General features: G+C 35.0%; 1 protein-coding gene across 2 annotated transcripts; it reads right to left on the bottom strand.

Moving 5' to 3' along the window:
• Positions 1-12096: 12096 nt before the first annotated feature.
• LOC100723089 (transmembrane protein 45A-like) lies at positions 12097-64008 on the bottom strand. 2 transcript variants are annotated; one of them, XM_063225329.1, is made up of 7 exons: positions 63902-64008; positions 51096-51285; positions 31169-31375; positions 30281-30465; positions 16840-16985; positions 13136-13231; positions 12097-12356 (listed from the first exon to the last, which is right to left on the bottom strand). In XM_063225329.1, exons 1-6 carry the CDS (start codon positions 63935-63937, stop codon positions 13141-13143), a joined length of 855 nt encoding a protein of 284 aa, XP_063081399.1. In that variant the 5' UTR covers positions 63938-64008; the 3' UTR covers positions 12097-12356; positions 13136-13140. The 2 variants fall into 2 exon arrangements, with proteins under 2 accessions (XP_063081399.1, XP_013007181.2); XM_013151727.3 differs by lacking the exon at positions 12097-12356 and having other exon boundaries at positions 12774-13231.
• Positions 64009-72089: the final 8081 nt, after the last annotated feature.

Genomic DNA, 72089 nt, shown 5'->3' with positions numbered 1-72089 from the left:
GACTATTATCTTCTTTTGAAGTCCTGTAATGTCTCCAATGCTATGGTTTTGTTCTTTACAGTTTTGTTCAATTTTATTATAACTGATGATATAGGCAATTCTTTTTAAGATAGCAAGAAGCAGTATGGTAACCATTAATCACCTAGTATTTTGTTTTTACATTATCTATTATGTCCATCCTTTTGATTTGACTGACTCTGTTCTGCTATGTCACATTTGGTCTTACTCTCTTCAAAAAAAAGTAATAACTGTGGGAGTAACAAAACCCAAAATGTGTAATTGTCATTGTACAAAAGAAAGGAAAAGAAAGTGCTCTGAAGAATATAACTGCATATATATTTAAGTGTATAAGATACATAACCATATTACTGAGTTTTTTTTGGATCATTGAACAAAACTGTTTCCAGTCTCACTGTTTGAAAGTCCACTTTATATGCTTTAATTTTGTAACTTGAATAACTATTTCTAAGATAACAATATGTAATCTATTAACTAGTGATTTTCTACTGTTTATGTTTTCTGAAATTCTGTATAACTTGTACCCTTTTTCTATTTTTTTTTTCATTTTCTCCTTAAATAAAAAAAAAAAAAAAAAAGAATTCACGAACAGGACTCAAACCACATGGGAAATACTTCCCAGAATCAATAACTGGGATCACGTCTTATTAAAAAGTTTCTGCATGTCAGAAGAAATCCCCCAGAAAGGAAAACCCACAAGCTGGGAAAAAATCTTAGTGAACTCTCCCTCAGACAAAGGACTTCTGTCTAAAACATATACAGAATTTTAAAAAATCAGACCCCCAAAATTCAAAGATCGAATCCAAAAATGAGCATCTGAGATGAATACACATTTCTCGGATGAAGAAATCAAATGGCAAATAAATAAATGAAAAAATGTTCATCATAATTACTCATTAGAGAAATGCAAATTAAAACCACACTGAGATTCCATCTTACTCCTGTAAGCATGACCAGGATCAAGAAAACCACCAACGACAAATGCTGGAGAGGCTGTGGGGAAAATGGAACTCTTCTGCACTGTTGGTGAGAGTGTTAGACTGGTGCAACCATTGTGGAGGTCAGTCTGGAGATTTCTCAAAAATCTGGGATTGGAAGTCCCATTTGATCCAGCTATTCCACTTCTAAGCATATTCCCAGAAAAACTGAAAGCATCATACCACATTGATATAGGTGCACTCATGTTTATAGCAGCACAATTTGTAATAGCCAGATCTTGGAATCAACTAAATGTCCATCAACTGAGGAATGGATAAAAAAGTTGTGGTATTTTTATACAATGGAGTGCTACTCAGCTATAAAGAATGATCACATTGAGATATTTATAAATAAATGGGCACAGTTTGAGACCATACTCATAAGTGAAATAAATCAAACTCACATATATGAATACTGAATAGTTTCCCTAGTGTAAGAAATGATACAAATACATGAAAGTATGTGGTAATCATGATTCCCCATTATATGGTTTTGAAGACTTATAAAGTTTTCACTCATTAATTGAGTAATATATGGGTACTTATATAAGTAAACTAATCAACAATTTTTAAATATAATAATTTTTAAATGTAAAAAATATGATAAATGAAAGAATTATTAATACTCTTGTGATGCAATTATTTCTGTAAAAACCTTTTTGTACCACATAAAGTAAAATATTAATAATTTCCAAAAATTGAAACCTACTGATATAGCTAGAGTTTACAGAGAAAACAATTTAATACAGGACATATAATTTATGTAATTATTTTATAATAGTCACCCAAACTGTCAAACACAAAAAGTGAACGAAATCTGTCCACACACCAAAGATCCCAAAGAATGCAACTGAGGGCCTGGATTCCATGGTAATATCCTGCATGAGTTTAACAGAAGACACGGAGCCCATGAAGTGCCTCACAAGACCATTTGGATGCCTAGAGCCCACAACAAATGACTCATGCAAGTCTAGGTCATGGATCTGCACTGGGAAGGCCCAAACTTCACTGATGGAAGCCAGAAAATCTGTGCCAGCAGGATGAAGGATCTGTGCCAGTAGGCTATGTGTTCTGTACTGGAGCCAGGAAGTGATGCTCAAAGTAAGTACCAGAGCTCCCCCAAAATGAACCACAGCCAATCCTGGGCTCCTTTGATGATGAGAACAGCCAATTTCATATTAGGAAGAAGCTCTAAATGCTCCTCTAGGAGAACCCGCAGTAGCAGGAGAACCAACTACACTACTTCTTCCTCTCCAGTTCTCCCTCTAATGATGGCAACAATCCTCAGGTGGCCCATCCACACTCAGTACCACACTTATTTAGTTCACCTATTGTCAAGTTGACCACCAGTTGTCAATCCACCACACATGTCATCTCTTACAGCCATTATTCAGCTTAGTACAGTCCTCCTAGTGAGATCTATCAGAGACAAGATCTCTGACAGACATTTAAGAAATGCTTTTGAATTAAAATTTTCCAGCTGATCACATGAAAGGCTAGTCAGAAAAGAAACCCTCTGAAAACTTGCTTTCAAATTAGTGTGGCAGTCAAAAAAAAAAAATCATTGTTAATGCAGTTTTCAACACCACCAACAATTATCCCTTGAAGTGCTCATTAAAAAACTGCCAGTGTCTGGAGCATAATCCTCAGAGATCCTGCTTCATTTATTCTGAATGGGGCCTTGCATTCAAATTAAATTATTATTATTATTACTATTATTATTAAATTCCTCCAAAGGGACTGGTTTTCGTTCTAGAATCATAGTACTTCCAAACAAAAAACAAAAAAAATAAATAAAAATAAAATATAAATTGTAAAATAGGCCCATTGTGGTGAAAAGGTCAAATACAAGCCACAAATTTACCTCCACCTGTGAAAACAGTAAACCACAAACCAAATTGCATTCCTGGGGTAAAGGCAGAGAACAGTGTCACCACCAGAAACTTGAAAAATATAGTAGTTGTTTCAACCACATCCCCATTTAGCATTCATATTTAGCCCATGCAGAATGTGGTTGGATCTTGGAAAATTATTGGTGGTTACTTTTAAGCTTAATCCAGTGGTAACGCCAATTGCAGCTACTATCCTGAATTTTGTTGCTTTCATTGAGCAGATTAACACATGTTTTGGTAACAACTATTCAGCTATTAATTTGACAAATGCGCTTTTCTTCACACCTGTCCATAAGGGTCAGAAGAAATTTGCTTTTAACTGGCAAGACCAGCAAAATACCTTTATTGTTCTACCTCAGGTTGTATCAGCTCTGATACATCTGTGTTTCTAGTAAGTATCCAACAATTTTGATCTCTTGTCATGAGATAACCTGCCAGTTCATGACATTAAATGACATTTATGACATTAAGCTGATTGAATCAAGTGATCAAAACATAACAACCAAACTATATTTGTGAATCAGAAGAGAAATAAATCTAACTGAAATGCAAAGACCTTCTGTCTCAGTAAAATTTCTAGGAGTCCTCAGGTGTGGAGCATGAAGAGATATTCCTTCTAAGGTAAAGAATAAGATGTTGCATCTGGGTCCTTCTACAATGAAGATATAGTCACAATGCCTAATGCGTATATTTGAATGATCAGGATAACACATATCTCACCAGGCTGTGTTACTCTGGCACATTTACCAAGGAACTCAAAAGCTACTATTTTTTATTTTATTATTCCATGTTTGCAATTCATGCAGTATGCAATCATCTTGAAAATGGTTGCATGTACATATTACAGCTTGTTTGTTTCATTACCCCCTTCACCTTCTTTGCCCCCCACCACTCTCCCACTGGTTCCCCTACTCATTTTTTTGTACTTGCTGATATTATTCATCTTAGTTCATGTCATGGCATATAAAGTTTGCATCAGTTGAGGTTACTAGGTTCATGTACATGGGGCAAGTTTATTCTTAATTCCCCTTCTCTCACTCTAGTTCTTATCCTAGTTCCCATGAACTGCCTCCCTGTTGTGAGAGATCTATCCTCTTCTCCCTTTCTACCATCTCACACAAATTAGAGATACCATATTGTAGTTAAGCTTGTGTGTCTGATTTATGTCACTCAACATCATCTTCCAGAAGCATTTATTTTCCTAAAAATGTCTCATATTTATCACTATTTATAGTTGAGTATTAGTCCTTTAAATATACATATCACATTTTGTTTATCCAGTCATCTTTTGATGAGTATGCAGGCTGCTTCAAGAATTTAGCTATTACATATTATGCTGACATAAACATTGGTATACAAGTAACACTTTATTATGATTATTTAAACTCTTTGGGAAAGATACCTAGCAGAGAAATTGTTGAGTCATATGAAATTTCTGATTTCAGTTCTGTGAGAAATCTCCATTCTGATTTCAGTTGTACTAGTGTACATTCTCACCAAAAATAAGAGAGTTCCTTTTTCATCTCAGCCAGGCCATCATTTGTTATCATTTGACTTCAAAATGACTTCCATTCTTTCCAGAATAAAATGCAATCATAGGTTTAATTTGCATTTCTTTGATGGCCATAATTGTTGAACATTTTTTCACTTTTCTATTGGTCATTTGTATCTCTTTCTCTGTGCAGTGTCTGTTCTTTACTCTTTCCCATTTCTTGATTTGGGTCTTTCATTTTAGGAGGTTTTTTTTTTCTTTTAAATTTGAATACTCTATAAATTAGTCCCTTGAAGAGAAACTGACAAAAAAACCTTTTTCTCATTCTGTAGGTTCTCCTCATTCTACTGATTGATTCTTTTGCTGCGCAGAAGTTTTTAGCGTAATATAATCCTCATTTGTTGATTCTCACTCTTTTTTATGTGCTTGAGGCTGTTTAAAGAATACTTTGCTACACATATGACTTTGTTTTACCTATTTTATCTTCCAGAAGGTTTAATGTTTCTATTTTAATGTTTAAATTTTTGATTCATTTTTACTTTAACTTAGTATATGATGAGAGATAAGGTTTCTGTTTTATTCCTCTGCAAACAGATAAACAGTTTTCCCAACAGTATCCATTGAAAAGGCTATCTTTCCTCCAACACATGCTTTTGGCCCATTTGTCAAAGATTAGATAGTAGAATGTGTCTGGTAAAATTATTGTATCCTCAATTCTGTTCAATTGACCCATGTATCCTTTTTTGTTGTTCCAGTACCATGCTATTTTGCTATTGAAAAGCTACTATTTTTAAGATGTTGTGGAGGTTGTTCTGCCATTTGAACAATGTGATCAAGCAGGCCCAGTGATGGCTGTAGTGCCAATGACAAGTAGAGATGTTTTATTTAGCCTTTGGAAGGACTCAATAGGTGAATTACAGCAAAGGCCTTTAGAATACTTGAGGAAATCTCAATCACAATTTACAATTACTCTTGTGACCTGCTACTTTTTTATTTGTATACTCTATCAATTAGTCCTCTGAGGAGAAACTGACATGGAATGCTTGACCACAGAATATCATGTTACCATCATGAACTACGTACTGTATTACCCATTGATTCATAAAGTCAAATATGCCTTGTAACACTCCACCATCACATACAGTTGATATATATGTGATCAAACTCTTGCAGATCCTGAACATGTAAATTAAATAAGTGACCCAAAAGCCCCTGATTCCTATTTCTGTTATACTGCCTTCTGTTTCTCACCATGTATCTATCACTTAATAGAGTGTACTCTATGATCACTTGACAGTGGAAGAGGAAACTAAAGGCTGGTTTATAGACAATTTTGCACATCATGCAGGAATCACCTAAAAGTAGACAGATGGAGCACTAAAGCCCTTTTCCAGGATATTCATGAAGGCAGTGATAAAAGACAGTCTTCTCAGTGGGCAGAACTTTGGGCAGTGTGTCTTGCTAAACATTTTGCAAAGAAGAAAAATGATATGTGACTATATATGTATCAACTAATAAGAGGTGGCCAATGATCTGACTGAATGGTCATACAGTTGAAAGAAACCTGATTGCAAAATTGGTGACAAAGACATTTCATGAAGAGGTATATGGATAGATTTCATGTAGGCAGCAGAGATAAAGACATCTGTGTTATCAGTAAATGCTACACAAAATGTTCCCTCTGCAGAGGAAGAGTTAATCATCAAGTGGGCAGGATGACCCATTCTGTGAACAGGAGTCAATCTCTTCTTCAGCCAACCACATCATTGCACAATGTGCTTAGGACAAAGTAGTCTTGGTGGCAGAAATGGAGGTATATGTTGGTTCAGCCATTTTAACTACAAATCACCAAGGCTGACATGGCTACAACCAATGATAAATGCCAATCTGTTAATAGCAGGGACAAATACTGTCCTTGCTATACCACCCTTACCCAGTGTCATCATTTTGTGACCTGCTGGCAGATTAGTCATATTGGACCAGTTCTATAATGGTAAGAACAGCATTTGGTCCTTCCTGAGATAGACACTTCTATCAGGCATAGGTTTACCTTCTGAAAATGATGTAGAGAAATGGACTGGAGTGCTGTTATCCATATGCTAGCTAAATAAGCACATATGTAAAGAGATCCCTGCTAAGGAAAGTATCACTCTCCACCCCACCATTACCTTGCTCTTTTCCAGCTTTATTTTTCTTCAGATCACTAACAGACTCAAATTATAGAACTTATTTTTAAATTTGTTATTGCTTTCTCTCCCATAGTTATGTAAGTTTTTTTTTATTTAAGGAGAAAAAAAAACAGAAAAAGGGTTCAAGTTATACAGAATTTCAGAAAAAATAAACAGTAGGAAATCACTAATTAATAGATTACATATTGTCATCTTAGAAATCGTTGTTCAAGTTACAAAATTAAAGCATATAAAGTGGATTTTCAAACAGTGAGACTGCAAACAGTTCTGTTCAATGATCCAGCAAAACTCAGTAATATGCTTATCTGTGGTGTCGCCTAAGGACTCTGGCCCCCTCATAGTCTGTAATAACATCAGCCCCGGCATGGGAACAGAGACTGGGTAGGAAAGCCTGCCCAAGAGGAGAAAAGGTTCTCCCTCTTTTCTCATGATGTGTGACTAGGCTGTGTTTACAGAGCTAGTAGGAAGTGGCCGACCTTCAGGTGGCTAGAAAAAACAAACATAATTAAAAACATTCTTGGGCTAACGGAGTTCCTCCTGGGTTACTGGGACAAGAAGAACTGGTTTTTCTTGTTTGCTTAACTTAGATAGTTTAGATAAACATTGTAGTTTGTCACAAAGCTTGTCACAAAGAATGCTATTTCAAGATAATCGTCTGTGCTCTGTGAGTTGATCTGGTTCACTATATAAGAACCTAAAAATAAAGCACAGCATGCAGTTGCAATTGCTGTTTTCTCTGCTCTGCATCCCCCGTGTCCTGATTTGGTGTGTGCCTCTTCCCGGGGTCCCGAGTGCACTAGACACTCGCGACACTTATCTATATTATATGCTTAAATATACATGCAGTTATATCCTTTAGAGCACTTTCTTTTCCTCTCTTTTGTACAATGACAATTACACATTTTGGGTTTTTTTACTCCCACAGTTCTTATTACTTTCTTTTTGAAGAGAGTAAAACCAAATGTGACATAGCAGAACACAGTCAGTCAAATCAAAAGGATGGACATAATAGATAATGTAAAAACAAAATACTAGATGATCAACAATGGTTACCATACTGCCTCTTGCTATCTTAAAAAGAATTGCCTATATCATCAGTTATAATAAAATTGAACAAAACAGTAAAGAACAAAACCAATAAAACCAAAACAGTGAAGACATTACAGGACTTCAAAAGAAGATAATATTCAATCATAATGGGCATCATAATGAATCTTATTGTCTTCACAGTCGTTGCCTATACTTTTGAACTTGGTAGTATCAAGCAAAACAGAATAGAGGAAAATCAGTCAAAACAAGATGGTGAGAGCAATACAGGGTTTCAAATCAAGTTAATAGGAAATCAAAGTGGGTTATTATAATATATCCTGCTATTTTTTATTTATTTTTCCTTTAATTAAAAAGATAAAAAAGTAAATAATGAAAAAGGAAATTGAGATAAAAGAGGGCATAACAACAAAACAGCACAGGTCAAAACATAACCATTTAAGCAAAATAGTGTTTCACCACAAGATATCACGACATGAAAGTAGTTACCATAGTGTCTCTTTCCTTGAAATCTTTGAGTATAACTTCGTATGCTGTAGCACCAAACATCAACACAATGTAAAACCATTCAAGAGAATGACAGTATTACAGGGTATTTAGAATCAACTAACAGAGAATGAACAATGGTTTCTGTATAATCTCCTTGTCTATAAAAGTTTTTGTTCTTATCACATATAATAAAATCCATTAAGATACAACATGTTAAGACCGATAGAGACAGAAGAGCAAAAGCTTGATGGGACATCAAAACAAGATGATATTAAATCAGCACTAGCTATTACGATGTCTTGTTTTCTCTAGGATAGGAAATTTTGCTTGAGTACACTCCTTGCTTATTACACACCAGTTAGCATGTAGAAACTACTAATTTTTTAAAGGGAATAAAATAATAAAATAAAACCAATCAAAAGAAAACAATGAAAGTGATACATGACTTCAAAACAAGATAATAGGAAATCAGCGATAGCTACCATAACATATCTTGCTATCTTCAAAATAACTGCCAATCAGACATAACAAAATCAAACGAAAGCAAATATACTAAAAAAAAAAAATGAAAATAATACAGGAATTCGAAACAAGATATTAGGAAGTTAATCATGGTTTCCAACTTCCCTTTTTAGACATTTCCTCCTCTTTCACAATATTCTTTGTACATTTTGGATCCCATTAAAATCCTTCAGTTTTTTATATGAGGGAGACAATATGATGTTCATTCATGTTCATTCAAACCATTTCACCCATGAGCATGATCTCATGTTGCATCCAGTTAACTACAAAAGCCACAAGATCATCCTTTATAACTGAGTAGCTTTTCATTGTATAAAAATATTATATCTTTATTCTCTATTCTGCAGTTGATGGGTAAGTTATGCCCACCTTTTTCTGCATCCCCATCATATGGAGCACTATCCTTTCTCCTCCAATCTTTAGTCTATAAATTTTTTTGGAGTCAAATGTGTTTCTGGTATACAGCATATTGATTAATCCTGTTACCCAATCCACTATGGTCATGTTTTTTATTGGTGAATTGAGGTCATCTACAGTAATGGTTACAACTGACATGCTCTGGTTCATCTCTGCCATGCTATCTTCTTGCCATTGGCCCCCACTTTTCCTCTCCATTCATTTGCATGCTCTGTTCAATGATGTCCCTCTGCTGCTGTTCCTGGAACCATGGTCATCCTTATCTCTCTCTAGAATATCCTTCAGCATGTATTTATATGGTTGGTTTGGAGGTCATGAAGGATAATCAAAACTTTTGGTTTATGAATTTTCTTTCTATTTAAGTGTGCTTCTTGTATATGGCATATTGATGGATCTTGTTACTTGATCCACTCTGCTTGTGTTTATTTTTATTAGTGAGTTGAGGCATCTATATTAATGATTACAACTGGTACATTGGTTCATTTCTGCCATGCTATCTTCCTGCTATTGGCCCCTTTTTCCATTCTTTCAATTGCCAGCCCTATTTGTTGATTCCTCTGCTGCTATTCCTGGATCTGTGGTCATCTTTCTCTCTAGAATATCCTTCAGCACTCTTTGTACAGTTAGTGTGATGGTCATGAATTCTGTCAGTTGTTCTGTATCATGGAAGTATCTTATTTCTCTATTAACTTTGAAAAATAGTTTTGCAGGGTTCGTTGATCTGGATTGGAAGTTGTTTTCTTTCAGGATTTGAAACACTTCACTCCAAATTCTTCTTGACTTGATGGCCTTTGTGTTGACAAGTCTGTTATGATTCTAATAGGTTCTCTTTATAGGTGATCTGTTTGTTTTCTCTAACAGACAGCATTTGACATGCTATTCTTGTGCTGAATTTCTGGGATCTTGATTAGTATATGTTTGGGTGTAGATTTATTTTTGTTGTAGCTAGTTGGAGATATAGCCTAACTTATCTATCTGCATATCAGGTCCTTTTCCCATATTTGGGGAGTTTTCTGCTATGACTTCTATAAATAGTCTTTTTATGTCATTTGTGTTGACTCCTGATTTTTGCTGATACCTACCAGTCTTCAATTACTTTTGTTTGCATCATCTTGCAGCTGAATAGTTGTTTCTGGTTCATTGTTATTTTTAAGAACTCTTCTCTTTTGCAATCACTAACTGCAATCTGGTCTTCAAAGTCTGAAACTCTATCTTCAGTTTCTTTTAAGCAGTTTTGCCAGTTTTCAGTGGAGTTTTAGTTTCCTGTATCTCTTTGAATGTGTTATATAGACTGTAATTCTTTCCTATATTGTTCATTCAATGTTTCCATCATTTTTCTATGCTCTTTTTTAATCTGTGTCCACTTAAAATATGCTCAGAAATTTTCTTATTATGCTTGTAATTTCTTTTTTACCTATTATTTCTGATCTGAGAACTTTTACAGCCTCATGAAGTTGTTTTTTACTTCAGTTGCTGTCCTCTCAGAAATTTCAGGTGTGTGAATTCCAGTTTCTTCTATGTCTGTGTCTATGTCTCCTAGACTTGTTCTGTGTGGGTTGGAGGTCTGAGATTGCCTTTTGCTACTTCATTTTGACATTTTCATGGGTACCTTTATATGAGCTAGTTGTGGGGTCTCCAGCACTTCCCACATGGGCTGCCCATTCACAGTGTAGGGGGATGGGACAGGCATCTGAGTTTCTCCTTACCTAGGCTCCCAGAGAAGCAGTGAGGTGGGCTTCTCCAGACACATGTGGCTACACCAAAAAACTCCCCTCATGGCTGCAGACATGAGGGGGCATGGCTGGCTGCTTCTCCTGGCACATGCTGGTTACTGGTCCCTGATGACAATGGTAGACAGTGGGCTCATAGGAATGTACCTGGTTGGTTCTCCCATCCCATGATGGTTGCCGTCTCTGATGTGACTGCTAGATTTTCAGGGGAATGGCTGGCTACTTCTCCCACCCTGTGCTAGTTACCATCCCCAGTGGTGGCTGTTGAACTCAAGGGGATCTGATTGGCTGCTTTTCCCAGCCCACATTGGTTACTGGTCTCAGATGAAGGCCAATGGGCTTGCAGAGCATGGCTGAGAAACTTTAAAAACATGGGTTGGATGAATGTTTCCATTGGTACAGTCAGGTTAATAAGCAGATCCTGAAGATAATTTTTATCATTCTAGGTTATAGAGTTGAAATATTTCCATATTTTCATTACAATTTATTTGTAAAGATTCCAGAAATTGCAATAAAATGTATAAATCAAAATTTTAGGTCCAGGAGTTTAGCTCAGTGACACAAGTGCTTGCAAGCATGAGATTGTGAGTTCAATACCCAGTATCAAAAAAATAAAGAAGAATCAAAATTTTAGATTGTACTTATTTCTCTAAGAACTTGCAGTTGATTTTGCTCAGGTCACTGATTGTTAAAATTCATGTCATTCCATAAAAAAATCACAGTTGAAAAATGCAAATCTAATAATTAGCCATAAATTCATGATAATGGTTTTTAAATGAGTTTCTGATTTCAAAGAGTAAAGGCAGATAACCCAAGTAAGGTGGTCTTAGATTTGAACAAAATGTTCCTTTTCTGAGAATTCACTTGGGTTGGACCTTAGTGATATTCTCTGTGTTCAGAACTAAGACACTGAATATTTCTATTCTAGACTGAGGAATATTTGAATTTATCAATTTTTAAAATTCCAAACAACCTAATTCACATTAGGAACTCCTTAGAATCATTCCTCAGGCCTCCGTACAAGCAACCCAGATTCAAGTAACTGTACCTGACCATTCATTCCTTCAAAACTCATATTTGCCAAAGCCATAGAATCTTGCTGCACTAAAAAAGAGCTCTGAGATATTGGACACACCTGGTACAGAACACATGATCCCCTAGAGGACTGTGATAGGTGAGCATTTTAATTTCCCAAAAATAAACTAACATTTCTTGAATTACTCAAGGTAAACAATAACTTGCATCTATTTATTTCAAACCTTACATATTTAACTATTGGTCTTGAAGAATTTGTGTATCAGTTTTTCAGTGTCACTGTTATGTTTACCAGATGGGGCAGCTTCTAGAATGGTCTGTGCATTGAAATGCCAAGAGCCTTTAGGTTAATAGTCCATGTCACACCTTCAGCTGCTCAGAAGATTGTCTCCTTTCCTCCACATGCAGATCACCCTTTAGGATATCTATAGAAATCTTTATTTCTCTGATTGGCTGTTATAAAATGGTCCTAGATTTGCTATCTGCATGCCTCCAATTTGAAATTCTGAAAGTGTTGGCAGAAAGTCAAACTTCTCTCAATCTTCACCCTTCAGGAAGAAAGAGGTAATCATTGCTAGAAAATTGAAGAATGGTTAATAGTAGAGACAGAATTAAGTTTTCCACATGGACTGACCAAGTCCACAGACTACTTGAGGGTTCTGATTTTCAGACATGTGCTGTATAAAAGATTTTGGTTTGTTTTTCTCCTTTATCTATTTTAGCAAAAGCAAAGGAGTGGTATCTGTGCTATGATGTAATGACTTTTACAGATAATATTGTAACACTTTTAATGTTGGCTTTGGTATACTTTTCTCACAGAAGAACTCAGATGCAAGACAGGGAGAGGCAGAGAGAGAGGACTGTCCCACAGAAAATAATTCTGTGTCTTCCATCTTCTTCATCACGCAAAGGTAAGGTATAGTTTAATAATGAAAATGGAGACTTGAGGTACAAGCACACAGGTATGTGTACTAATTTAATTTTTATTGAAGTATAAAGACAAAAAAGATAAACAGCTACAAATAGTAGCAAGCCCGTGAGCCTTGATCATATCTAATAAGCAAATAATCTATAAACAAGCACTTTGTCATCAAACTATAGATGATGTTGGAAAAGTCACTGTAGCTCCTGAATACTATAATATACAGCATGATCTTATCTCCCAGTGTATTTTCAAAGATAAAAGAATAATATTGCAATTCAAATGCTTTAGCAAAATGAAAATACATATGGTACAGAATCATTGTTAGACAGCTATTCTGCACAGAAAATATTTAGAAACAAATTGATGTGAAAATGTAAAACAGAAAAGCTTTATCTAAATAACCTGAATCACATCTCTTCTAATTCTTGTTCAGGTTCAGTATTTTTCAGGAGTCCAACTTCTGATGAGCAGAGCTTCTTAAGTCTAAATTTCATCAACCTGAAGAGAAATAAAATATCTCTGTTAGCTAACATAACATAGGATAGCTAACATAAAAGTTTTGAGTGACATTAATCTATAAGGCAAAAGCTGTACATCATTTTTATAAATAGGGCAATCAACACTGAAAATCATTTCTACTTAGCTTTGTAAACATCAGAAAATGTATATTAAAGTATGAAATAACTAAACAAATAAAATGTGACTTTGAGTTGTATATTCGTTGTCAGAAGAGAACTTTGATCATTTCTAGAACAAATAAGAGAATCTCTGTACTGTGGCAAGCCTATACAAACTGAGATCAGTGTAGTTTTTCAACCAAAACTATATCTGTGTTTTGCTCGAAGATCTCCTCTCATATAAAGGAAGAATAGGAACAATCTCCTTCCCTAAGGCTAGAAGGCCATGAAAAGTCTGATAGGGCTTAATTTCAGTCTCAGCATATCCCTTCCAGAAACATCCTTTTATCGGGGCACAGCTGTTCAACTACACATGATGTCTCTGTCCATGATGAATTAAGAAGTACGGCAAGGTACCCAATATACTGTGGGTTGTCTTCATAGTTTATGAGAACCTAAACTGTACATTTGGGGGAGAGCCATTATAATTTTGGAAACTGGAATGTTAAAAATTTCTTAGTGACAAAAGCTCAGCAGGCTCCCTACTTCTCTGATATGGCAAAAAGTGTTAATAAGAACTATGTATCACTTATTCTCTGCATATTATCACAAAGATAGTGTACTGTGACTACACTGATAAAGTAAAACTGAATATACAAATTTGATAAATCAAATCATTAGATAATCTTTAATGAAAGACATCACCAACATACATTCTCATCTTTAGTTTTTGCCTTCCTTCTTTTGATAAATTTGTGCCTTATCATTATCTAGAAAAGGCACCTGATTGAAAGGTAGTACTGATTCTTCATGACATTTTTAAAGCTATTGCTTACATTTATATCAATAAAGATCAGAAAAATTGAACTCTTGGTCTTATCTTTCCAAGATTAACAAGCAAATGAAACTGTAAAGCATATAAAACATAAGTTTCAAACAAAGGAAGCCTATACTAAAATAACTTTGAAATAATGACCTATTAAAACCACTAGGAAATGTTTATTGAGTGGCTATTATGTGTTTAGCACTATACTAACAGATGTAGAATGAGCAAAGTGGTCTGTTTTGCAAAAATTCACAGTCTATCTAGTAGATAACTCTAACATACATAGACTAGTAATCAAAAAATCACACAATGATCACAAGAATTAAAATATCTGGTGGATCTTAGGTGATATTAATTGTGTGGAGGAAAACTGAGCAAGGACTAGTGGAATCATAAGAGCTTTCACAGAAGAGATGTGCATTTAGGTGCATAGGCCAAGTAAAGGAACTGACTGATCAAAAAGACATTAATTACACATAGTAGAGACAGTGAAAGGCCAAAAATTGAATTGAAGTTTTTGGTTTTTAGGAAATTGTAAGTGATAAAAACCTTGTTAGGAAATCTGAGGGTTATTGAAACAGAAATAGGTCATAGTTGACTTTTGGTTTGTTAAGAGAGCTGACATGAAGAGTTTTTCCTTGAATTCTGACACTGTTCCTGGACACTTCCCAGACTTTAAAAAGATGACACTCAGATGTCTGCCTAGAACGTCAAGGAACAATGACAAGTTTCAGTCAGTTGCAGAGCCAGCCTAACGATCTCATGTGCATGCTTTTGCAGAATGGAATAGGACTAAATAGAAGTCAAATAATGAGAAGACACAAATTTCTTAGCACACAAAACAATTTAGACTTCTAAAAGAGGCTACTACGGCTTAAAGTGGGCTGATCCAAAACCTAGTTGAGACATCTGAGAGCTAGACAAAGCAATGGTTTCTGAAGACAGAGCTCCAGTGCCAAAGTAACTTCAACAATGAAGCATAAAGAAGCACAGAGCAGGAGACAGGGATTGGGCCCCATGTTTACAGAGAATGGAAACTAAGCAACAGCAGGGATTGAAACCCCGTAGGCACAGAAAATGTCCTACATTCTTGAAATCTAGAGAATCTGCTGAATATATAGTGTCTGATATGGTATCCACTATCCACATGTGAATATCAAAATTAGCTGCAACTTAGTTCTCAATTGTGGGGAGTCTTCCCTGAGCTCCAGTAGTCCTTTATTGTTTTTCCATTTCTTGTACTATGCTTTAATTGTCCATTTCTATAATTTAGTTCTTACTATAGGACTAAAACTTCCTCATGGATAAGATCTATACATCATTTTTATCCCAAAGAAGAAGTAGGAGGAGGAGAAAAACAAGAAGACAATAATATTTGTTGAGCTCTTATTATATCTGAAGCAACTGAACACATTATCTCATTTAAGAACTATCAATATTCACATTTTGCAACAGTGACACTGTGGCTTGATATAATTAAGTATTTGTCCAAAAATTATACATCCAAGAGCAGCAGACCTGGGCAGGCATGCATATATATATATATATATATATATATATATATATATAGAGAGAGAGAGAGAGAGAGAGAGAGAGCCCTATTATATTGCTCCTTACTATCTTATGGAATATTGTGTAAACATGCTTATAAAAAAATTATTCAATGTTTAGAAATGTTAGACTCAGTGAAGTTAAGCAGTCAACCAGAGTTAATAAACTCATTAAAGTTACTGAAAAAAAGTCTCAAAGTTTAAAAAATCCTGTATTAGACATATTTACACATGAGTAAATAAGGAATTATCCCAAGCAGAGGCAGACCATCCAGGAGATGAATCAGCTTATGCAAAGATGTGAAGGTTAAAAAGATTGGACTGAATGGAGATACCCTCCATTCCCTCTGATGTCTCCCGAGCAGAGACATCATTCAACTATTCCCAGTTCAATTCAGCATTTATTCATTTTATTGGCAATTTCTGTGTTTGCATATACAGTGGACTCTCAAGTTATGACCAACCTTGAACACGGAGAACTTGGATTATGACCTCAACTTTATATTTAACTTATGACAAAAGTCTCTAGTTGCAACCCAAAGTCAGTCAATTTGCTGTTGCAAACAAAGATTCATGATGCCAGAAAGGTGTATGTAGTTTGAGTCCAGATTCCTGATGTTCTTGTAGAAGAGGACTGTCCTTCCAAATAATGACCACTTTTTGTGTCATCTTCCCTTCATATAAGCCAAAAACATCAATTTGAATAGTGATTACAGTACAAAATTATTTCTGATAAACTAGGCACATTCTATTACATTTTGGTGAATATAATAGGAAAGTTATTGGTGTTTCTAGTAAATTAAACACATGATACAACCTCTTTATTATGAAAAAGTTAATTAATGGATGCTTTGGAGGGCCCAAATGCATTACTGACATTTCTATTGTTTATAATGAGAAAAGTGGTCTTGAGTTACAACCAACTTTAGTGGCAACAAAGCCTCACAAATGAATTGAGTTTGTAAGTCAAAGGTCCACTTAACTTTCTCTTATACTACCCTGTCTTATGGGAGGGTTAGAAATGAAATTTTCCTTTAAATTTTAAATTCAGCCTTTTTGACTCATGATGATGCCAATGAATAGAACTTCCATGGACATATGTCTTTAACTTACCAAACGACAAATGCATAATTCACTCCAATGATGATATAGGCCATGGCATAATGCCAACAAAAACACATGGAGATAAAAACTCTGTTTTCATGATCCGTCAGATCCCATGTGGGGCTTCCTTTTGGGGGAAAGAGGACAAAACCAATCTGTAATTCAGAACAAGAACGTAATCAACCACATTTCCAAAGACAGTATATTTTACAATTATTGGTAACGAACGTAACTCTCATTGTGTAAAATGTCATAGACAAAACACTAGGTTTTACTGCCTATTTTAGCAATATACAATAACTAGCAGCTCATGCTTTTTTAAAAAAAATTAAAAACATTAATGGTCAATTTTCAAAATTTGAGTACAGAACATCTCTGAGTATAGGTGAGCTTTCAAAACGTCCTACATGGGGCTGGGGATTTAGCTCAGTGGCATAAGCGCCTGCCCAAGCAGGCAGTCGTGAGTTCAATTCCTGGTACTGATAAAAACAAAAAAGAACAAAAAAAAAAGTCCTACGCTTCTATGCTATACTGTTTCAGTCTACTATTTCAGAGAGTAGAAATAGATTCTAAGATAAATTCAGGCCTGCAGGTAACATTATATTCAGGACAGGGATGGTGGTAAACAGGTATTATTTGAGCTGCTTTGGAGTCTCAGATAGGAGGATCACATGAGTCTGGGGAGTACAAGTCCAGCCTGTGTCAAAAAAAAGTTTTAATTTTAAAAACCAAAAATATATTCAGTGGTGAAGGTAAAAGATTTATTAAGATCAAATGCAACACAAAATATTTGCTTTCCCTACTTTTATTTAACATTATACTGGAAATTCTAGCAAAAGAAATAGGCAAGAAAAATGAACAAATGATAGTCATATTGACTAAAAAGAGATAAACCGGTCTGTATGTATAAATGATATGCTCTTCTATACAGAAATTCATAAATAATCCACCCAAAAAACTATTAAAGCTAATTAATATTAACACTTTATAAACAAGTGAACATACAAAAATGAATTTTATTTTTATACACAAGCAATTAACAACTGAAAAATAAAACTTTGAAAACAGTTTCACTTGTAATAATCAAATAATGAAATATTCAATAATAAAATGAATCAAGAAGCCTTAAGACTGAGGCTGTAATTCAGTGGTAGAGCGCTTGGTTAGCAAGGGCAAGTCTCTGGGATCAATCCCAGTGCAAAAAAAAAAGCAAGTTCAAGATTTTTACATCAAAAGCTGTACAACTTTGTTGAAAGAAATAGACATGAAATCCATCTCATACATGGACTACACAGTTCACCAAAAGCAATATATACATTTTTTGTGATTCTTCTCAAAATTCCAATGGGCTTTTATAAAGAAATAAAAACATGTTTGTGATGGTGCATACAAATAATCCCAGCACTCTGGGATGTTGAGGCAAAAATATTGCAAATTAGAGCACAGTTGAGACAATTTAAAGACATAGCAAGACATGTCTTGAAAAGTTAAAGTTTTTAAAGTAGAAAAAGATAATCTAGTGATACCAAGGCTAGAATCTCCAGTACCAAAGAATCTAATCCTAAAATTCATGTGGAATTGCAAAAAGTCCAGAATATCAAAATACCTTTAAAAAACAGAAATATATTTGCAGGACTCACTTCTTTATTTTAAAAAACTGTGATATTGACATAATCTAGACATATCTATCAACTAAAGAGTATTTGAAATCCAGAAATAAACCCATGTATGTATGATAATCCAGCCTGATAGGCTTCGGTTACTGAACAAAGGAGATAACAGTGTGTTTAGCAAATGATGCTGGGCAATGGACTACTCATATGCAAAGCAATGATTTTGGACCCTACTATGTTTTAAGTCTGGATGTTCCCAAAAGCCTGTGTTCACAGGTAGGGGTTTCAAAAATTAATTACACCATTTGTTGCTGTACTTATCCATGGAGATCAGACCTCTAAGTTCAGAGCCAAGTATACTGTGAAAGGTGGATCTTGGTTGAAGGTGAGTCTCTGAAGGTGTGACCTAGAATGATATGTCTCTCTCCCTAGATCCCCCATTCTCTTTCTGCTTCCTGACTCCCATGATGTGAGCAACTTTGTTCTGCCCAACCCCCTCTACCATGCAGTTTGTGCATTGGAGTCAGCAGACCATGAATAGAAAACATGAACCAAATAAGCGTCTCTCCCTTAACTTGTGGATATTCAGTATTATGTCCCAGCAACAAAGAAATTGACTGATCAAACTCCTTCCTAATATTGTAGATATGATTAAATTAAGAGGGATCAAAAATCTAAATAAAAGATCTAAAACTACAAAATTCATAAGAAAACATAAAAATGCTTAATGACCTAGGATTTTCTGGTGGTTTTTTTATCTGTGACACAAAAAGCACAATCAGTCAATAAAAAACCAGATAATTTGAATTTTATGAGAATTTAAAACTTTTGTGGACAAAAGGACACTGTGTTCAAAGGACACTATCCAAAAAAGGAAATGATAATTCACAATCAGGAAAAATATATTTCCAAATCTCTGTTGTATAAAGAATTCTTAAAACTCAACCAAAAAATAATAATAATGGGCAAAAGACATGTAAAATCTCTTCCAAGAAAAAAATATAAAGATGGTGAATAACCACTTATTATATAATTATATATAATATTATATATAATAACCTTATTTAATATTATATATATAATATTGAATTATATACAACCTCATATAATATTGTATATAGTAATTATATATAATATATATATATAATAACCTCATTTGTTATTGGAAAAATTCAAAACAAAAGCACAATGAGATACCACAATAAGAATAGAAATAATAATAAATCATAGCATTATCAGTGAGGACCTTAAGAAATTGTAATATTTTACATTGCTGAAGGAAATAAATCTGCCTCAGTAACATAGAAGTTGGCATTTCCTCAGGCAGTTAAACAAAAAGTTCCCATATAAACTGGAAATTCCATTCCTAGCTATGTACACAAAAATATTCACATATATACTTGTATACAAATGTTCCTAGCAGCACTACTCGTTACAGCCAAAAGATAAAAACAACCCAATCAATGATCAACTAATGACAAGTAAGCAAAATGTAGTATAGCCATACAATGGCATATTATTCAATTATATAAAGAAATTAAATATTAATACATACTTCAATATGGAAGACACTGGAAGACTTATACTAATAGAATGAAGCCAGAAATAGGTTGCATATCGTATAATACTCTTTTACATAAAATATTCAGAATAAATAACTATCCATAGACACCAAAGACAAGTAAGTGCTTAGCAAAGCCTGAGAAGAGAGGGGAAGGGAGTGGGATCACTTAAAGGGTACAGAATTTCCTCTAAGGGAGATATAAGTGTTTTGAAATTGACTACAGGGGATGAGTACACTATATTATGGTTATACTGAACTATATACTTTAAAATAGTCGACTCTAAGTTATCTAAATCTTATCTCAATAAAAACTAAATAAATGATTATAATAGAGGTAAATAGAAAGATATAGATGATAGATAGATGAAATGAAATGCAAAATTAAAATAAAATATAAAACCCAAATAATATCATGGATAATTGTACAAATATCTAACATAGAAATTTCCTTACAATATCACTTCAGATATATACTATCATGCTCATTTTATATCTTTTCTTCATTACCAGGTGAAAAAATTGGGTTGTTTAGCAACTTTCTCAGAATCACACATTTAAATTAATTCAAACAAAATAAAGGAATTTACATTATGGTACTGAGCGAAACTTTGATTCCATTTCTTCTTGATATTTCAAGTAATATGAATAAATCAAGAGAAAGAGATTTGTGCTTTAATTGCAAGTTTCCATTTATGGATTGATTCCCTTTAGTTGCAAAAAGAACTGCCATTTTATCATCACTTTTCCCTCAATGATGCACATAAATTTCACAATAATCAGTCAGCAAAACAACCCCAAGAAGGATATTTCATTATCCCCATATTAGAGAGGAAAGAGTTGGAAATCAGAGACTCCAGTGATTTTCTAACATTCAGTATAAATGAAGGACTAAGACAGGATTCCAAACAAGGAAAGTCTGACTCCAACAACTCTGCTGTTTCTTCTACTAACATTCTAATTCCCATATACCATTTTCATATGAAGGCTAGAGGCCTGAATAGCAAGTTCAGTCTGAGTCATCTCAGGAATTTTGACATGATTTGAGCAACTGGAACTAAGAAAATAATTGGTTCCATGAACACATTATCGCATTACTCTTAAAATAGTAGATAGATAACAGGTAGGCATAGTGGCACGCACCTAAGTTCTAAGTATTCAGAAATCTGAGGCAGGAAGATGATTTGAGCAGAGGAGTTTAAGCTCAGCTTGAACAACATGCTTTGAGACACTCTCTCAAAACATTAAACAATAAACAACAAGAAGATCTTTTTTAAATTGCATAATATAACTTTGTTATTGAGAAAACATCTTTAAATGTAATGTGATTTAGTAAAAAATCATTTATTGTAGGTGGAAAGATTTCCTCTGTGCATATCACAATCATTTAAACATAAATCATTAAAAGGAATCTCTCTAAGCATTTGACTTAAACAATTCACTTTTCCACACATATGGTTCCAAGAATTCAGGTGGATATTTTTATCTAATCTGTCTACACATAGTTTATGCATTATAGTTTAATTAGAGTGCTGACACATAACTGCAATCCCAGCACTTGAAAGACTGAGGCAGGAGGATTGCCATCAGCTTGAGGCCAGCCTGGGCGACACAGTGAGTTGAAGACTAGTCCGAACTACATGGCAAGACTTGTCTTGAAAAACCCAAAAAAATATGTGACAATATGACTTTTACTAAGTTTCCAAACATTTTTGTTCTAGAAAAGTCTAAAAGTATGACAGTTACTATAGATAAACTTTCATTTCCTATATTTGTGCATTTGTGTTGCTACTAGCTGTTCATTTTTCTTTAAGGAGCCAGCCATTATTTGGTTAGACATCAGGTAAAATATAAAAAAACTATTATAAACCTATTGGTAAGGGAAAAAATCCAAATTCCAATGCATTTATGCCCAAAGACTTTCACTTTATAACTCTTCCTTAGAAAAGCATTTAAATAATTATGAAAACATTTCTCTCTAAAAAGAAGCATTGGAGACATAGCACATCTTTGTCTTTCATATTATCAACATAATTAATTATTAATTAAGCATTAATTACTTTTATTATTTCTTTTATCTTTATAATTAATCCATATTTTTCAAACTCTTTTTGGGTTTACCTTCTCATTCTTATATACTTTCTTTATTTGAATACTAAGTTCTTGTTTTGCTTTTTTTTTTGTATCAGGAATCAAACTCATGACTGCATACTTGCAAGGCAGGCACTTATGCCACTGAGCTAAATCCCCAGCCCTGCTTTTTTTTTTTTTTTTTTTTTTTTTGAGACAGGGTCTTGCCGTAGTTCAGACTTCCCCTGAACTCACTATGTAACCCAAGATGGCCTTGAATTTGTGGCAATTCTCTTGCCTTAGTCTCCCAATGCTGGAAATGTAGATGTGTGCCACTACACCAGGCTGAGTACTACATTTTTTAACAAACTTAATCTAGTAAATATGTGTATGCCATACTTTGATCTTAAATGTCCCCTAAACACCCATGTACAGGAACCTAATAACCTCAATGATTACAAACAGTATAAGTTGTAACAGTCTATGTTGAACCAAAATTAATAATATCAACATGTACCAATTTTTAAAAACAGCCACAGGACAAACTGTCAATACCTATGGTGGCACTTTGGAAAGTGGTGGAAAATTTAGGCTATGAGATCTGGTAGGTCTTTAGGTAACTAAACATATTCAAGGGTAGTTGTGAGAACCTGAACCCTTTCTCTTCCAGAACTATGAAGTGAGAAGTTTTGCTCAACCATGCACACCCACTATGATGTGGTACCTTACCCCAAGCTTAAAAGCAACATGCCCAAACTCAACTTGTACTGGAAAGATTGAAGCCATTTGCCAACATAAACATTTTCTTTCTGTAAATTGATAACCTGTAGTATTTGTTATGTAGTAGAACCCTGACAACTACTATGCATATTCCTCAATTCAATAATTACCGTTTGTTTTCAAACATATGAAATGTTCACAACCTCTAATATTCCAAAGGAAATCTCAACACATTGTAAATTGGGCATAGTGGAATACACTTATAACACCAATTAAACAGGAGCCTGAGGCAGGAGGATCAAAAATTTGAGACCAACCTAGGCCAAAAAAATTCTGTCTCTAAATGAAACTTTTAAAAGCAGTTAGGAATACAATTTAGGGGCAAGGTTCTTGAATAACATGTATGAGGACCTGAGCTTAATTCACAGAATTACAAAAATAACAACAAGGAACTATGTCCAAAAAAGAATGTATTACTAACTGCAAAGTAATTAAAGTAAAAATAAGTAAGAACAAAACATTTTAAGAAACTCAACAATGTATACATAGGGCTGCAGATATTACTCAGTGGTAGGGTTTAGGGTTATGCCTAAAATAAGCAAGGCTCTATATTCAGTCCCGAGCACCACTGAAAAACAAAATTTATACTGGAAAACACAAAGTGCCTAGAAATGTCAACATTCAAAGTTGGCCAAATATATATTATAATTAAATATCTCTACAATTAAAACTACAGTATCCTGAAAAAGAAGACCAGAGAGGATTTCAGAAAATAGAAAGGTATTCCCTGTTTCTGGATATACAGAATCAATATTGTCATGATGGCCATATTGCCAAAACTGATACACAATTTAACAACACCCCAATAAAAATACACAGAACTTGAAAAAATAATCCTGGAGGCCCACCACAGATATCCCTACCTAGTTGTGCAGCCATGGGACTTTGCCTAGAACCTGGTAGGCTCCTGCCCAGCATCCCAGAACACTGTGGGATCCATGGGTCTTCACTCCAGTCCTGGTTTGGCCCCATCTAGTGACTTCCAGGTAGCAAGGATCTGCTGCTTGTGAGCTGAAGCCTGCCAGAGAGATCCCTATCTAGCTGTGCAGCCAGGACTCTTGTTAGAACCTGGTAGGCCCCTTCCCAGCATCCCTGAACACTGTAGGACCTTAAGGCTGGGACCTACCCCTGGTGAGCTGAAGCCTTCTATAGCAATCCCTACCTAGCTGTGCAGTGGTAGGTCTTTGCTTAGAAACTGGTGGAGCCACATCAGAGACCCAAGAGGCTGGTGAGCTTTGGTGTTCCATGTGGCATGAGCTGAAAGCTTGCCCAGTATACATACCACTCAGCCTTACTACACTACTCAGAACCTGGTATAACCCTCCTCAATGATCTCAAGCAGCAGGAGTACTCAATGAGCCACTTGGGGAGTGCTGAAGGTCCACCCAGTGCACACCTTACATCTGGGAAGTCTCAAAGTGCCACTAAGGACCAAGGAACACAGAGAAAAAAAGAGCAAAATGTAAGCCATACTTGAAACTTCTGAAATGATAGCAACTGAAGTAAAGATGCAACTCCATGAAGCTATAAAGAAACTCAGATCAGAAATAACCTCCCACATAAAAGAAGAAATGATAAACATAATAAAATAAATGCTGAACACATCTAAAGAAGACACAGTTGAAAAAACAAAAGAGCACCACAAAAATATGGAAGTCTTGCATGAAGAACATAAGAAAACGATACAATACATGAAGCAGATTCAAAGAGACATCCAGGAAATCAAAAGTTGACAAAACCATATGAAGGAATGTGAAGATACTTTCAGATTTCAAAAATAAAATTTCATCTAGTGAACAAGAAAGGAAAGAGCTGTTCAAAATACCAAGGAACCAGGAAATAATTCAACAGTTGCAATACAATGCAAAGAAAAATAATATAAAATTGGTAGGTGTAAATGAAAAAGAAAATGATAATACAAATGATAGTAAAAGACTATTTATATAAATAATAGCAAAAATTTCCCAAACATGGGAATGGAAACTGATATATAGATAAGTGAAGCAAACAAACTCCAAATAGCCATAATCAAAATAAATATACACTCATACATATAATAATCAACATCCCAGAAATTCAACATAAGCACAGAATATTGAAAGCTGTTAGAGAAAAGAGTCAGATCACCTACAAAGGAAAACCCTCACAACCACAGCAGACTTCTCAGCACAAACAATGAAGTCAAGAAGACCATGGAGTGAAGTATTTTAAACCCTACAGGAAATGACTTCCAACTCAGATATACGTACCCTGAAAAACTGTTCTCTAAAGTTGATGGAGAAATAAGATACTTCCATAACAAAGAAAGGTGATGAATTTCATGTCCACCAAATCAACCCTGTAAAGAATACTGAAAGATATTCCAGATAGATGTAAAACAACTACAACTCCAAGAACATGAACAGAAAAAACCCACTAACCAGAGCAGACAGTTAGAGGGAAAAGGTAAAGAATCAACAGCAGAAAGATAGCATGACAAAATGAGGCAGTATATCAGTTATAAACATTAATGTAAATTATCTCAATTCACCAATTAAAAGACTGGGAGAATGGATCAAGAAACAATATCCAACTATATGTTGCATACAAGAAACCCATCCAACCCAAAAGGAAATTCACAGACTGAAAGTCAAAGGATTGAAAACTTCATGCAACAGCAACCCTCAAAAAAGCAGAGTTAGCTGGACTGTTTGCAGATAATGTGAACTTCAAACCAAATTTGATCAGAAGAGATAAAGATCACTACATACTAGTGAGGGGAAAACTTGAAGAGGAAGAGATAACAATTCTAAATATATATGCACCAAATATGGGAGCAGCCAGCTATATAAAACAAATATTAATAGAAATAAAAACTCAACTAAACAATAATACAATTATAACGGGAGACTTTAACACCCCCATTGACACAAAAAGACAGACCATCTAGGCAGAAAGCCAGCAAAGATATAGCAGAATTGAATCAAACCTGTGAATAGACTTAGTAGATGTGTAGAGAGTGTTCCACCCAAAAACATCAAAATATATGTTCTTCTCAGCTACATATGGGACATTCTTGAAAATAGACCATATACTAGTCCATAAAACATACTTAAATGAATGCAAAAGAATTAAAATTATCCCATGCATATTATCTGATCATAGCACTATAAAACTGGAAATTAATGACAAAAGAAACTGTAAAAATTCCATAACACATGGAAGTAAATAATATACTCCTAAATATTCAATGGACCAAAGAAGAAATTAAACAGTATCTACAAGTAAATGAAAACACAAAATACATCTTACTGGAATCTGTTGGATGCAATGAAAGAAGTCCTCAGAGAGAAAATTATTGTGGTGAATTCCCATATAAGGAAAACAGAATGAACACAAATAAATAATCTGATGCTACACCTCAAAACATCTAGAAAAAGAAGAACAAGTCAAGCCCAAATCCAAAAGAAGGGAGGAAATTATAATGATCAGATTGGAACTCTATGCAATAGAGACTAACAATACAATACAAAAATTAATAAATCAAAGAGTTGGTTCTTTGAAACAATTAAATTGGTAAGTCCTAGCCAAACTTAATAAAGGAAAGAAAAAACTAAAATCTGGCAATAAGGAATGAAAGGCTGAAATCACTACAGACCCTGTGGCAATACAGAAGACCATCAATATGTACTTAAAAAACCTCTACTCTCTTAGGCTTAATAACACAGAAGAAATGGACAGATCCCTAGAAAATTATGAATTATCAAAGCTGAATCAAGAAGATGTAAAACTGTTGAATAACCCAATTTCAGTTAATGAAATTGAAAATGTAATTAAAATTTTACCAAAAAGAAAGACCCAGGTCCTGATGGATTCATTGCTGAATTCTACAAGAAATTCAAGGAAGACCTAAGGCCAACACTTCAAAATCTTTGATGAAATTGAAAGGGAAGCAGTTTTCCCTAACTCATTCCTGGAAGCAAGGATCACCCTAGTATTAAAACTAGAGAAACACCCAACCAAAACAGAGAACTGCAGGCCAATCCCTTTAATGAATATAGATGCAAAAATTCTTAATAAAACACTGGCAAAAAGAATGCAGCAAGTCATTAAGAAGATCATACACCACAACCAAGAGGGATTCATCCCAGAAATGCAAGAATGGTTCAACATACACAGATCAATAAATGTAATAAATGATATCAACAGATCCAAAGATAAGAATCACATGATCACCTCAGTAGATGCATAAAAAGCTTTTGATATAGTCCAACACTCATTCATGAAAAGAACCCTACAGAAAATTAGAATAGATGGTATTTACCTCAATCTGTTAAAAGCTATCTATGACAAACCAACAGCCAGCATCACATTAAATTATCAAAAACTGAAAAAGTTTTCCCTCTAAAGTCAGAAACAACACAAAGCTGTTCACTATTATCGCTCCTATTCAAAATAGTGCTGGAAATATTAGCCAGAGTATTAGATAAGAGAGACAAATAAAAGGAATAAAGATAGGAAAGGAAGAAAATAATCATTATTTGCAGATAACATGATACTCTATACAGAAGATCCACAAAAGTCCATTGAAAGACTACTAGATGTGATAAACAAATTTAGTAATGTAGCTGGATACAAAATCAACAATCAAAAATCAATAGCATTTCTGTACACAAACAACAAACTCACTGAGAAAGAAATAAGAGAAACCACACCCTTCACAGCAGCATTCAAAAAAATGAAATGCTTAGGAATCAGTCTAACAAAGGAAGTAAAATATCTATTCAGTGAAAATTGCAATACTCTGAAAAAAGACATCACAGTGAATCTCAGAAAATGGAAAGATATTCCTTGTTCATGGATAGGAAGAACAAATATTACGAAAATGGACATTTTCCCAAAATTGTTACACAGATTAAATGCAATTCCAATCAAAATACCATTAGCACATGTCACATGTCTAGTGAAATTATTCCTCAAATTAATGTGGAACCAAAAGAGACCTGGAATAACAAGACAATTCTGGGCAACAAAGGCAAGGTAGGAGGAATCACAATCCCTGACTTGAAGTTAGATTACAAAGCTACTGTGATAAAATTAGCATGGCACTAGAATAAAAAAGAGACTTGAAGATCAATGGAATAGATTAGAAGATACAAACACACTCACCCATCTTATCTTTGACAAAGGGGCAAACACATTCATTGGAGGAAATATAGTCTCTTTAATAAGTGGTGCTGGAAAAGCTGGCTCTCCATATGCTGAAAACAAAAAACTAGACGCATGCCTCTCACCATGCACTAAACTAAAATCAAAATGGATCAAAGATCCAAATATTAAATCAGAAACACTAAATGTGCTGGAAGACAGAGTAAGTAGAAATCCTGAAGACATACAGATAGGCAGAGAATTCATGAACAAAATTCAAGTTGCATGGGAAATATTTGCCAGAATCAATAACTAAGATGTCATCTTATTAAAATGTTTTTGCATGTCAAAAGAAATCTCCAACAGAGTAAAAATAAAACCCACAAATTGGGAAAAAATCTTAGTGAACTGTCCCTCAGATGAAGGACTTCTGTCTGGAACATAAAGAATTTTAAAAATCAGACCTTGAAAATTTAAAGATCCAATCCAAAGATGTTCATCTGAGATGAATACACAACTCTCAGATGAAGAAGTACCAAAGGCAAATAAATATATGAAAAAAATCTTCCACATCATTGGTCATTAGAGAAATGCAAATTAAAAACAACTGAGATTCCATCTCACTCCAGAAAGAACCATAACGATCAATAAAACCACAAAAAATAAATGCTGGAGAGGCTATGGAAAGAAAAGAACTCTTCTGCACTGTGGATGGGAGTGTAGACTGGTGCAACAACTGTAGGAATCAGTCTGGGGGTTCCTCAAAAAGCTGGAATTAGAAGTCCCATTTGAACCAGCTGTTCCAGTTCTGGTCGTATTTGCAGAATAATTGAAAACATCATACCACAGTGACATATGTGCACCCATGTTTATAGCAGCACAATTTTTAATAGCAAAATCTTGGAAACAACCTAAATATTCATCAACTGAGGAAAGAAAGAAAAATATGTGGTACTTTTATATATTGGAGTACAACTCAGCTATAAAGAAGGATCACATTGAGTCTTTTATAAGTAAGTGGATGCAATTTGAAACCATACTCATAAGTGAAATAAATCAAACTCACATGTATAAATACTGTATTGTCTACCTAGTATAAGAAATGGTAAGAGTAAATAAGATACAAAATTCTCAATAAATATTGTGAAAGGATGAGTATCTGCTCAACAGGGAAATAACTCAAGAAAAAAAAGAAAAAGTATACAAACAAGATAGTTAAGATGATTGTGCTACTAATTCTATTAGTTCCTGGAACAAAACAGTTAACATTCATAGGATTAGATCAATCTTTTATGTTTTTTTCTGGTAATCTGAGGAACTTTTTGAAGATTACTATGCAAAATAACAACCTTAATTTTATTCCTACCACTTAGTTTTGAAAGCCTATATTGTCATTGTATTGGGCTCTGTGTTATTGTTTTTTATTTGTATCTTTTTTCTCATAATTTGTTTGGTTTTAGTTTTGTTTCTCCCTCTAATACTGAAAGGGTAGATGTACATGTAGAGAGTTATATATGCCTAGAACCTCTCCTAAACAGTGTATGAGAACTGATTGTATTATGCATAATGATATGAACAACTACTTTGAAGAAAAAGAGACAGTATAGTAGCCATTCCTATCGTGATGCTGTGAAGTCCAGTAATACTTTTATTCTTTGTTTAGAGTGGTTTTAGTCTGTTTTGTATTGTTAAATTTCAATATATATGAAAAGTATGGACAGCTATTTTGAAGAGAACAAGAGACATTATGGTAGTCATTGTTTATTTTCCTATTGTCTAGTTTTGAAGGCCTGTAAAGTTTCATCCTTCTGTTTTGATCAGTTTTACACTATTTCATTTTATTTGAATTCGTTGTGTCTGAAGATATAGACAACTACTTGGAAGAAACCAAGAGATGTTTTGGTAGCCTCTGTCGATCTCCTGTCGATCTCCTGTTGTCTTGCTTTGAAATCCTGTGTCACTTGCATTGTTTTGTTCTGGTCTGCTTTGTTCTATTTTTTTATGCTTTGTTTCACCCTCTTTAAAATAAAAAAAATTATAAATAGCTGTAGCAATAGGACTTGATCATGATTAGAAGCATCAATTCTAAGATCCCACATAAAAGCATATTTAACTTGTAAAGAAGATGTCTACCCCTGATTTCTCACATATACTCTGATAATTAATTCCCCTACCAAGGACTCACAAAGGAACCTCACCTTCCAGAAGCAATTCACACTAACAATATCACATCGAAGGAAGTCTTCAAATTCTAAACACACCAAGTATTCAACTAAATTAGTGGACAGCCTCAACTCACCTGAAAATACCAGGTCCCTTGCAGGAAGATGAAGCTTGACAGCAGGAGTTCCAGAAGCACATTGTTCTCTATGAAGAGCCCAATGAAGGCAACCAAGCCAGTCAAAAAGGAGACGAAGCCCACCAGCTGGTGCACAAAAGCGTCCAACATTGCTCGGCCATGGGTATGATTGTAAAAGATAAAAGCTAATACAAAAAAATTGTTAAATTCAATGAAACAAAATTTACCCAACTGCCTTTCTGCTTTTCTCTTCCTTTTCTCTATTTACAGAATTTCATGATGATATGTATTTTTGATACACAATAATTATATTCATGTTCAAAACTGAAATATACACATAGCACATGTTAATCATACTTATTTTACTTTACCCTTTTGAGTTCTTGTTTGTTACATTTGCTGTATTTAATGATTGCATTGACTTAAAGAGTTTGTACGTGTACATAAAAAACTTTAATTCTCCTTTAATTGCTTTTCTCTTCGCCCTTCACTTTCTCTCCTTCCCTTGGTTCCCTTCTCATTTTCTCTTTAGTAGAAACTGCTCTATTGTAATTGATTCCCAGTTTCAGGATGCTCCATTACTCTGACTGTAGTGTTTATTTCTAACTGTGGAAAGAATTATAATCTTACCCCCAAAAATGAGAAACTACTGAAAGTAATTCTTTAAGAAGGAAGTGGAATATGAGTAAAATTACATTTTGTCTGTATTTGCCTAATTCTAATAAATGCCAATAAAGAAGATCTTTGTTCCCTTGCCTACAATGCAAAAATATCAGTATTTCAAGCCTGCAGCAAAACATTAAAGATATATTATTATAAATGGCTATAATATATGAAATGGTACAAAAAGATTCAAAAATATTCATATGAAAAATTATTCATACTTACCCTCCACAAAAAATGCATTTGCTATCATGAACTTGGTTAAGGAGACTGGAAGAGTACTAATGGTGACACGTAAGATGTTGGCCACGCCTATCATCGAAATGAAAAAGTATATGGTAATATGATGCCAATCCCTGAGGTTGTTCCAGTGGTTTTCTTTATAAAGAGAGAGATGGGACCTTCCACTGAGAAACAATGACCCAATCATACCTGCAAAAAGAGCATAATTCAATGTTAGCAACATTCTCCATAGCTTTAACTGGTATTCATGATGATGCAAGAGGGTATGCCTATTGCAATCTATTGTCCCCTTATGACACTGATTTTTTTCTCGGGAATATTCCCCAAAAGCCTTATCTCTGGCATTTTAACTTGTTTTGGAGATTCAAATGCTGGTTAAGATAGCAAATTTTAGTCAAAGATTGCAAATTAAATAAAGTAGCTACTTCAGATCTTCAATGCTGATAATTTTAATTGAACTTTCTATTCTAATGTAATGGCTACAGTACATCATGTAAGATTTGAAGGTTTGGCTTTGGATTTATAAGATCAGTTCTACAGAGATTTATTGTTTCCTTCCTATATATTACAGCTTTGAGTTTCTGCCAAAAAGTAAAATGTTCTTGGAGTTATTGAGTGTTCCCAATAAAAACCTTAGAGTTGTCTTCCCCAATTAAAAATGACTAAAAATGCCAAGACAGGTAGAGATATGGTCTAGTCAGTCATATAGTTTAAAATTTTTAGAGCTGCTCGCCAACTTAATAATCTATCTTATTAAGCAAGAAAATTTCTGTTTTTTAAAAGGGTTACCATGTAATACAATAGAATGATCTTTGGAAAAGAACTCTTGTCATAAATACAAATCTAATAGCAAATTACATCTTGTACAAAAGAGAAAATTCAATGGAACTACAAAAGCACAAAAAAAATTCAATGAATCTTCATAAATTATGAAGAGCCTTGCTACCTATCTGATTTAAGGTCTTACACTTCAGGAAACCAGAAAAAAGAATAGGTGCATGCATTTAGGACTTCCTCAGCACAAACTCCTCCCTACAGGCTATCAGTACTAATTTATTATGAAAGGTTTCTTACAAATCACTTCATGATTTTGGTGTCACTTGAAAAATGATGTCAAATAGTGTTTATGCTTTAAGATACAGAACATTTTATATAATTTTCTTAAATTACAACCAATTCTGTAAAGAAAATTCACATTGACTTGATAGAAATTAAACCATGAAGACTAAATCACTACATCTAGAGGAGCTCAGCAGCTAGTGGAAGCATTGGCCACCTCTCCCCCCTACTTGGAGGATGTCAACAATCAGTGAGAGTATCTGTCACCCCTTGCCTACACCTGGAGGACCTCAGCAGCTATTGGGAGTGTCAGCTACCATTCCCACCACCTACAGTACCTCAGTGATCCAGCAAGAGTCTCAGTGACCCCTCTCCCACCCAGAGGATCTCAACAGCCAACAGGAGCATCAGTGTCCCCCCACTTTCAGTACCTCAGTGAGCCAGTAGGAGAATCAATGATTGCTCTACCCATTGGTGGACTTCAGTGGACAAGCAGGAGCCTTTGCAATCCATCTCCCAAACCAGAGGACCTCAACAGGCATATTCCCAATCAGAGGGCCTCAGTGGGTCATCAGGAGTCTCAAAGACCCATCCCTCTACTCAGAGGAATTCAGCAAGCAGGCAAGGGTACAGATGAGTCTGTCTACCAGAAGACCTCAGTGGGTTGGCAGGAGTCTCAGGGACCTATCTCCCTACCTGAAAGACTCGTGTGGATGGATAAGGGATTGAGTGAGTTCTCTGCCCACCAGGAAGACCCTGGAAGTCTGGTAGGAGTACAGGTGAGTTCTTTTTCCACAAAGAGGACAATGAGCAGACTGATGAGAGCACCAGTGGGGCCTCTTCCCAACTGGAAGAACTCATCTGGGTCTGTAAGATCCCCAGTGATACAGCAAAGCCCCAACTGGACATACAACATGAACAGGTGGCATTCACCACCTGTAAGTCTGAAGTCACAGCACCAATATGAGCTAAAGGTTGGTTCACAACAATACTCCCAGGCTAGTCCACCCAGGAAAAGTCCAGGACTCACCAAACTGACCACATAAGAGTAATTAAAGTTTCTGACCCACCTCCTACACTATGGGACACAGCATCTGGGACCTCAGGCACACAGTAGAATCCTAAGACACTCATGAGAGACAGTCAAGACTAGTGGGATTGAAAAGAACAAAACATTAACCAAGAGATGCAAATGATAAAACAAAAAAGCCAAATGCAGTCTCAAACACCCAGCCTATCTGGAACAAGTACAGAGGACAACAAGATAAAAATGTGGGAAGTCACACAGCTGATGTTTCTGAAAATATAGTTTCTGAAGTAATAAATTCAAGAGGCTACAGAGGTTATCAGAGCAGAAATAATCTCTTAGGTTAAAAACTGACAGTCTTAATGAAGGAATTTCTCAGCATAGCAGCACAATTTGTAATAGCCAGATCTTGGAAACAACCTAAGTGTCCATCAACTGAGGAATGGATAAAAAAAGTTGCGGTATTTTTATACAATGAGTACTACTCAGCTATAAAGAATGATCACATTGAGAATATTTATAAATAAGTGGATGCAACTTGAGACCATACTCATAAGCAAAATAAATCAAATTCAAATATATAAATAACGTACAGTCTCCCTAGTGTAAGAAATGGTAAGAGTACATAAGATTTTATGGTAATCATGATTCCCCATAATATTGCTTTGAAGCCTTATAATGTTTTCATTCATTAGTTGGAATGGTTTTATTCTGTTTTGTTTGATTTTATTATGTTTCGTGATATGAACAGCTATTTTGAAGAAAACAAGACATTGTCACAGCCATTGCCAATTTAATATCATCTTGCTTTGAAGTCCTACCATGCTTTTGTTCTTCTATTTCCATTGATTTGGTTGTATTGTATCTTATTGGATTTTAATATGTGTGATAGTATAAACAATTTTATATTAAAAAGGAGTTAACATAGTAGCTGTTGTTCATTTTCTGTTATTTTGTTCTTAATGCCCTGTAATATTTTCATTCTCTTGAAGGTTTTATACTCTTTTTTTGTGTTTGATATTATTGTATGTGAAGGTATGCTCAACTATTTCAAAGAAAGAGACATTATGGTAGCTACTGTTAATAATGGGTTGTCTTGTGATGAAGTACTGTGTTGCTTATGTTCTGTTCTGATCTCTTTGTTCTGTCCTCTTGTCATAATCTCTTTAAATAAAAAAGGACAGCAGCCAAGACATAAAGGAGGTCACTACATGCTTGTTAGGCAAAAGATTCAAGAGGAAGCAATTACAATTGTAAACATATATGCACCAACTATGGGAGCACACAACTATATAATACAAATCTTAATAAGAAAATAGATACAATTTTGTATATACACACTTAAGATAGCTAAGATGATTGTGCTATTAATTCTCTTAGTTCTTGTAACAAAACAGTAAACATTCATAGGTTTAGATAAATTTAGCATGTTTATATCTGGTAATCTGAGTAACTCTTTTGAAGTTAACTATGCAAAATAACAACCTTAGTTATGCTTTTATCCCCTTGATTTGAAAGCCTACATTGTCATTGTATTGGGCTCTGTGTTATTTACTCTTTTTTCTCATAATTTGTTTAGTTTTAGTTTTGTTTTTTTCTCTAATATGAAAAAGACAGATGTATATGTAGAGGTTTGTACATGCCTAGAACTCCTCCTAAACAGGTTACATGACTTGATTTTATTACGTGTAATGGTACAAACTACTACTTTTAAGAAATTGAAACACTATGGTAGCCATTGCTGATTTCCTATCATCTTGTTGTGAAGTCCAGTAATGTTTTTATTCTTCATTTTTATTGCTATTAGTCTGTTTTGTATCAGTTAGTTTCAGTATGTGGGAAGGTGTAGACAGCTATTTTTTTTCAGAACAGAACAATTTAAGCACCATAGTGTTTCACAATAAGACAATCCAACACAATTGTAGCTACCATAGTGTCTCTTTAATTGAAATATGAGTATAACTTGATATACTATCATACAAACATACAAAGACAGTGTAAAACCATTCAAGAGAATGAAAGTATTACAGGGTATTCAAAACAAATAACAGAAAATGGGCAATGGTTACTATATTATCTCCTTTTCTATAAAAATTTTTGTTTATACTATCACATATAATAAAATCCAATAAGATACAACATGATAAAACCAATGGAAATAGAAGAACATAAGATTGGTGGGACTTCAAAACAAGATGATATTAAATCATCACTAGCTATTATAATGTCTGTTTTCTTCAAAATAGCTGTTCACACCATCACAGACAATAAAATCAGACAACCATGAATAAAACCATTCCACCTAATGAATGAAAATATTATAAGGCTTCAAAGCAACATAATGGGAAATCATGATTACCACATACTTTTATGTATTCTTACCATTTCTTATACTAGGGAAACTATTCGGTATTTATACATGTGAGTTTGATTTATTTTGCCTATGAGTATGGTCTCAAGCTGCACCCATTTATTTATAAATATCTCAATGTGATCCTTCGTTATAGCTGAGTAGTACTCCATTGTATAAAAATACCACAACTTTTTTTATCCATTCCTCAGTTGATGGACACTTAGGTTGTTTCCAAGATCTAGCAATTACAAATTGTGCTGCTATAAAATAGGTGCACATATATCACTGTGGTATAATGCTTTCAGTTCTTCTGGGAATATGCCTAGAAGTGGAATAGCTGGATCAAATGGGACTTCCAAATCCAGATTTTTGAGAAATCTCCAGACTGACCTCCACAATGGTTGCACCAGTCTATACTCCCACCAACAGTGCAGGAGAGTTCCTTTTTCCCCACAGCCTCTCCAGCATTTGTTGTTGTTGGTTTTCTTAATCCTGGCCATTCTTTCCGGAGTGAGATGGAATCTCAGTGTGGTTTTAATTTGCATTTCTCTAATGACTAATGATAATGAACATTTTTTCATATTTTTCATGCATTTACTTGCCATATGTATTTCTTCATCTGAGAACTGTGTATTCATCTCAGATGCCCATTTTTGGATTGGATTCTTGAGTTTTGGCAGTCTGTTTTTTTTAATTCTTTATATGTTTTAGACAGAAGTCCTTTGTCTGAGGGACAGTTCACTAAGATTGTTTCCCAGTTTGTAGGTTTTCTTTTTACTACGCTAGAGATTTGACATGCAGAAACTTTAATAAGACATGATCCCAGTTGTTGATTCTGGGAAGTATTTCCTGTGAGGTTTGTTTCTTGTTCATGAATTCTCTACCTACCCCTATGTCTTCAAGGTTTTTACCCAATTTGTCCTCCAATAGATTGAGTGTTTCTGTTTTAATATTCAAATCTTTGATCCATTTAGATTTTAATTTAATACATGGTGATAGGCATGGGTCTAGTCTTAGTTTTCAGTATATTGACAGCCAGTTTTTCCAACACCATTTATTAAAGAGGCTATCATTCTTCCAGTGAACATGTTTGGCCCCTTTATCAAAGATAAGGTGGTTGAGTGTGTTGGTAGTTGTGGTTTTATCTTCCAATTTATTCCATTGATATGTTTATTCCAGTACCTTGTTGATTTTACTACAGTTGCTTTGTAGGATAACTTCAAGTCAGGGATTGTGATGCCTCCTGCCTTGCCTTGGCTGCTTAGAACTGTCTTTGCTATTCTAGGTCTCTTCTGGTTCTAGATGAATTTTAGGAGTGATTTCTCTAGATCTATGAGAAATGTTGATGGTACTTTTATTGGGACTGCATTGAATCTGCATAAGAGTTTTGGGAGAATGGCCATTTTCACAATACTTATTTTTTCTGTCTAGGAGCAAGGGATGTCTTTCCATTTTCTTTTTTTTTTTAAGAATTTTATTTAAAGAGAAAAAAAGCAAAACAGAAAAAAGGGTAGAAGTAAAACAGAATTTCAAAAAAACAAATAGTAAGAAATCACTAGTTGATAGATTTCATATTGTCATCTTAGAAGTCGCTCTTCAACTTACAAAATTAAAGCATTCAAAGTGGACATTCAAACAGTGAGACTGCAAACAGTTCTGTTCAATGATCCAACAAAAACTTCATAGTATGGTATCTGTCTTACACAATTAAACCTACATGCAGTTATGTTCTTTAGAGCACTTTCTTTTCCTCTCTATTTTATAAATAATAATTACACCTTTTAGGTTTTATTACTCCTACAGTTATTATTACTTTGTTTGAAGAGAATAAAAGCAAATGTAACAAAACAAAATGGAGTCAGTTAAAACAAGAATAGACATAGTATATAATGTAAAAACAAAATACAAGGTGATCATCAATGGCTACTATAATGCCTCTTGCTATCCTCAAATGAATTGCCCATATCTTAAAGAGGGTAAGATCAAACAGAACAAAACAAATCTTAAGGAAACAATTTTAAGCAACAAGGATTTCAAAGAAAGTCCACTGGAGATCTTCATTGTCTGTCTTATGGTCTCTAGTTTTCTTCCAAATAGTTGTCCTCATCCTCACATGCATTGAATACATACTGAACATTATAGAACTAATCTAATCATAACAGGATGATGAAGCTTTTTACATCTTCAAGACCTGACATTAGGGAAGTCAATAGTGACTGTCATAATGTCCTTCATTCTCTTCATAGTAGCTGTCCTTATCTTTACATACACTGAAATTGAACATAAGAGACTAGACTATTATCTTTCTGAACAGGGAATAATAGTTTTGCTAGATTTTATATCATGATGTAACAGAGTTAGCACTGGGTTCCTTAGTGTCTCTTCTTCCTCAGAGTATCTGTTCATTACATTGTGCATTATGTACTCTATTCCTGTAAAATGTTTAAAAATTCTCACCATGTGTGAATCTCTACATGTATATCTATCCTTCTGGGAGCCAAGAAAGCTCTCTACCTTGGCTCCACTCCACACTGACCGCGTCCTCCCGTCAAGGGCCCGGGATTCACCAACTCCCGGTGTGGGCAGCTGCAGCTTCAGTGCCACTTTGGATCATCCTAATTCAGTGCGCGCCCAGCACAGCGCAGAACAGGTCTCAGTGAGCATGTTGGGCTTCAGCCTTCCACCCACGCTTTTACTTCTTTTTCTAATTTTATTTTTCCCTTTGGTTTCCTCCTGGGTTAAGAAAAATCATTTTCCAATCGTCAGGTCCTCTCCATGTTGTCAAATTCTAGGATCAAAGCTGTTTTCCCCACAGACGTTCTCTTTCCAGCTTCCTAGCAAGCCGCCATTTTTTCTCCTCCTCTCTATCCATTTTCTTACATCTCTTCAATTTCTTCTTTCAGTATATTACAATTTTCCTTATATAGATCTTTCACTTTTTTGTGAGAATAATACCTAATATTTCTTTCCTTTTTTTTTTTTTTTTTTGGTTGCTAGTGTGAAGGGTGTGGCTTTTCTTATTTCTCTCTGTGATTTTGCTGTTAGTGTACAGAAATGCTATTGATAAAAGTAAGAATCACATGATCATTTCTATAGATGCAGAAAAAGCCTTTGATAAGGTCCAACATTCATTCATGATAAGAACTTTACAGAAAACTGGAATAGATGGTCTTTACCTCAATATAATAAAGGCCATTTATGACAAACCAACAGCTAGCACCATATTAAATGGCCAAAAATTGAAAGCCTTTACTTTAAAATCAGGCACAAGATAAGGATGTCCTTTATCACCTCTCCTATTTAATATAGTACTGGAAGTACTAGCCAGAGCAATTAGGCAAGAGAGAGAAATAAAAGGGGTAAAAAGAGGAAAAGAAGTTAAATTATCATTGTTTGCAGATGACATGATATTCTACATAGAAGACCCCCTAAACTCCATTAAAAGACTCTTAGATACATAAATAAATTCAGTAATGTGGCTGGATACAAAATCAATACTCAGAAATCAATAGCATTCCTATACACGAACAACAAAATCACAGAGAGGGAAATAAGAGAAACCACACTCTTCACATTAGCAAGCAAAAATTGAAATATTTAGGAATTACTCTTATGAAAGAAGTGAAAGACCTATACAAGGAAAATTATAATACACTGAAAAAAGAAATTGAAGATGATCTCAGAAAGTGGAAAAACATCCCTTGCTCATGGATAGGAAGCACAAACATTATGAAAATGGCCATTCTCCAAAAACTGTTATACAGATTCAATGCAATCCCAATAAAAATACCATCAACATATCTTATAGATCTAGAGAAATCACTCCTAAAATTCATCTGGAACCAGAAGAGACCTAGAATAGCAAAGGCAATTCTAAGCAGCAAAGGCAAGGCAGGAGGCATCACAATCCCTGACTTGAAGTTGTACTACAAAGCAACAGTAGTAAAATCAACATGGTATTGGAATCAAAACAGAGCCGAAGATCAATGGAATAGATTAGAAGATACAACCACAACTACAAACACACTCAACCACCTTATCTTTGATAAAGGAGCCAAGCAGGTTCACTGGAAGAACGACAGTCTTTTTAATAAATGGTGCTGGAAAAACTGGCTCTCCATTTGCCGAAAGCTAAAGCTAGACCCATGTCTATCACCATGTACTAAATTAAAATCTAAATCAATCAAAGATCTGAATACTAAAACAGAAACACTAAATCTATTGGAAGACAAATTGGGTAGAAACCTTGGAGACATAGGAGTAGGTAGAGAATTCATGAACAGGACTCAAACCGCACGGGAAATACTTCCCAGAATCAATAACTGGGACCACTTCTTATTAAAAAGTTTCTGCATGTGAAAAGAAATCTCCAGCATAGTGAAAAGAAAACCCACAAACTGGGAAAAGATTTTAGTGAACTCTCTCTCAGACAAGGGACTCTTGTCTAAAACATATAAAGAATTAAAAAAAACTCAGACCTCCAAAATTCAAAGATCCAATCCAAAAATGGGCATCTGAGATGAATACACACTTCTCACATGAAGAAATACAAATGGCAAATAAATACATGAAAAAATGTTCATCATCATTGGTCATTAGAGAAATGCAAATTAAAACCACACTGAGATACCATCTCACTCCTGAAAGAATGGCCAGGATCAAGAAAACCAACAACAAATGCTGGAGAGGCTTTGGGGAAAAAGGAACTCTCCAACACTGTTGGTGGGAGTGTAGACTGGTATAACCTTTGTGGAGGTCAGTCTGGAGATTTCTCAAAAAGCTGGGACTGGAAGTCCCATTTATTCCAGCTATTCCTCTTCTAGGCATATTACCAGAAGAACTGAAAGCATCATACCACAGTGATATATGTGCACCTATGTTTATGGCAGCACAATTTGTAATCGCCAAATCTTGGAAACAACCCAAGTGTCCATCAAATGAGGAATGGATAAAAAAGCTGTGGTGTTTCTATACAATGGAGTATTACTCAGCTATAAAGAAGGATCATATTGAGATATTTATCAATAAATGGGCGCAGCTTGAGACCATAGTCATAAGTGAAATAAATCACTCTTGCATGTATGAATACCGAATAGTTTCCCTAATGTAAGTAATGATTCAAATATACAAAAATATGTGGTAATCATGATTCCCCATTATGTGGCCTTGAAGCCTTATAAAGTTTTCACTTATTAATTGGAAAGGCTTTATTCTGGGCCTCTTGATATGGAAATATTTGAAGCTATAGCATATGAAGTTTTATTCAAATATTTCAAGGAAAAAGTCAGACACTAAGTAACTACTATTAAGTCCGGTTATTTGGTGGTGAAGCACTAGGTTGCTGAAACAGTCATGCTTTGACCTGTATTGTTATATTGTTATGTCCTCTTTTATCTAAATCTCTCCCTTATTCATTAAAAAAATTATTTAGTTATTTTTATGCTTTTTTTTAATTAAGGGGAAAATTTTTTTAAATTAGCAGGATATATAATAGTAACTTTTTTTGATTTCCTATTAACTTGTTTTGAAGTCCTATAATACTCCCACTATCTTGTTTTGACTGATTAGACTCTGTTCCATTCTGTATGATAGTATCAAGTTTGAGGGTATAGGCGACTACTTTGAAGGCAATAAGATTCACTAAGATGCCCATTCTGGTTTGACTATTATCTCCTTTCAAAGTCCTGTAATGTTTACAATGCTTAAGTTTTATTGTTCTTGTTCTCTACTGTTTTGTTCAACTTTATAATACCTAATGAGATAGACAATTCTTTTTAAGGAAACAAGACACTATGGTAACCATTGTTGATAACCTTGTACTCTGTTTTTAAATCATGTGCTATGTCTATCTTTGGTTTTGACTGACAGCTTTGTTTTGCCATATTTGACTTTTTTCTCTCCCCCCAAAAAAGTAATAAGAACTAAGGAGTAATAAAACCCAAAATGTGTAAATTTTGTTGTAAAAAAGAGAAGGAAAAAAAGTGCTCTAAAAGATACAACAGCAAGTGTGTTTAGGGGTGTTAAATAGCTGACCATATTAATGTTTTTGGATGGATCATTGAACACAGCTGTTTGCAGTCTCACTGTTTGAATGTCCACTTTGTATGCTTTGATACTGTGACTTGAGCAACTATCTCTAAGATAATAATATGTAATCTATTAACTGGTGATTTCTTACTGTTTTGTTTTGTTTTTGTAGTCCTGTATTACTTGTACCCTTACACCGCTTTGTTTCATTTTGTTTTTTCACTCTTTCCTTTAAATAACATTTTAAAAAAAGAAATGCTATTGATTTTTGAGTATTGATTTTGTATCCAGCTACACTGCTGAATTTATTGATTATATCTAGGAGCCTTTCAATGGAGTCTTCTACATAGAATATCATGTCATCTCCAAATAATGAAATTTTAACTTCTTACTTTCCTATGTTTAGTCCTTTTATTTCTCTCCCTTGTCTAATTGCTCTGGACATTATTTCCAGTACCTTATTAAATAGGAGTGGTGATAAGAAACATCCTTGTCTTGTGCCTGATTTTGAGGTAAAGGCCTTCAGTTTTTGGCCTTTTAGAATGATACTGGCTGTTGGTTTGTCATAGATGGCCTTTATTATATTGAATTAAAGACCATCTATTCCAAATTTCTGTAATGTTCTTATCATGAATGAGTATTGTACCTTATCAAAAGCTTTTCTGCATCTATAGAAATGATCACATGATTCTTACTTTTGGCTTTTTTGATATGGTGGATTACATTTATTGATTTATGTATGTTGAACCATCCTTGCATGCCTGGGATGAATCCCAATGTATGTTGAACCATCCTTGCATGCCTGGGATGAATCCCACTTGGTCATGCTGTATAATCTTCTGCATGATTTGCTGCATCCTGTTTGCCAATATTTTACTGAGGATTTTTGCATCTGTGTTCATTAGGAAGATTGGTCTATAGTTCTCTTTTTTAGTTGAGGCTTTCTCAGGTTTTGGTACTAGAGTAATATTTGCATCCAGGAATAACTTAGGAAGGATTGCTTCCCTTTCAATCTCATTAAAGAGTTTGAGGAGTATTGGCATTAAGTCTACCTTGTATTTTTTGTAGAATTCCAGTGAATCCATCTGGTCCTGGGCTCTTCTTTGTAGGTAAGGACTTAATTACATTTTGAATTTCATTAATAGAAATTGGGTTATTCAGTAGTTTTACATCTTCTTGACCTAGGTTTGGTACTTCATACATTTCTAGGAATCTGTCAATCTCTTCTGTGAGATTATAAACCTGTGAGAGTAAAGGTTTTCAAAATAGGTGTTGATGATTTTCCATATTTCCACAGAGTCTGTATTGATTTCACCTTTTTCATTCCTTATTGCATGAATTTGAGCTTTTTCTTTCCTTTTTTTAATAGGGTTTCCTAGGGGCTTACCAATTTTATTTATTCTTTCAAAGAATCAACTCTTTGATTCATTGATTCTTTGGATTGTTTTCTTAGTCTTTTTTGGGTTAATTTCTCTCTGATTTTTATAATTTCCTCCCTTCTTTTCACTTGCTCTTCTTTTTCTAGATATTTGAGGTGCGGCATCAGGTTATTTATTTGTATTCATTATGTTTTCCTGATGTGGGAACTCAGTACAATAAATTTTCCTTGAGGACAGCTTTCATTGCATCCTACAGATTCTGGTTGGTTGTATTTGTATTTTCAATTGCTTGTAGGTATAGTTTAATTTTTTCTTTAATTTCTCCTGTGAACCACTGATTACTCAGCAGTGTGTTATTCAGTTTCCATGTGTTTGTGTGAATTTTGAAGTATCTTTTATCATTAATTTCTAGTTTCATGGTGCTATGATCCAATAATATGCATGGGATAATTTCAACTCTTTTGCGTTTATTTAAATATGATCTGTGGGCTAGTACATGGTCTATTTTAGAGAATGTCCCATGTACTGCTGAGAAGAATGTGTATTCTGATGTTGTTGGATGGAACACTCTGTATGTCTATTAAGTCCATTTGTTCACAGGTGTGATTCAGTTCTGTTTTTTCTTTGCGGATTTTCTGTCTAGTTGATCTGTCCCTTGGTGTCAATGGTGTGTTAAGGTCCCCTGTTATAATTGTGTTATTGCTAATTTGGCTTTTCATTTCTATTAATACTTGCTTTATATAACTGCATGTTCTGAAATTAGGTGTACATCTATTTAAGATTGTTATCTCTTCCTCTTGAAGTTTTCTCCTAACGAGTATGTAATGATCTTCTTTATCTCTTCTGATTATTCTTGGTTTGAAGTTCACATTGTCTGCAAACAGAATAGCTACCCCCTTCTTTTTTTTTTTTTTTTTTTTTTGGATTCCTGTTACATGAACTATTGTTTTCCATCCTCTGACTTTCAGTCTGTGAGTATCCTTTTGGATTAGAAGGGTTCTTGCAGACAGCATATGTTGTTTTTTGATCCATTCTGCCAGTCTATTTCTTTTAATTTGTGCATTGAGACCATTTACATTAATGATTATAACTGTTATATATTGGTTTATTGTTGACATGTTATCTTTCTGCTGTTGCATCTTTATCTTTCTGTTCTGTTTAATTGTTTGCTTTGCTTAGTGGTTTTTTCCTAAGTGTATCTAAACTGTCTTTCAATATTCTTTGCAGGGTTGGCTTGGTGATCGTGAAGTTCTTCACCTGTTCTTTGTCATGGAAGTATCTTATTTCTCCATTCATTTTGAAGGACGGTTTTGCAGGGTAAATCAGTCTAGGTTGGAAATCATTTTCCTTTAGGATCTGAAATACTTCACTCCATGCTCTTCTTGACTTGACTGTTTGTGTTGAGAAGCCTGCTGTGATTCTGATAGGTTTTCCTTTTAGGTGATCTGTCTTTTCTCTCTGACAGCTTTTAATATTTTATTCTTTTGTTCAATTTCTTGGATGGTCATTATTATATGTCTGGGTGTAGTTTTATTTTGGTTATGGCTATTTGGAGTTCTATATGCTTCACTGATCCTAATGTCAGTTTCCATTCTCATGTCTGGGAAATTTTTAGCTATTACTTCTCTAAATATCCTCTTGACATCCTTTTTGTTGTCTCCCTCTTTTTTATTTATCCCTATCAATCTTATGTTTTTTTCTTTGCATCATCTTGCAGCTGTTGAAATGTTATTTCCTGATTCCTTGTTATTTTTAAAAGATCTTTCCTTTCCTATTCACTAGCTGCAATCTTGTCTTTGTGGTCTGAAATTCTATCTTCAATTTCATTGAGGTGGTTTTTACAACTTTTAATGGAATTTTTGATTTCCTATATATCTCTTTGAATCTGCTTCATGTATTCTGCTTGTTTCTTATATTGTTCATCCAGGGAGCCTATCTTTTTGTTTAGTTCCTCTAATTTTTTAACTGGGTCTTCTTTAGATATATTTAGCATCTCCTTCATTTCTTTTATCATTTCTTCTTTTACATGGGAGATTATTTCTATTTTGAATTCCTTTAAAGCTTCCCAGAGTTGCTTCTTTATTTCAGTTGCTATTATGTCTGATATTTCAGGTGTATGGCGTATGTTTTCTTCTATGTACATAACTCCTAACATTTCTTGGGATTGGCTGGAGGTTTCAGATTGTATTTTGGTCTTTCATTTTGTCATTTGCCTATATTTCTGTGTTTCAAGTGTTATTCCAAGGCTTCCCCTGGGCCTGTTGGAAATCCTCTTCTATGTTCCCAGCTTTTGGGACTCTGGCTGTCCAGGTCTCCGGACTGAGAGAGGGTCACTGTGGATGGGGCAGGCAAGCTCAACCCCTGCTGAGCCAGTCCAGTATGGCAGGAAGCCTCAAAGTTCCCTGGCCAGTGGGAGCTATGATCTTAACTCCCTCCTGGGGCTTGGGATGGTGTGGGGACTCTCATCCCAGGCCACCCAGTCTCCAGAGTTGAGGGCACAGACAAGCAGGCCCAAATCCCCAGAGCTGGCCAAGCATGGCTGCCATAAATTTGGTGCAGGCAGGCCCAAGCCCTGCTGAACTGGTTCAGTGCAGCAGGAAGCCATAAAGTTCCCTTGCTGGCAGGAGCTACAAGCTAGGATCTTAAACTCCCTCCTGGGGATTAGGATGGTGTGGGGACACTCACCCCAGGCCACCCAGTCTCCAGAGTTGAGGATGCAGGCAAGCCCAAATCCCCAGAGCTGGCTGAGCATGGCTGCCAGAAAGTTGGTGCAGGCAGGCCCAAGCCCTCTAGACAGCTATTTTGAAGAGAACAAGTGATATTATGGTAGCCATTGTTGACTTTCCTATTGTCTGGTTTTAAAGGCCTGTAATGATTTCATTGTTTTGTTTTGATCAGTTTTATACTATTTTGTCTTGTTTTAATTAATTGTGTGTGAAGATATAGATAACTATTTGGAAGAAAACAAGAGACGTTGTGGTAGCCACTGCTGATTTCCAGTTGTTTTGTTTTGAAAACCTGTAGTGCTTGCATTGTTTTTGATCTGATCTGCTTTGTTTTGTTTTGTTCCATTCTCTTTGAAATAAAAAATTTTTAAAAATCTTAATTCACATGAAAAATGAAATAAGCAGTAATACAGTTTAAAAACACCCCATTGTCACAAAGAGATAGATAACCAATCAAAAAATCAGCAAAAGAAATAGAACTGAATCAAACTTTGAACAAATTACCCAGAAGACATGTACCAAGTGTTCCACCCCACAATATCAGAATACACATTATTCTCTGCTGCACATAGGTAATTCTCTAAAAAGACCATACAATAGCCCTCAGACTATGCTTAAGTAAGTGCAAAAGAATAGAAATTATCCCACACATATTATCTGACCATAGCACAATTAAATTGAAAATGAATGACAAAAAATTTCACAAGAACCCTGTAAAACACATGGAAATTAGGGGCTGGGGAGTTAGCTCAGCGGCATAAGCACCTGCCTTGCCAGCAGGCAGTCATGAGTTCAATCCCTGGTACCGATAAAAATGAAAAAGACAAAAAAAAAAAAAAAACACATGAAAATTAAACAACGCTGGTCTAAACCAATGTCACAATAAAATTAAACAATATCTATAATCAAACAAAAAAGGTACATAAACTGACTGGAACCTGTGTGACACAATGCAAGCATTCTCAGAGGGAAATTTATCGCGGTAAACTCTTGCATCCAGAAATTAAAACAAACAGGAATAAACTGCTGCACCTAAAAATTCTAGAAAACTTAGAGCAAATAAAGCCCAAAGCTCAGCAAAGGCAGGAAACTTAAAGATCAGAGCAGAAATCAATGCAATTGAAACTAAGAAAACAATAAAAAGAATTAATGAGTCAAAGAGTTGGCTCTTTAAAAGAATAAGATAGAGAAAATCGTAGCCAATCTTATCCAAAAAAGGAAAGAAAAAAATCAAATTCATGCAATAAGGAATGAAAATGGTGAAATTACTATAGGCCCTATGGAAATACACAAGATCATCAATATCTACTTTGAAAACATTTACACTCATAGGTTCAATAACACAGAAGAAATGGACAGATTCCTTGAAACAGGAATTACTAAAGTTAGATCAAGAAAACATAAAACATCTGAATAACCCAATTTCAATTAGTGACAATGAAAATATAATTAGAACCTTACCAAAGAAAAGCCCAGGTTCTGATGGATTCACTACTGAATTATACAAGAAATTTAGGGGGAAAAATGCCAAGAATTCTCAAACTCCAGTGAAATTGAAAGGGAAACAAATCTCCCTGATTCATTCTTAGAAACAAGTATTTAGACAAGATCTGTAGTGATTTCATGCTTTTCATTTCTTAATTGCATGGATTTGAATTTTTTCTTTCCTCTCTTTGGTAAGAGTGGCTAGGAGTTTATCAATCTTATACATTCACTCAAAGAACCAACTCATAAATTCATTAATTCTTTGTACTGTTTTCTTAGCTTCGATTACATGAATTTCTGTTCTGAATTTTATACTTTCCTTCCTTTTGGGGGTTTGGTCTTAATGTTCTTCTTTTTCTTTATATTTGAGGTGTAGCATCAGGTTGTTTATTTGTATTCATTCCATTTTACTGATATGAGAACTCACCACAATAAATTTACCTCGAGGACAGCTTTCCTTGCATGCCACAAGTTCTGGTAAGTTGTATTTACATTTTTGTTAGTTTGTGAATATTGGTTAATTTCTTCTTTATTTCTGTCTGTGACCAATTGGTTGTTTATTTAATTTCTATGTGCTTATTAGGTTCTTGTGGGGATTTTTTGTCATTAATGTTCAAGTTCATTGCACTATGGTCAGATAATATGCATAGGATTATTTTGATTCCTTTGCATTTACATAAGCAGATTTTGTGGGCTAGTATATGGTCTATTTTAGAGTATGATCTATGTGCAGCTGAGAATGTACACTCTGATACTGTTGAGTGGAATATTCTGTATGTATCTACTAAGTCCACTTGTTCATAATTTTGATTCAGTTCTATTACTTCTTTGTTGATTTTTTCCTGGTTGACCTCTCTCTTTGTGACAATGATGTGTTAAGGTCCCTGTTGTGATTCTATTATTGCTCATTTGACTTTTCATGTCTATTATTATTGTGTTACATAGCTGGGTGCTCCCGTAGTTAGTGCATATATATTTATGATTGTTATCTCTTCCTCTTGAAGTTTTCCCCTAACAAGTATGTAGTGACCTTCTTTACATCTTTTGATCACTCTTGGTTTGAAATTTACATTGTCTTAAAATAGAATTGCTACCTCTGCTTTTTTCTGGGTTCCTGTTCAAAGAGTACTGTTTTCCATCCTTTGATTTTCAGTCTTTGAATTTTCTGTCAAGTTAAATGTGTTTCTTGTATACAGCATATCACTGAATTTTATTTCTTAATCCACTCTGCCAGTCTGTTTCATTTTATTAGTGAATTAAAACCGCCTACATTAGTAGGTATAACTGATATGTATGGCTTATCTCTGCCATGTTTTCTTCCTGCTGTGTTTCCCTATTTCCCCCCTCTGTTTTGTTTCTTGTCCTGCTTGTCGGCTGCATGTTTTTTGTATTGTCCTAGGAATTGTGATGATTTCTATCTCTTTCTAGAACACCTTTCAGTACTCTTTGTGGAACTGGTTGTGTTGTCATGAAGTTCTTCAGCTGTTCTTTGTCATGGAAGTATCTTATTTCTCTGTTGATTTTGAAAAATAGTTTTGCAGGGTACATCAATGTGGGATGCAAGGTGTTTTCTTTCAGTACATGAAATGTTTCATTCTGTGCTCTTCTTGACTCGATGGTTTGTGTGGAGAAGTCTGCCATGGTTCTGATAGGCTTTCCCTTATAGGTCATCTGTTTCTTTTCTGTGATGTCTTTTAATATTCTGTTCTCATGCTGAATTTCTGGAATCTTGATTATTATATGTTGATGTGTAGATTTATTTTGGTTATGGTTAATTGGAGTTCTATATGCCTCACTTATTTGTATATCAGGTTCTTTTCTCATGTTTAGGAAATTTTCTGCTATTAAATATTCTGTAAATATTTTTATGTTATTTCTGTTGTCTCCTTTCTCATTGACACATATCTGCCTATATTATTATCTTTGCATCCTCTTGCAGATGGTGAATTGTTATTTTCTGATTCCTTATTTTTAAAGGCTGTTTAATTACATGATCTCTAGTCACAATTATATCTTTGTAGTCTGATAATTTGTCTTCAATTTCATTCAGGTAGTTTTTCCAGCTTTCAATGGAATTTTTGACACCCTGGATATCACCTCAAATCTGTTTTATATATTCTATGTATCCTGTATTGTTCCTTCAAGATTTCCACCATTTTCTTAGCTCCTTTATTTAAATCTATGTCTTCTTTGTCCGTATTCACCAATTCTTTCATTATGCTTATCATTTCTGTTTTTACCTGAGCAATTATTTCTGATCTGATTTCTTTACATCTTCTTGGCATTGTTTCTTTACTTCCCTTGCTATCATTTCAGAGATTTCAGAGATTTATTTCCAAATTTATCCATGTCTATGTCTTCTGGACTTCATCTGAATGGGCTAGAAATTTGAGATTGTATTTTATTCTTTCTTTTTGGTGTTTTCCTCTGTTCTTCCAATTCAGCCAGATACCAAGTCCTAATTGCTTTCCATTCTGGCATGCTGTCAGGTAGCAGGCTCACTGTGCTTTGCTGTTGGTTCCAGATCACTGAGCACAGACAACTGGTCTCTGAAAGCTTCACTGAGGGCTCCCGGATGACTGTAGCTTGGTGGGCACAGGTTTCCAGCACCTGCAGACCTCAGAGATGGTTTCCAGTTATATATATTTCATTGTGTGCAGACTCCCAGTCCTAGGAGTTCTCAGCTACTGTTCCCAAGTGACTTCATGTTGCTGGGCACAGATTTGCAGTAACCAACAGTCATTTGATAAATGCAAATTAAAACATGAGATTCAATGTCACTCCAGAAAGAATGGCTATTAAGGGATCAAAGAGTAACAAATGCTGGAGGGGCTGTGGGGAAAAAGTAACTTTTCTCCATTGTTGATGGAGATAGAGATAGGTACAACCATGGGGAAATCAGGGTAGAGATGCCCCATTCAATCCAGCTATTCCACTCCTGGGTATTTTCCCAGAAGTATTGAAAACATCATGCATTAGTAATTATATGCACCCATGTTTATAGTAGCACAATTTGTAATAGCTAAAACTTGGAAACAACCCAAATGTCCATCAACTATGAAATGGATAAAAAGATGTGATATTTTTATACAATGGAGTATTATTCAAATATAAAGAAGGGTAAACCTGAAGTTTTTATAGGTACATGGGACTTGAGATCGTACTTAAAGTGAAATAAGTCACAATTGCATGTGTAAATATTATATTGGCTCACTAGTGCAAAAAACCTGAAGGAGTAAGATCCAAAAGTACAATAGAGAATGTGAAAGTGACAAAGAAAGAAACTATTCAAAAAGTAAAGAACAACTGGAGTAGTAGAAAAGAGAAATAAAAGAAGGGAAAATATTATTTCTGTGTGTGTATATATATATATTCATATATATGTATACATATATACAAGATAAATATCTATACTACTAATCTCTGTTAGTTCATCAAAAAGAAGAGCTTATGCTTTCACTGTTTGTTTGATCATTTTTTCATGCCTATGTTTTGTAATCTGAGCAACTAGTTTGACTATAACAATACACCGTATATTAACCAATATGAATCTCCTATTATTTTGTTTTGAAATTCTGTATATTATTCATTTCTATTCTTTTTTGTTTTAAAAAATTAAAAATATAAATAGATAAAACATCAATAAAAGACTAAATCCCTAATGATATTTCTTTGAATAAGTATGAATTTTCACTTTCCTAACAAATTATTTTAGATAGAAACTTTAATTGCTATATTTATTTAACAATTTAATATAATTTCTTTTTATCAGTTTCTTTGTTTTTATTATATCTTCTATCTACATGTAGAAATCTCAAAAATAAACAACAAAATATGGAAATGGTCCACTCACCAATGAAGCCAAAGCTGGCTATTACAATTCCTCCCAACACTTCTGATCGATGAAAAGTTTTGGAATCAAAGTAGTAAATCTTCTTTTGCTTTTTGCAGAGATGCTTCAGAATACTTTTGGTACTCCACCATACACCAAAAATAAGGCAGCATGTTCCAGCAAATAGGTGACCTGGAAGATTTCCTATGGACTACAAATATAAGAATATAGAGAGAACAGACAATTTATTCCTGGAACTATCCAAAACATCTCCTTTCTGCAGAGTCCACTAACTTCTGATGATTATGGATAAATCATAATTCCCAAAACATATTTACCTTTCTATCTATCTATCTATCTATATATCTATCTATCATCTATCTATATACATATATATAATTTTTGTTTGCTTGTGTGTTTTGAGGATAGATTTTTTTTTGCTCTCCTCTTTCTCTGGTCTCCTTTTTTCTGTTGCTTTTTCTTCCTTCTCTTTTTTACTGTTCAGATTTCTTACCTTTTTCATTTTCTTCAATTGATCCTCTTTCTCCTCTCAACTACTTCTTGAATTTAAACTTTCAAGGGAATAAACATTGTCTCTTTCATCTCTGATTATTCCTTCACATTCTATTTCATTCTTTCCATCCAGAATCCTCTGGGTGATCAACTTTTGACCTCCATTCTTGAGTCTATTATTTGTCCTCACTCATCACTTTCTCATATGCTTGACCCATCATAACCTCCACCCCCTCAGAAGTGTAAAATCACTTCACTAGTAGAAAAATCAATGCTTAAAAGTACATAGTATGTGCTTGATTTTGCTATATAACTTTAGAGTTTACTACTCTGATTAAAAACAGAATTGCCGCTAGTGATCATAAAAAATATATACTTTAATAATAGAAAGAGACAATGAAAACCAATCAAACAGCTACTCGATGAAGCAAACTAGAATGACATAAAATGGACTGTGGTCAATGAGAAAGCTGGAGACAAAATAAATGCTATTTAAAAAAACTCTTCATAAAAATAACAGTAAAAACCTTCCCAAGCATGGATAAAGAATTTGACATACAAATAAATGAAGCATGTAAAATTCTAAACATCCATGACCAGAATAAAACTACACCAAAATATAATAATCAAGATTCCAGAAATTCAGCACAAGAACAGAACATTAAAACCTGTTTGAGAAAATAAACAGATCACCTGTAAAGGAAAGCCCATCAGAATCATTGAAGACTTCTCAACACAAATTCTCAAATTGAAAAAAGCATGGAGGGCCTGGGGATTTAGCTCAGCAGCATAAGCGCCTGTCTTGCAAGCAGGCAGGAGTTCGATCCCTGGTACCGATAAAAAGGAAAAAGACAAAAAAAAGAAAGAAAAGAAAAGAGCATGGAGTGAAGAAGTTAACAACTTCCAACCCAGATTGTTGTACCCTGAAAAGCTATCTTTCAGTATAAGAGAAGATGGCAGAGTAGTAAGCCGCAGAGAAAGTACCTCTCTGAGAGTTTCCATCCAGATGCTGGCCTATAACAATGTGAGGAATCCAAAAAGGAGGAAAGTAGGTCTTCTGGACTCAGAAAGAGTCTGAAGTGTGAATTGAAGCCCACTGAGAGAGTGAAGAGAAAAACTTCAATGAAGAAGGATGTAGCCAGGGGTGCTGTCTCCCTGAGATGGGGCTCAATGCACAAGAAGAGCACTCTGGACACATGGTGATGGCTGGCAGCCCCAGAGGCCTCCATACAAAGATGCAGCAGTGGAGACGAGCAGTGGATGTGAAGAACTGCACTATCTGGTAGTGAGTACTGAGGACTTGGTTATTCTATGTGAGACAGAGATTAGCTGAGAGTCATTTTGGAGAAAGACTGACTAAGTTCAGAACTCAGAGCTGCTTCTGGCTCCACAGAGCAGCTCCAGCATGGCTCAGACCCTCAGAAGGTGCACTGATGGCTGCAAGCCAAATCAGTCTAGTGTAGGCCAGAAAGTGCAGGCTCATTGAGATTACCCACTACCTCACAAAAAAGCTACTGGTAGTTGCTAAGTTAAATAAACATGAAATGAGGCTGTGCCCCCACATATTGTCTACCAGGGACAACAGAGAAATATCAGAAAGGAGACGTTTTTCTCTTTTTTGCATTTTTGTTGTTGTGGTGGTAGTTTTGTTTTTGTTTGTTTGTTTCCTCTTCATTGTTTGATCTTGTTTTTATGTGAATACAAACATGGTTTGTAGGCTCTTTGTGATTATGGTTGTGATTCAGTTCTGGTCATCTTCTTATCTCTTCCTTCACTCTTTGCCTCCAATCTTTTACATTCATTTCCCAAAGTTAGTGAGATCCCTCCCTATCATCTAGCCTTACTTTAAATCTCATCCTCTTCTTCCACTTCTCTATTTTCTCATAACCCATTTTAAATTTTAAACTGAGACCAAAATTGACATATTAAGACTTGTATACTGCATATGTTTTTCTTGTTTGTTTTAGATTTTGTTATATAATCATAAACCTAGTTCATACAATTAAAGGTGGAAAATTAATGGTTAACCCAGTTTGTCATTTTCTAGGCTTCGTTGTGACAGTTATTCTAAAAAGCTGTTCTTCCTGGTATTCCAAGATTGATATTGAATAAGGAGCACAGAAAAAAAGGTGGCACAGTGCCAAAGAACCAAGGGCTGGGTCAAAGAGGAAGTAACTTTTCATCTCCAACAAATTAAATAGGTGATATCTTGCAACAGACTCAAAATCCAAATACTAGCTACATCTAGAAGATAACTTGGAGAAGTAGTTATTTCCCAAGGGTTCTAAATATTAGCAATAATACAAGCAACATCCTAGGAATTAAACTAACAAAAAATTAGAAAACACTTAAACAAGATGCAATTCCAAATATCCAGTTCACAAAAGGCTAACCCAAAGGAAAATGAGGTGGGAAAATCTGACAGTCATCTTCAGGAATATCTGTCCTCACAGAAATGGAACAGTGAAGCAATTAAATGAGGCTCTAAAAAAATATCAATCAGAAATAATTTCTCAGATAACTGCAAAGATTTTGTCCACAATGAAAATCATGGTTAAAAGCAGCCAATTCACACTTCCTGCGAGCCAGCATGAGCTATACAGGGCCCAGAATAAGAAACAAATGAATTTTCCCTTCCTATGAGTTGGCAGAAGACATGCTAGGCCTTGGAGATTAACAAGAAGCCAATTCATCCTTCCCGTGAGGCAGCACAAGCCGTGCAGGGCCTGGGAGGACAAATAAGCTAATTTGCCCTCTCTGTGAGTCATCAGAAGACATGTTGTGACTCGGGAGAGTAATGTTTTTGCTTTATATTATTGTTCTGTTATGATTAGTTTTATTGTGTTCTGTTTTGTTTGATTTTATTATGTCTGGTGGTACGGGCACAATTTTGGTGATAACAAATGGCAATATGGCAGCTATTGTGGATTTTCTATTGTTCTGTTTTGAAATTCTGCATCTCTTTCACAGTTTTGTTTTGATTGGCTTTATTCTATTTATTTTGTTTGGTTTCATTCTCTTTAAAATATGCTTCATTCTTTTGTTTTAATTGGTTTTATCCTATTTTGTTTTGTTTAATTTTATTATGCCTGATGGTATGGACAGATATTTCAAAGAAAACAAGAGACATTATGGTATCCAGTGTTGATTCCCTATTACCTTGTTTTGAAGTCCTATAATGATTTCATTGCTCTGTTCTGCTTAGCTTTATTCTGTTCTGTTTTGCTTAGCTTTATTCTGTTCTGGTTTTGTTTGGTTTTATTCTCTTAAAAAGGGAAATCACATTAGTGACTCTAAAGCAGATACAGACAAAATAATAGATGACTTGAAGAAAATTATGGAAGTCATGAATGTTCAGCCTAGGAAAGAAAAGAAATCCATAAGGCAGATTCAAGCAGATATCCAGGAGAATAAAAATTCCATTGAAATTATTCATAGCAGAGGCCCCTGAGGTGGTGGCCCCTGAGGCCATGTCCCTACCATGTGCTGCTTTGACTGCCTCCATTCCTCTCATGACCCACTCATTTGCTTCCTGAGTCAACACTGATTTATGCCCTACAGCTGGTAATCTTAGATGATGAAGCACTGAGCAGTGGATTGGTGTCACACTCTCCTCAGCAGGGCTGCTTGGCAGGATGGAAGATCCACAGAGACCAGCCTATAAGGTGAAGTTCAAGTCCAAACAGACAGATATGAATGTATGACTACAAAGGTTTCAATAACTGATCAGCATTCAGAGTGAGAGTGGCATTGCTAGCAAATAAGAAAATTTTACATATTAAAATTGAGTCATCCCCTGGTGGACCTTCAAGAACATCAGAGACCCCTGCCTCAGTCCAGAGGACCTTTGCAAGCCTGCAAAAGCAGCCCTGACCCCTCCCTCCATCCAGAGAAGCCCAGGTGAGCATGCGAGAGCAGTCATGACCCTTCCTACCATTTGGAGTACCCAGGGAAGGCCTGTAAGAGCACAAGTAATCCCTCCTACCATTCAGAGAGCCCCCAGAAGGCCTGCAAGACTCTGAGTGATACAGTAGGACCCAGATTGGGGCACACATCATGAATAGATAGATCTAGAGGTCTGGAAAATTCTGAAGGAGCACTAATAATACAATCCAAAGTTTGGTTCATATCAATGCTCTTAGGCTAATCAGCCCAGTAAGAACCCAGAACTCACCAACTGGCCCCACAGGAGTAATTCAGGTGACTGGAACCACCCCTTAACCTGGCAATTAGATGAATGCCAATCACTCAGTAGAATCCTGACTAGATGCACATGATGGACAGTTAGACTAATGAGATTGAAAACACCAAAATATGAACCAAGAAGTTAAAATAACAAGCAAAAAAAGCAAAATCCAAACTCAGTCCTCCAGACCATTTGGAGTGAGTACAGGAGATATAGGCAAAAAAGAAGATACATACCTGAAATCTCTAAAAAGATAGTAAAGTAAGCAAATTTTCCAGGCCTCCAGATCAATCTATGCAAGCAAAGTAAAGAAACAAATCCATGAGGCTATACAGGAAATTAGAGCAGAAGCAATCTCTCAGATTATAAAAAAGAAATGACAGGAACAATGAAGGAACTACTAACCATAGATTGAAAAGACATAGATTTAAAAAATAAAAGAGCATAAGAAAATTATGGAAACCTTGATTGAACAACATGGGAAAGAAATATAACCCATGAAACAGATTCAAAGAAATATGCACAAAATTAAAAATTCTATTGAAAGCTGGCAAACCATTTGAATGAAACTGAAGATAGACTTTCAGACCTTGAATACAAGATTGCAACTAGGAACCACAAATGAAAATGGTGTAGATTTACTTTGGTTATGGCTAGTTGGAGTTGTACATGCCTTGCTTATCTGCACACAAGATCTTTTTCTCATATTTGAGAAGTTTTCTGCTATTACTTTTATAAATAGCCTTTTTTATTTTTCATTTGTGTTGACCCTTACTTTTTTGCTGATACCTATCACTCTTAAATTATTTTTCTTTGCATCATCTTGTAGCCATTAAATTACTGTTTCCTGGCCCCTTGATATTTTTTTTTTGTCTTTTTCGTTTTTATCGGTACCAGGGATCGAACTCACGACTGCTTGCTTGCAAGGCAGGCGCTTATGCCGCTGAGCTAAATCCCCAGCCCCCGGCCCCTTGATATTTTTAAGAGATTGTTCCTTTCACAATTGCTAGCTATGATCCTATCTTCAATGTCTGAAAGTCTAACTTCAATCTCTTTCAGGCAGTTTTGCCAGCTTTTGATTGACTTTTTAATGTCCTGGGTATCTCTTTGAATCTGCTGCATGCATTGTAATTTCTTTCTATATTCTTCATTGGAAGTTTCCATGTTCTTTTTTAATCTGTCTTCTTTAGATATGCTCAGCAATTATTTCATTATGCTTGTGATTTCTTCTTTTATATGAGATATTATTTCTGATCTGATTACTTTTACAGTCTGGAGGTCTAAGATTGCCTTTTTCTCCTCATCTTGACATTCTCCTAATTGAGTTATGCATACTGGGTCATTCTGCATGTCATTCTCCCTGAATATTGCAGATGAACTTGCTCTCCACCTACCATTTCAGCTTACCTTGCTCACATATTCCCACTACCCTACTGACACTCATACTCTTGTCTTCATGAGATAAGACATTCTGGGGGACACTTTGTATCAAGGCCTTTGTTCTGTGTATACTCACCTAGACTGGACTCAAGACCCCTTGGTTGCTTGTAACTTTAAGTATCTTAGTGTCACTGTGGGTTACATTGGAGGTGGTAAGTTGGAATTAACTTACTGGGATTCCAATAATATTTTGATGTGATTGCAAATATTAACTTTCTAGACAACAAGGAGGCTCAGATAAGGGATTACATTATAAGGAATTACACTATTTAATATTGGAATTATAATAGCCCACTTCTCAGCACAAACTCTCAAGTCAAGGAGAGCTTGATCTGAAGTATTTCAGGCTCTGAAGGAAAACAAACTTCAACCCAGATTGAGGTATCCTGCAAAAATATCTTTCAAAACTGATGAAGAAACAAGATAATTCTATAACAAAGAATATACAAGGAAATTTATGACCACCAAGCCCACACTCTAAATGTATTGAAGGGCATTCTAAAAAGAAATCACAAAGACTACCACACCATGAGCCTCAACAGAAGGAATCTGCTAGGTAAGGCAAATTATTAAACAGAGGGAAAATTTTTAAAAGAGGATTCAACAAAAATAAAATAACATCACAAGGATAAGTCAATACATATCAGTTATATCAATGTTAATGATCTCAATTCACCAATCAAAATACATAGACCTTTATAGGTAAATGGAGGCAACTTGAGGCTATGCTTATAAGTGAAATAAACCAGACTCATATTTGTAAATATCACATTGTCTCTGTAGTATAATAAATAATAAAAACTGAAAGAATAATAAGATATAAAATGCATAATGGATATTGTAATAATGAAAGGAAAGAAAGTGCTCTAAAGGATATAACTGTATGTATGTTTAAGTGTGTAGGATACATAACCGTACTACTAAGTTTTTGTTACTTAAACAGAATAGTTTGTACTGTTATTTTTTGGTTGTTTGTCCATTTTTTATGCTTTGATTTTGTAACTTAAACAACTACTTCTAAGATAACAATATGCAATTTATCAACTAGTGATTTCTTAGTTTTTTTCAAATTATGTATTATTTATATTCTTTTTTCTGTTTTTCTTTTTTTCCTCTAAATAAAAAAATAAAATACATAGACAGGAAGAATGAATCAAGAAACAAGATCCATCAATATGCTACATACAAGAAACATATTTATGCCAGGAATATAGCTCAGTAGCTCAAATGCCTGCCTGGCAAGAGAAAGGTTGTAAATTCCTTCCCTGGTACAAAAAAAAAGGAAGGAAGAACAAAAAAGAAAGAAAGAAAGAAAAGAAGGAAGGAAGGAAGACATTTAATTCTAAAAAAATTCATAAACTGAAAGTCAATGGCTGTGAAACAATACTCCATGGGACGGCAAACCCAAAAACAGCAGGGACAGCTATTCTATTTGCAGACAAAGTGAATTTGAAGCCAAGACTGATTAAGGGAGATAAAGAAGGTCACTACATCATTGTAAAGGGAACAATCCACAGGAAAGAGATAGCAATCATAAACTTCTATGCAATAAATACCAGTGAACCTAACTATATAAAAGAAACACTAATGAGTGTGGAAAAATCAAATAAGCACTAATACAGTTGTATTGGGGGATCTCAATGCCACACAGTCACAAAAAGACAAATCCACTAGACAAAAACCAGCAATCAAATATTTGACCTGAGCCATACTTTTGAACAAATGGCCTTAGTAGATATCTCTAGAGTGTTCCACCTCACAATGTCATTCTTGTCAGCTACACACAGGATGTTTTCACCAATATAGACCACATATTAGCTCATAGAACAGGCTTAAGTAAATACAAAGGGACTGAAATTATCTCTATGCATATTACCAGACCATAGTGCAATGAAATTGGAAATCAATGGCAAAAGAAACCATAAGAATTTCATAAACACATAGAAATTAAATGTTACCCCCTAAACAACAAATGGACCACTGATTAACTTAAAGCATAAATTAGAGTTTCTACAATTAAATAATACCATTCAACATACCATAAATTATGTGATTCAATGAAAGCAGGCTTAAGGGGGAAATTTATATCAGTAATATCCTTATTGGCAAAACAGGGCAACGACAAATAAGCATCTTAATGGTGAACCTCAAACTTCTATAAAAAGAATAGCAGGATAGGCCAACAGCTCATATAAGGGAGGAAATTATAAAGATCGAGCAAAAATTAATGTAATCGAGACTTAAGAAAGCAATAGAATCAATGAATCAAAGAGTTGGTTCTTAGAAAGATTAAATAAAATTGACACACTCTCATCCAATCTTATCAAATAATGAAAGAAAGGATTCATTCTTAAATCCTTTGGAACTTCATTAGGAATGAAAAGGGTAAAATCACAATTGGCCTTGCAGAAACCCAGATCATCTATACCTATTTTGAAAACTGGTATTCTAATACGATGGAAAATGCAGAAGAAATGGACAGACCCCTAAATGTATATATGAATTACTGAAGCTGAATCAAGAAGATATAAAAATACTAAATAAATCAGTATCAATCAATGAAACTGAACATGTAATTAAAAACCTACCAACAAAAAAAAAAGCCCAGGCCCTGACAGATTCACTGCTGAATTCTAAGAAACTTAAAGACCTATTACCACTGTATCTCAAAGTCGTTAATGAAATTGAAAGGAAGCAATACTACCAAATTCATTCCTAGAAGCAAGCAATAAGCTGCTTCCAAAGCTAGAGAAAGACCCAACCAAGCAAGAAAATTACAGGCCTGTCTCCCTAATGAACATAGGTGAAAAAAATCATCAATAAGAGTCAGAGCAAGGAACAAGGAGAATGAGGAAGGAAGCTAGATACCTATCTGTAAGCCAGCCAGAGTGCAGACTAGAGAGAGCTGAGAAAGAAGTTAAGCCTCCACCTGTGAGCCAGCCAGGGCAAAAACCAGAGATAACCATGAAGGAAGCTAAGCCCCAGTCTGTGAGCCAGCTGGAGTGTAGACAGAGGAAAACAAGGAAAGAAGTTTATTCCCCACCTGTGAGCCAGCTTGTGCATGGGCTGTGAGAGAACAGCCTACTCCCCATCCCACCCTTGCCCAGTGAGCAACCAACTGATTTGGAGAAATTGTATTGCTTGATTAATTTTGCAAGCCTAAAAGTCAGTAGTCTGAGGAACTATTTAAAGGACAATATGCATCATAGTAACTGTTGAAGATTTCCTACTGCCTTATGACTTTAAACTTATTTTATTATTCCATTTTATTCCCCTTAAAATTAAATTTATTATTTATACAAAGAATAAGAATAGGAAAGGAAGAAGATAAATATTATCATTATTTGCATATAACATGACACTCTGCATAGAATACCCCAAAAACTCCACTGGATTTGTTTCTGCATCTTTTAATCTGTTCCATTGATCTTTGGGTCTGTTTCTTGTCAATATGATTCTGGGTTTTTTACAGTAACTTTATAGTGTAATTTCAAGTTAGGGATTGTGATTCCATCCACCTAGCATTTGTTGCCCAGAATTGCCTCTGCTATTCTAGGTCTTTTCTGTTTCCCAGTGATTTTTAGGAATGATTTCTCTTATTCTGTGATATGCAATTGGAATTTTGATCAAAATTGCATTAAATTTATGTCTTAGTTACTTTTTACTAGTCTCTGAGACAAAATACCTGAAGTCCAAGTTGGGAAAGGAAAGGTTTATTCTTTTTTTTTTTTTTTTTTTTTTTTTGGAAAGGTTTATTCTTACAGTTTTTGGAGGTTTCAGTCACATTCAGTTGGCTCCAAGGCAGGCAGGTATGGCTGGGCCGCAGTTCATGCCGGAACCAGCAAAGAGCAAGACACACCTTCTTCCTGCCATTACATCACATCCTGGCTCCACCCCTATGTGGGTGGAGCACGACACCATCAATCTAAGCGCTATACAATGAACCATCACAAATGAGCAATGCAAATTCATGAGGCCTAGGGGCCACAAACATAAACCATGACAATTTATATAATAGTTTTGGAAGCATGGCCAATTTTCTATATTTGTTCTTCTTACTCAAGAGAAAGGGATAATTTTTTGATAGTCTCTTCAATTTCCTTTTGCAGAGTATTTTAGTTTTCATTACAGAGGTCTTTATATTATTTGTTAGATTTATTCCTAGGTATTTAATTTTTTTGGATGCTAATGTGAAAGGTATTGTTTCTCTAATTCCTCTCTCAGTGAATTTCGTATTCATGTACAGGAATGTTATTGGGTTTTGAGTGTTGATTTTTATCCAGCTACACTACTGAATTTGTGTATTAAATCTAGCAGGTTTTTGGTGGTGTTTTAGTGATACTAGTGAGTATCATGTTTACATTATTGAAGTCTTCCCCTGAACTCTCAAGACTCCTGTAGTTCCCCACTCACTGAGCTTTTGTTTGTGTTTTACTTTTTGAGACAGAGTTTTTCTCTGTAATTCAGGTTGGTCTTAATCTCACTTTATGCCTCAGGCATTGAACTCACACTACTGCTACCTCAGCCTCATGGGTGCTGAGATTACAAGCATACACTACAACCCCAGTCCCGTTGGGCTTTTGCAGTTTATTATCTAACATACATCTCAAGCTCAGAACTGTCCAAAACATAGTCCTAAATGTCCCCAACTATATATATTCTGTGACAGCCTTCTATACTTAGTGACAATTCCAGCTTTCTGGTTCCAAAAAAATTTTAGACATCCTTTTTTCTCTTTCTCACTACCCATACCCAACACAATTTGAAAAATTTGGTTGTTATCCCAATATCCTGCCCTGAAGTTCTGTACTAATTTCACTTCATTGTGTTGATTGGCTTTCTTCTGACTTGTTTTGTTTTATTTAACTATCTTTAAATAAAATAAATAAATTATTTCATTGATTGTCCTCAAATATGCCCGGGATCAACTCAATTCTAATGACCTCTACTGATAACACTCTGATGAATTAATTCTATAATGGACTCCCTATTTCTGTCTCCACCCTGCTTTAAATATTTTTAATACAGAAGCCTTTGTCACATTAATCTTTTAATTTAAACCATGTCCAAGCCCTCATAAGACACATATAGCCATAACAAGTTAGTCTCATCAATTCTCCAATCTCTTCTCAGACTCTTTGCATTAAGACACATTGAATTTCCTACTTCTCCTTGAGCACACAAGGTCACCTCCACATTTGGATCCCTGCACTTGGTGATTCTCCCACTTGAAATGCTCTTTGCTTTTATATTCTGTACTTTTATACATTACTTTCACCATGAAAGCTGTTTGTATCCCCTACTATAAGTTGTCTGAATAACATCTCCACTTTTCCATATAGTAAATCCTTTTTAATATACTACATAGTTTACTGACAGCATCTTTACTGATTTATTGCATCCCTGATTTGCTAGAACAAATACATGATTCATAAATCCTGCTCCCTGAAGGAAAAATTTTTTTCTATTATTCTTCATTTCTTAATCTTTGCCACTCATAATGTGATTAACATAGAGTACATGTTTTGGCATATAAATGTTGGATAGATGGATGGATATAAATGGAGAAGAAAAGTTAAATAGATATTTAAAGTGGATGGTAGCCATTAGGTTTTAGCTTCTGAACCAGAAGGGGAAAACATCACAGACAAGAACAGAAGTAAATTCAGTAATAAAGACACATAGTTCCACATATCTTCTACCTGATAACCAGAATACTAGATAGATATTAATATAAAATGAAATTAGTTCTACATAGCTATTAGAATTAGGGTAGTTTTGGCTTTGGCTCAAATAGCTACACTCACAATAAACAAGGTGGAAAGACACTTTTGACTGCAGCAGCCAAGAATGACAGGCCATCACTCCAGGGTTGGGGAAGAGGGCTAGAAGAACAGCTGACAAACTCAAGGTAACCAGCTTTTATTGTCCTTATGCCAAGCAACAGGCATATCACTAGGCTACTTCACTAACATTATCTCACAAATTCTTACCACTATGTAAAGTTGATACTACAATGTACTTACAAATTAAGGAAACTAAAGTTTATAAATGTTACACTCACAATTCCACAAATACACAATTAGGTAAGGCTTCAGTCTAGATCTATATAAATCAAAAAACCTTGCTCTTTCTATATTATCAAACTCAAAAATAAATGATACACACAGCTCTAAATGTTTTGGCTCAATGAAAGTTTAGTCATTCATCTTGCATTGTTTCAGGAAACCAATGCTTGATTTTAGAATTGAAACTAGAGATAAGAAAGAAGCAGATAAATTTGAAAGATTTTTTTATTATTAATGTTGAATTTTGGGTAATTAAAAAAAAGATGAGCCTATAATCCCAGCTAATTTGAAGGCTGAGGGAATAGGATTTCAAGTCAGGCCACCCTGGGTGATTTATCAAGACTCTGTCTCAAAATACAAATTGAAGAGGATAAAGTAAGTACAATGTCATAGGACCTTTTTGTTTGGGCACCATTACCACAAAAGAAAGAAAAATAAACTGAAATTGGCCATTGTCTTACATTCAGTTTTACCAGTACAAACACACACACACGCATGCACATGCACACACACACACACATACACACACACACACACACACACACACACACACACACACACACACATCTATGTATCCCAGTAATACCAGTAAGAAAACACTATAAAGTATTAAAACTTACCACACTTGTGTGTACATTCAATTCACCCATGCTCATGAGTACAGGAGATGTGCCACTAAAGAGCTAATACTCCTGGCATAAGATGCTTACTGATCAAGAAAAGTCTGTTTCAACAGCATCAGACTGAAATTAGTCATAGGAATTGCTTTTTCCCACACACTCACATTTGTCTCTGAGAAGCCAACGCCTTCTACTCCACCCAACTTTCACAAACCTTGCACAGAGAATGAACTCTGGAAAAATGTTTGCTGACACCCAAATCTGATTTGACTATCTCTAATCTCAAGTTCTAAGTGTGAAAAGAAAACCTAGATAAGAAGCAGAAAGAGATCAAGCTGATAAAATTCACAAATCTAATGGAAGACTCATATTCCTCCCGGGCTCATAAATCATTCTGCTCATTCTCACACTATGCTTCTCAGTCCTCTCCGTAAAAAGAATGAGAAAACAAAATGAAGGTCCAATTTTTTTACTATGATCTCAGAATTACCTCAATGAATTGCTTCTGAAGAATATCCACTGAAAAAATATCAGATTGTTTGCTCAAACATTTATTGAAATGGTGAAGTAAAATACATTATTTTGGGAACAGTGGAACAGAAAACTTTTTTATTTTATTTTATTTTTTTTAAATCTTGTTTAAAAAGAAAAAGAGAAAAAAACAAAACGAAACAAAGCAGTGTAAGGGTACAAGTAATACAGAACTATAAAAAAAAAGTAAGAAATCACCAGTTAATAGATTACATATTATCATCTTAGAGATAGTTGCTCAAGTCACAGTATCAAAGCATACAAAGTAGACTTTCAAACACTGAGACTGCAAACAGTTGTGTTCAATGATCTAACCAAAAACATTAATATGGTCAGCTATTTAACACCCCTAAACACACTTGCTGTTGTATCTTTTAGAGCACTTTTTTTCCTTCTCTTTTTTACAACAAAATTTACACATTTTGGGTTTTAATTACGCCTTGGTTCTTATTACTTTTTTGGGGGGGGGAGAGAATAAAGCCAAATATAGCAAAACAAAGCTGTCAGCCAAAACCAAGGATAGACATAGCACATAATGTAAAAACAGAATACAAGGTTATCAACAATGGTTACCATAATGTCTCTTGATTCCTTAAAAAGAATTATCTATCTCATTAGGTATTATAAAGTTGAACAAAACAGTAGAGAACAAGACCAATAAAACTTAAGCATTGTAAATATTACAGGACTTCGAAAGGAGACAATAGTCAAACCAGAATGGGCATCTTAGTGAATCTTATTGCCTTCAAAGTAGTTGCCTACACCCTCAAACTTGATACTATCATACAGAATGGAACAGAGACTAATCAGTCAAAACAAGATAGTGGGAGTATTATAGGACTTCAAAACAAGTCAATAGGAAATCAAAAAAAGTTACTATTATATATCCTGCGAATTTTTTTTAATTTTTCCCCTTAACTAAAAAAAACCATAAAAAATAACTAAATAATTTTTAATGAATAAGGGAGAGATTGAGATAAAAGAGGACATAAGAATATAACAATACAGGTCAAAGCATGACTGTTTCAGCAACCTAGTGCTTCACCACCAAATAACCCAACTTAATAGTAGTTGCCATAGTGTCTTTTTCCTTGAAATATTTGAGTAAAACTTCATATACTATAGCTGCAAATATTTCCATATCATGAAGCCCAGAATAAAGCCTTTCCAATTAATAAGTGAAAACTTCATAAGGCTTCAAGGCCACATAATGAGGAATCATGATTACCACATATTTTTACATATTTCAATCATTATTTACATTAGCGAAACTATTTGGTATTCACACATGCAAGATTGATTTATTTCACTTATGAGTATGGTCTCAAGCTGCGCCCATTTATTGATAAATATCTCAATGTGATCCTTTTTTATAGCTGAGTAATACTCCATTGCATAGAAATATCCCAACTTTTTTATCCATTCCTCATTTGATGGACACTTGGGTTGATTCCAAGATCTGGCGATTACAAATTGTGCTGCTATAAACATAGGGGCACATATATCACTGTGGTATGATGCTTTCAGTTCTTCTGGGAATATGCCTAGAAGAGGAATAGCTGGAATAAATGGGACTTCCAATGCCAGCTTTTTGAGAAATCTCCAGACGGACCTCCACAAAGGTTGTACCAGTCTATATTCCCATCAAAAGTGTAGGAGAGTTCCTTTTTCCCCACAGCCTCTCCAGCATTTGTTGTTGTTGGTTTTCTTGATCCTGGCCATTCTTTCAGGAGTGAGATGGTATCTCAGTGTGGTTTTAATCTGCATTTCTCTAATGACCAAAGATGATGAACATTTTTTCATGTATTTATTTGCCATTTGTATTTCTTCATATGAGAAGTGCATATTCATCTCAGATGCCATTTTTAGATTGGATCTTTGAATTTTAGGGGTCTGAGTTTTTTTAATTCTTTACATGTTTTAGACAAGAGTCCCTTGTCTGAGAGAGAGTTCACTAAAATCTTTTCCCAGTTTGTGGGTTTTCTTTTCACTATGCTGGAGATTTCTTTTCACATGCAGAAACTTTTTAATAAGAAGTGGTCCCAGTTATTGATTCTGGGAAGTATTTCCTGTGCGGTTTGAGTCCTGTTCATGAATTCTCTACCTACTCCTATGTCTTCAAGGTTTCTACCCAATTTGTCTTCCAATAGATTTAGTGTTTCTGTTTTAGTATTCAGATCTTTGACCCATTTAGATTTTAATTTAGTACATGGTGATAGACATGGGTCTAGCTTTAGTTTTCGGCAAATGGAGAGCCAGTTTTTCCAGCACCATTTATTAAAGAGACTGTCATTCTTCCAGTGAATCTGCTTGGCTCCTTTATCAAAGATAAGGTGGTTGAGTGTGTTTGTAGTTGTGGTTGTATCTTCTAATCTATTCTATTGATCTTCGGCTCTGTTTTGATTCCAGTACCATGTTGATTTTACTACTGTTGCTTTGTAGTATAACTTCAAGTCAGGGATTGTGATGCCTCCTGCCTTGCCTTTGCTGCTTAGAATTGCCTTTGCTATTCTAGGTCTCTTCTGGTTCCAGATGAATTTTAGGAGTGATTTCTCGAGATCTATAAGGTATGTTGACGGTATTTTTATTGGGATTGCATTGAATCTGTATAACAGTTTTGGGAGAATGGCCATCTTCACAATGTTTGTTCTTCCTATCCATGAACAAGGGATGTTTTTCCATTTTCTGAGATCATCTTCAATTTCTTTTTTCAGTGTATTATAATTTTCCTTGTACAGGTCTTTCACTTCTTTCATAAGAGTAATTCCTAAATATTTCATTTTTTTGCTTGCTAATGTGAAGAGTGTGGTTTCTCTTATTTCCCTCTTCGTGATTTTGTTGTTTGTGTATAGGAATGCTATTGTTTTCTGAGTATTGATTTTGTACCCAGCTACATTACTGAATTTATTTATTGTATCTAAGAGTCTTTTAATGGAGTTTAGGGGGTCTTCTATGTAGAGTATCATGTCATCTGCAAACAATGATAATTTAACTTCTTCTTTTTCCTATCTTTACCCCTTTTATTTCTCTCTCTTGCCTAATTGCCCTGGCTAGTACTTCCAGTACTATATTAAATAGGAGTGGTAATAAAGGACATCCTTGTCTTGTGCCTGATTTTAAAGTAAAGGCTTTCAATTTTTGGCCATTTAGTATAATGCTGGCTGTTGGTTTGTCATAAATGGCCTTTATTATATTGAGGTAAAGACCATCTATTCCAGTTTTCTGTAAAGTTCTTATCATGAATGCATGTTGGACCTTATCAAAGGCTTTTTCTGCATCTATAGAAATGATCATGTGATTCTTACTTTGGCTTTACTGATATGGAGGATTACATTTATTGATTTACATATGTTGAACCATCCTTGCATTCCTGGGATGAATCCCACTTGGTCATGATGTATAATCTTCTTGATGATTTGCTGCATCCTATGTGCCAATATTTTATTGAGGATTTTTGCATCTATGTTCATTAGGGAAATTGGTCTATAGTTCTCTTTTTTAGTTGGGTCTTTCTCAGGTTTTGGTACTAGAGTAATATTTGCTTCCAGGAATGACTTAGGAAGGATTATTTCCCTTTCAATTTCATTGAATAGTTTGAGAGTGTCAGCATTAGGTCTTCTTTGTATTTCTTGTAGAATTCTGCAGTGAATCCATCTAGGCCTGGGCTCTTCTTTGAATTACATTTTCAACTTCATTAATAAAAATTGGGTTATTCAACAGTTTTACATCCTCTTGATCTAGCTTTGGTACTTCATATGTTTCTAAGAATCTGTCTGTTTCTTCCTTGTTATCAAACCTTTGAGAGTAGAGGTTTTCAAAATAGGTGTTGATGATCTTCTGTATTTCTATTGGGTCTGTAGTGATTTCACCTTTTTCATTTCTTATTGCATGAATTTGAGCTTTTTCTTCCATTTTTTAATGAGGTTGGCTAGGGGCTTATTGATTTTATTTATTCTTTCAAAGAACCAACTCTTTGATTTGTTGATTCTTTGGATTGTTTTCTTAGTCTCTATTGCATTGATTTCTGCTCTGATTTTTATAATTTCCTCCCTTCTTTTGGTTTTGGGCTTGACTTGCTCTTCTTTTTCTAGCTGTTTTAGGTGTAGCATCAAGCTATTTATTTGTAATCATTCTGATTTCCTGATGTGGGAACTCAATGCAATAAATTTTCCTCTGAGGATGGTTTTCAGTGCATCCCACAAATTCTGGTAAGTTGTATCTGCATTCTCATTTTCTTTTAGGTAATGTTTAATTTCTTCTTTAATTTGTTCTGTGACCCACTGATTACTCAAGAGTGTGTTATTCAATTTTCATGTGTTTGCAGGATTTTTGCAGTATCTTTTATCATTAATTTCTAATTTCAGAGCGCTATGATCCGATAACATGCAAGGGATGATTTCAACTCTTTTGCATTTGTTTAAATATGTTCTGTGAGCTAATATATGGTCTATTTTAGAGAATGATCCATGTACTGCTGAGAAGAATGTGTATTCTGATGTTGTTGGGTTGAACATTCTGTATATGTATATCAACTCCATTTGTTCGCAGGTGTGATTCAGTTGTGTTATTTCTTTGCTCATTTTCTGTCTGGTTGATCTGTCCCTTAGTGTCAATGGCTTATTAAAGTCTCCTGTTAGGAACAGAAAAGACTTGGTGTGGAGGCTGGAACCGCGCCATTGTAAGCCGCGATTTGGGTTTCCCGCCGCGCGGCGGCTGGCTGCCTCTACAGTGGCTCAGCAAGGAGAGAGATGCGTAGAAGCTCTGAGAACGGCAGGGAGGTGTGCACTGACTTGTGGTGAGGTGAGTGAGAGAAACTGACACTCTACCACAGTTTGACTCCAGCAGAGGACTTTCTGGGCCCGGGCAGTCCTGCGGGAGCAGGGCGCGGTGGCGACTCCAGCCACACATCCCCCTCTCGGGCGGGATTGGTGAAAAGTGCCTGGCCTGCGTGATGCTGCCGGCAGACCTGGTAGACTGTCCCAACCCAGATCCCAGAGCCTGACGGTGGCCGGGAGGGGAGATGCGTAGGCTGCCTGGTCCGTAACTCCCTGGTGCACAGCGGTGAGTGGGAACAACTAACTGGCGCAATTCGATCAGGCTGTGGCTGACTGGGAGAGAAGCTGGGCCTCTTATATAAGCTTGCATATATAAGGAACAGAGAAGAAGAGGCAGAATGGGAAGAGGCAGCAACAAGAAAGGCTCCTCGGCCCCCAATTCTGAGAAACAGGCAATAGCAGACACCGCACCAATACACATAAGGCACCATATAGAGAGCCTCATAGACCAATTCAGGAATGAAGTTATCAATGACCTGAAGCTAGAAGTATGCAGAATAGTTAGAGAAATGCTAAGTACCACCCAAGAAAAAACAGGTGGTGGAATGGAAGAACAGAAAAAAAGGGGAGAATTGTTTGATGGAGAAAACAGAGAAAGCATAGAATACGTGAAGCAGGTTCAAAGGGACTACCAAGATACTAAGAAGTCTATAGAAGACTGGCATAACAGCTTGAAAGAAACTAAGGACAGACTATCTGAACTGGAGGGCAGACTTGTAATATGGGAGAATGAAATGAAAAACTTCTTAAAAATAACAAAGAAACAAACAGCAATAATACAAAGACAAGAAGATGATAAGAGGATCCATAACTTAAGGATTAAGAACATAAAAGAAGTAGGGACACAAACAAGTGAACTACAAAAGCTACTCACAGAAATAATCCAGGAGAATTTTCCTAATTTAGCAAAAGGTAAAGATACTCGGATGTATGAGGCATACAGGACCCCAGCTACCTACAACCCAAACAGAGCAACACCCAGGCATATAATAATAAAAATTCCAGAAATTCAATACAAGAACAGAATATTAAAAGCTATAAGAGACAAGAAACAGACCACCTACAAGGGAACACCCATCAGAATTACAGCAGATTTCTCTGCACAAACCATCAAATCACGAAGAGCGTGGGGGGAAATAATTCAAGCATTGAAAGATAATAATCTCCAGCCAAGATTGAGATATCCTGCACAACTGTCCCTGGAAATTGATGGAAAAACAAGGTGCTTCCAGGATAAAGAGGAACTGGGGGAATTTGCAACCACCAATTCAACTCTACAGAGAGTATTGCAGGATATTCTAAAAAAAGAAAAATACAAAGAATCCAGAAATAATGGCAGAGAGGCCACAACGAATGGAGCAGAGAACAAAATGAAGAAGACAAACTGACAGCTACGGACAGAAAAAGAGCTTAACAGAAATGAGGCAGAGAAGATTGGATGATAGGAACAGCTATTTTGGAGAAAATGACATCTTAATAGGTAATACAGATTTAGTATCATCTTGTTTTGAAGTCTCATCTAGCTTTTGTCCTTCTGTCTCCAATGGTCTAAATAGGCTGTATCTTATTGGATTTTATTATGTACGATAGTATAAGCAAAAACCTTTTAAAGACAAGGAGATTATACAAAAACCATTGTTCATTTTGTTAGTCGATTCTAAATACTCTGTAATGCTGTCATTCTCTTGAATGGTTTTACATTGTTTTGATATACTTAATGCTACAGTATACAAAGTTGTACTCAAGGATTTCAAAGAAAGAAACAATATGGTAACTACTTTTAGGTTAGGATTATCTGGTGGTGAAACACTATTCTGCTTAAATGGTTATGTTTTGATCTGCGCTGTTTCGTTGTTATGCCCTCTTTTATCTCAATCTCCACTCCATTATTTACTTTTTTATCTTTATCCTTTTAATTAAAGGGAAAAAAATAGCAGGATATATTATAGTAACCCATTTTGACTTTTCATTACCTTGATTTAAAGCCCTGTATTACTCTCACCATCTGGTTTTTAACTGATGTTCCCCTATTCTGTTTTGCTGGATAGTATCAAGTTCAAAAGTTTAGGCATCAGCTGTGAAGATAATGAGATTCATTATGACGCCCATTCTTGTTGACTTTTGTCTACTTTTGAAGACCTACAATGTCTCCAATGTTTTGGTTTTGTCGGTTTTGTTCTTTACTGTTTTGTTCAATTGTATTATAACTAATGATATAGGCAATTCTATTAGAGATAGCGGGAGGCATTATGGTAACCATTGTTGATCACCTTGTATTATGTTTTTACATTATCTATTATGTCCACCCTTTTGACTTGACCGATTCTGTTCTGTTATGTCACATTTGGTTTTACTCTCTTCCAAAAAAGTAATAAGAACCGTGGGAGCAATGAAACCCAAAATGTGTAATAGTCATGGTACAAAAGAGAAGAAAAGAAAGTGCTCCAAACTATATAACTGCATGTATATTTAAGTGTATAAGATAGAAAATGATATCACAGAGTTTTATTGGATCAATGAACAGAACTGTTTGCAGTATCATTGATGGAATGTCCACTTTACAAGCTCTAATTTTGTGACTTGAACAATTATTTCTAAGATGACAATATGTAATCCATTAACTAGTGATTTCCTACTGTTCATTTTTTTTCTGTAAATCTGTATAACTTGTACCCTTTCCCTGCTTTTTTTTCTTTTCTCCTTAAATAAAATTAAAAAAAAAAAAATAAAGTCTCCTGTTACAATTGTATTACTGATAATTTGAGTTTTCATTTCTGTTAATAGTTGTTTTATATAACTTGGTGCTCTGGAGTTTGGTGCAT

The sequence above is a fragment of the Cavia porcellus genome, unplaced genomic scaffold, assembly GCF_034190915.1.
Source record: "Cavia porcellus strain 051 isolate PalLab524CR breed Dunkin Hartley unplaced genomic scaffold, mCavPor4.1 scaffold_15, whole genome shotgun sequence".
Taxonomy (NCBI): Eukaryota; Metazoa; Chordata; class Mammalia; order Rodentia; family Caviidae; genus Cavia; species Cavia porcellus.
Note: the sequence above shows the minus strand (reverse complement) of the source record. Positions and strands in the feature narration are given on the sequence as shown.

Excerpts from the sequence above, each read along its gene's own strand:
- LOC100723089 (XM_063225329.1), bottom strand. The coding sequence starts at position 63,937 with ATGAGCATGGGTGAATTGAATGTACACACAAGTGTG. Across the intron at positions 31,376-51,095 it reads AGCCAGCTTTGGCTTCATTG|GTATGATTGGGTCATTGTTT; the intron begins GTGAGTGGACCA and ends CTCTTTTTGCAG. Across the intron at positions 16,986-30,280 it reads AAGGGACCTGGTATTTTCAG|ATTGGTTTTGTCCTCTTTCC; the intron begins GTGAGTTGAGGC and ends TCTGAATTACAG.